Source organism: Tupaia chinensis, unplaced genomic scaffold, assembly GCF_000334495.1.
Source record: "Tupaia chinensis unplaced genomic scaffold, TupChi_1.0 Scaffold000598_1, whole genome shotgun sequence".
NCBI lineage: Eukaryota > Metazoa > Chordata > Mammalia > Scandentia > Tupaiidae > Tupaia > Tupaia belangeri.
The window spans coordinates 256036-328124 of record NW_006160115.1 but is presented as its reverse complement, the minus strand read 5'-3'; the positions used below and the strand labels follow the sequence as shown (position 1 = coordinate 328124).

General features: G+C 40.2%; 1 protein-coding gene and 1 pseudogene across 1 annotated transcript; one reads left to right on the top strand and one right to left on the bottom strand.

The window, feature by feature from the left end:
• Positions 1-22031: 22031 nt before the first annotated feature.
• Positions 22032-23480, bottom strand: LOC102476399 (elongation factor 1-alpha 1 pseudogene; annotated as a pseudogene).
• A 9410-nt stretch (positions 23481-32890) lies between these two features.
• On the top strand, positions 32891-46259 carry NET1 (neuroepithelial cell transforming 1). Its single transcript, XM_006158464.3, has 10 exons — positions 32891-32983; positions 38807-38914; positions 39591-39758; positions 40597-40659; positions 40985-41081; positions 41214-41290; positions 41978-42235; positions 42616-42786; positions 44940-45126; positions 45418-46259. The coding sequence occupies exons 1-10, from the start codon at positions 32891-32893 to the stop codon at positions 45822-45824; spliced, it is 1629 nt and encodes a 542-aa protein (XP_006158526.1). The 3' UTR covers positions 45825-46259.
• The last annotated feature ends 25830 nt before the right edge of the window (positions 46260-72089 follow it).

Genomic DNA, 72089 nt, shown 5'->3' with positions numbered 1-72089 from the left:
AGTAGGCATCTAACTTTTAGTCTTAAAGTGTTTCTGAAATATTTTTCGGAGACTGGAGTCCTTTGCGAGAACTGGCCGTGCCAGTGAACACAGCACAGCTCAAGGCTCCTCCGATCTTTGATGTAAAGAGAACAGAGAGGGTGGTCTTTGACTTTTTAATTAACACATTTCACATTCTGCGTCTTATATTTATTCTGTGGGTCTGGAAAGGGTGGACACTAAATGAGGGTTTCAGAAGACTATGTCTGGGGAAACCAGTAATTGGTGCAATGGCTATGTCGCTGGACTCCCATGTAGATGACCGTGGATCGAGGCCCAGACCCAATGGCTTAAATTCCGCTCATGCGTGCCCAAGATCCCAAAGGGATTGCAGCTTAGCCATCTCCCTCTCTTTCTGGCCAGCGCAAGCGCCCTATAGCAAAAACCTCTTTAAAAAAAAAAAAAAAAAAAAGGACAATATCTGGAAGAGAAGCGATGTAAAGTCTACATTCACTCAGTAATATAATTGAGTACCTGCCCTACGTCCCAGGTTTCATGAAACTTAAATTGGGTTTATGGGAAAAAGACAGTTGTCAGAGGAATACAAAAATATCAGGTGGTCATGATGATGTGAAAAATTAATTAAGGTGTGATAAGGGGGTAGAGATGGAGAGAGGATATTGTCGATCATTTTTAAAGATCACAAGAAAAGCCTCTAAGATAAAGGTGACATCTGAGTAGAGACATGAAGGAAGTATGGAAGAAGCTAAGCCATGTGAAGATTTGGGCAGAAAGGAGCAGTATGTGCAAAAGTGTGCTCAGAAAACTTCAAAGAAGCCAGGGTGTTTGGAGTAGAGTGAAGCAAGGGAGAGAGTAGATGAGATCAAAGAGATTGTTGGGTTCATATAGTACCTGGTGGACCATTATAAGAACTTTAAATTTGTCATGGTGAATTGGGAAGCAAGAGGAAATTCTGTGATCTGTGTGTTTAAAGGATCACTATTATGTGGTACGGATAGAATCCAGAAGACCAATTAGGAGATTATTGCAGTTGAGGTGACATGAGAGAGAGAAGAGGTTTAAAAAAGTATTAATGTTGGGGACCAGCAGTTAGCATAATGGCTATGTTGCTGGACTCCCACGTAGTCAACCACGGCTCACATCCCGGACCCGGTGGCTTAAAACTCACACCAGGCGCGTGTGTGTGTGTGTGTGTGCCCAAGATCCTGAGAGGGGAATGGAGGAGAAGGGATTGCGGCATGGCCATCCCCCCCCCTCCCCCTGGGGGGTGATTTCTTGCTTTCTGTCTCTCTGTCTCTCTCTGTTTGTCTGGTGAGCGCACATGCCCTATAGCAAAAACCTCTCCAAAAAAAAAACTATTAATGTTTAGGATCTCTTTTGATGGTAGAAAAGGCAGGATATGCAGATATATTCAGTATGGAGTTAAAAGAAAAAGGAGCTAAGGATAACTCCAGTTTTTTGGCCAAGCACTGTAAGAATGGGTTTCTGCGTTCTCAGAAAGGAAAATTTAATTAAGGGACAAGTTTGTTTTGGTTTATGTTATGAGACTCCTGTTAAAGAGTATACTGTTTTGTTTTTTACTTTTTATTGAAGTACACATTGAAATGAGAGAGTTCATGATTCATAAGTGTTTATCTCAGGGAAATTTCACAAAAGTAAACCCACCTGCGTAATCAAATATAAATTTGACAATTGTCAGCAAATTGACCTGAAATTGTGATATTAGGAAGTCATGTAGATAATGAGTATAAATAAGAATTTAAAGGCTACACCCTGAGACACTTCCAACATTTAAAGGTTAGGGTAATAGAAATGCTCAGAAGGAGTAGCTGATAAGGTAGGAAGAGAACCAAGTGAAAACACTATCGAGGAGCCCAAGTGAAGAAAGGATTTCAAGGAAGAGGATATGGTTAACTATGACATGTTATTCATAGATCATGGAAGGTGAGGACTGAAAGTTTAAGTTAGATGAGTAATGAAAGGACCATTAAATTTCATAATCAGAATAGTAATATTAATCTTCTTAGATGATTTCCTCAGAATAGTTAGAATATGGAACTTAGAATGGTTTACAGTGGATTGAGAGGATAATGTGGGATTGTATTCAGGAAACGTGATCGCCAAACACTTGAACTGTGGTAATAATATTGTCTTTGCTCTGTAAAGCTTTATAATCTAGGCCTAATCTGGTCACACACGTGGTGGCAAACTGAACTGCAGTGTTGGAAGCCATATGGCCTGCCACTGTTCAGATCCCTGGGTTGGCTTGAGAACATACTAGGCAGGTGTATTTGAACATACCCAAGACCCCAAAGAGCTAGACTGCTGGAGAAAGGAGATTGCAGCATAACGAAACCCTGTCAAAGGTGCTTCTAGGTGCTTTTCTCTCTTTGTCGTATACATGCTCTCTCTTATGAATAAACAACTAAACTTTAAAAAATAATAATCTAGTAGTGAAGAAAGATTTCAATTATAATAGTGCATGATAAAAGTTATTATAGTGGTATACACAGGATACCACAGATGGAAATAAAAGAAATGCTTAATCTTGACTGGAGAGAACAAAACATAATTCCTTGTTGTAATCCCTGAGTCTTTCTTGCAGGACCAGTTTAGTAAGCGTGTATAAATAGGTGTTTTCAGGTAGGGAAGAAGCATGTACAAAGATCTGAAGCAAACGGGCATGATGAGTTCTAGATGCATAATTAGTTCTCTGGGGCTAGATACTAGTGATACAGGGGAAGAGACTGAGATATAGGAAGGATGTAGTGATGAGAGGTTACTCTAAAGAGGTAACAGCCACATCATGGCAGGGCTTTGTATGCCATTACAGAGTTTGAATTATCATCTTCAAGGTGATAGGGAAATACTGAGACCAGCTGTTAGCGTAATGGCAATGTTGCTGGACTCCCACGTAGTCCACCGCGGTTCGAGACCCAGACCCGGTGACTTAAACTCACGCCGGGCGCGTGCGCATGTGTGCCGAAGATCCTGAGAGGAGAATAGAGGAGAAGGGATTGAGGCATGGCCATCCCACCGGGGAGTGATTTCTCACTTTCTGTCTCTGTCTTTCTGGTGAGTGCATGCGCTCTATAGCAAAAGTCTCTCAAAAAAAAAAAAAAGGTGATAGGGAAATACTGAAAGACTTTAAAACAAGCCAATAGCTGATCATATTTGCATTTTTTAAAAGGTCATTTTCTCTTCCATAATAAAAATAATATTTTTGGACCATGTTACTCTAAATTTTTTTTTTTTTGAGAGACTTTTGCTATAGAGCGCATGCACTCACCAGAAAGACAGAGACAGAAAGTGAGAAATCACTCCCCGGCGGGATGGCCATGACACAATCCCTTCTCCTCTATTCTCCTCTCAGGATCCTGGGCATGCACATTCATGCCCCCAGTGTGAGTTTAAGCCACTGGGTCCGGGACTTGAACTGCGATCAACTACATGGGAGTCCAGCAACATACCCATTACACCAACTGCTGGTCCCCATAGTACTCTAAATCTTACAAAAACTACTCCCCCGAAAGTACTAAAATATAAACTACATCAAGTTTTGGGGGATTTCTGGACCCTTGGAGCCTAACTATGTATATCAAATTAAAAATCCCAAGTGTAGATGATGGATTGGTGTGAAATCATCCTGCAGTGGTGTACACAAAAAAATGATGAGTGTTTGGACCAGCTCCTTTGCCTGATGGTAAAGAAAACTGGATCCTACATGGCCAACATGGCAGTTCTAGTCTTGGACACAGCAGTTTGAGAAACCTGGTGGTGCATGTATGTCCAAAATCCTAAAAGAAGGGATGGAGGAGAGGGAATTATGGCATGACCATTCCCTATATTGCTTTCTCCTCTTCGTCTCTCTCTCTGGTAAGCACACATGCTCTCTGGCAAAAACAGATATTAAGTTAATCTGATCGCTGTCAGAAGGCTGGAGAGCAGGAAACACTGGATGTGGGTTACATTTTCAAGTTTTACTTCAATAGGGAGACAAGAAAGAATAATTGAGAAAGGATATACAAATTTGTGGGATGGACTTTTAAAAAGGGATAAATAATATCCTGAGGGGAGTAAGTAAGTAGAGGGAGAGATTAAAGAGACAGGAGAGGAGAGAAAGGATTTAACAGGATCTAATAAGACAGAAAAGGTTGGAATCCAAATTAAAGGTAGAGAATTTTGGGTCAAACCTGTTATGCAGTGGTTAGGTGTTTTACACTAGGAGCTAGAGCCCTCATGGCCCATCATGGTTTGAGTCCTAATCCCCAGTACTTGAATAATAAGCTGGGAGCATGTGCCCCAAAATCCTGAAGGGAGAGAGAAATGGAGGAAAAAGGATTGTGGAATGACTATACTGTCAACGGAAAATAATTAACTTTGAAAATTAATAATAATTAATGTGGTTTATTTTTAAGTAGAATATAAGTGACTTAGGCCTGGAGAGGAAGCAAAACATGCCTTTCTCTTGGGGTGATTAAGTATAGGAGGTTTTTTTTTATTTGATTTTAAGAGTGAGAGACAGAGTTTGGAATTTAGTAAAAAGTTCTTCCATTAGTCTGGCCCAAAAAGTCAGGACACGTGTAGAAGTGGGGGCTTGTAAGTTATAGGTAGGTTTTACAACTTTTAAGATAATAATTAGAAAAGGAAAGTTACTGAGATCAAAAAAGAATGTACTTTAACAGTGATAAAGAGACTTAATATACATCACAAAGATACTCCAATACTGTGCCAAGAGCAAAATGTAAAAAAAATCCTGTCCACATCTGTAAGTGTGACTCCCAAGCCCTCTAAAAGGGACTTTAAAAAAATAGTCAAACTTCTTTCCACAGTACCCTTTGGAGAATGGTTTTTCTCTCTCCCTCTTTCCATCTGGTGAGTACATGTACCCTCTAGCAATTAAAAAAAAAGGTAGTGGGATCAGCAGATGGTGTAATAATTACACCACTGCATTCCCACATAACTGACTGCAGTTAAAGTCCTAGACCCGGAGGCTTGAAACTCAGACCAGGCACATACCCAAAATCCTGAGAAGAGAATGGAAGAAGAGAGATTGTGGTGTGGCCATGCCTCATGGGGGTGAGTTCTTGTTTTCTGTCTCTCCAGTTCTCTCTGTCTCTCCAGTGACCACACGTGGCCTACAGCAAAATCTCTAAAACAGAAGAAAAAAAAAAAGTAGAGTCCATCAAGGAGCTATGGATAATATAGTTATAGATAAGAAGTTGGTGGGTTGTGAGCAAGAATTAGAAGGCTTTCCCACCAGGCTTCTATTTTTTTTGTGTAAGGCTAGAAATGATTATGCTGAGAAAAGGCTATTGACATAGGCAGCATGAGGAGGAGGTTGAAGTTAGAACTATGGAGGAAAAGTAGGGACTAAAGTAATTAATCTATATTCCAGAAAAGATGTAAGATCATCTGTAAGAATATGTAAAATAAGGGCCCGCTCTGTGATACAGACAGAGTGCACTGCTCAAAAGACACTGGATCCTGCAATTCAAATCACCAGCCTGATTGGTCTGAAACACATCAGGCACCTGGGTGAATGCCCAAGATTCTACAGAATAGTGGACTGAAGGAACAGGATTGTGGGATGACCAGACCCTATGGAGGGTGCTTCTCTTTCCCCCCCTCTCTCTCTGTTTCTCTCTCACAATACCAAAATTGTTAACCTTTGTTGTAAAAGACTATTCTTTCCCCTTGAGTAGTCTTGGCACCCTTGTCAAAAATTTGTTGACCAGGGCCAGCAGATGTCATAGTGGTTAAGGTGCTGGACTCCCATAGTAGTTCGAGTCCCAGACCTGGCAGCTTGGTTTCTCTCTCTCCATGAGCACGTGTGCCTGTAGCAAATTTAAAATGCTACCATTAATAATAATGATAAACAAAATTAAAATAAATAATTCTTTTTTTTTTAAATCAGTTGACCATATGTATGTGAGTTTATTTTTGGATTATCAATTTATTCCCTTCATCCATTTTTATATACTTGTGCCAGTAACACATACTATTGATTACCAGTGCATTGTAATATGTTTTGAAATGAGGAAATGTGAGCTCTCTGACTTTGTTCTTTTTTTCAAGATTGTTTTGGCTATTTTGAGTTTATTGCAATTGCACATGAATTTTAGAATCAGCTTGTCAATTTTTGTGAGGAGTCAGCCGCAATTCTGATCTTCAGATCAGTTTGGGGAGTATTGCCATCTTCACAGTGTAAAGATTTTTAATCAATGAACAAAGGAATGTTTTTCTAATTGTATTGATCTTTAAATCATTTCAATATTGTTTGTAGTTTTCAGAATATAGTTGTACTTTTTGTTTATTTCTAAGAATTTTATTATAATTATTATTATTATTACTTTTTGGAGAGGTTTTTTGCTATAGGGTGCATGTACTTGCCAGAGAGACAGAGACAGAAAGCGAGAAATCACCCCCCAGGGGGGATGGCCACACTGCAATCCCTTCTCCCTTCTCCTCTTGGGATCTTGGGCACCCACACACATGCTCCCCGTGTAAGCTTAAGTCACTGTGATCGACTACATGGAAGTCCAGCGACATAACCATTACACCAACTGCTGGTCCCAGGATTTTATTCTTTTTTATGGAATTTGTTTCATTTTCAGTTTGATCATTTAAGATGTCAAGAAATACAATTGATTTTTTTCTCTCTTTTTTTTTTTTTTTTTGGAGAGGTTTTTGCTATAGGGCACGTGTGCTCGCCAGACAGACGGAGAGAGACATAGAGACAGAAAGCGAGAAATCACCCCCCAGAGGGGATGGTCCGCCTCAATCCCTTCTCCTCCATTCTCCTCTCGCAATCTTGGGCACACACGCACACGCGCCTGGCGTGAGTTTTAAGCCACCGGGTCCAGGACGTGAACCGTGGTTGACTACGTGGAAGTCCAGTGACATAGCCATTATGCTAACTGCTGGTTCCCAAGAAATACAATTGATTTTTGTATATTGTTCTTTTATCCTGCAGCCTTGCTAAACTCATCTATTTGTTCTAACAGTCTTAGTGTTTTCCTTGGGATTTTCTATACATGAGGTCATGCCAATGTTTTTGTTCTTTAATTTATTTCAACACTGTTTTGTGGTTTTCAGAGTATAGTTTTGTACTTTCTATAAAGTTACTACTAAAGATTTTTGATGCCGTCAAAACTTCATTTTCAGTTTGATCATTTCAAGTGTAAAGAAATACAATATATTTTTGTATATTGCTCTTTTATCTTACAACCTTGCAGGTATTTTACCACTGGCAACAATACATTATTTTAGAGTGTTTGTACAATACATCTGTCCAAATAATAGTAGTTTATGTTAGTTTTTCACTTAGATAAAAACGATATTCAATGAAAAAGAGAAGCTAATTCAGTTCCCAATTTGGTCCCACAATTGTCTTATTACACAAGGTATGTTCTCCACAGACTACTAAATTTGTGTAAAATGCAATTTAATACTCTAAGCTAATTCCTTGTAAATACATTCTTGATATATTTATTTTATGCTTTAAATATTAAAATTCTTTGGATATATGAAAAAGTATACTTAACACATGATCAAAAATTCTTTTTTTTTCTTTTTTTTGGAGAGGTTTTTTTTCTTTTTTGCTTTAGGGTGTGTGCGCTCGCCAGACAGAGAGAGAGAGACAGAGAGATAGAAAGCGAGAAATCACCCCCCCAGGTGGGATCGCCACGCCGCAATCCTTTCTCCTCCATTCTCCTCTCGGGATCTTGGGCACACACGCACACGCGCCCGGCGTGAGTTTAAGCCACCGGGTCTGGGACTCGAACCGTGGTCGACTACATGGGAGTCCAGCGACATAGCCATTACGCTAACTGCTGGTCCCCTGATCAGAAATTCTTGAGACAATAAAGAATTGCCAGTTCTTGTTTCAGTCTTTAAATACCCAACCTTCTCCATTTTCCTCTTGAGATTTTGGACACACATGCACTGCATCTGGCATATTTTTCAAGCCTCCAGGGTTCAACCACACAGTTGGCCATGTGGAATCCAGTTGCCTTCACCACCATACTACCAACTAGCCCACCACGTGTAATCTTTATTTTATTTTACTTTTTTTAAATTTTGCTATAGGACACATGTGTTTGCCAGAGACAGAGAGAGAGGAGGAAAGTGAAAAGGCACCCCCTGCCTCCTAGGATGGCCCTTCTCCATTCTTTTGGGGTTTGGGCATGAAGGCACTTCTGGCTTGTTGTTACTCAAGCCACTGAGCCTAGGACTCAAGCTGCTCTGTTGGCTATGTGGGATCCAGCCACCTTAACCTCCCTCCATACCATCTGCTGGTTCCCCTTATAGTCTTAATGTTTTATAAAATCAAAAATTTTTTCCCACAAGGATTTAAAAATAGCCATTACATTTTGAGTTTGACCCCTGTGACAAATGAGTGTATGTCTTTCCAAGATTTGTGAAAGTTGGCACTGTCTTACATGCTTTCTGGGCACAATTTGTTTTTGAATTCCTTTTTTCCACGGGTATGCAAAATAAATAGGAACTTGTTTTTGAAATGGGAAAAAATAGCATTACTCTGAAGTTGATTACAGTTTACTGGAAAGAATCTTACCATCCAATGGAAATATTTTTCCATTTTTGTTAACCTTTTTAAGATTCCTAAGAACAATTTTTCTTACCAGCTTCAGACATGAAATTTATTCTGAGATCAATATGGCCATTTCTCAGTAATAAAGTTAATAGCTTTGGTTTTATAATTCTTCTTAGTTCTCACATCTGAAAGGAATTGTTTGCTAAATATTTTGTCACTGTAAATACTACTTTGTATTATATATCTATATTAGATTAAAAGTAATCTTCATAGAGATGATAATTGCTGCTTCTTAACCCATTCCCCACTGATGGCTCATTTGAACCATGTGATATATAATAGCCTTTCCCTTTTTTTTTTTAATTATTATTGTTTGACTTTTCTGCCATGACAAGAAAGGAAGGAACAGTCCTTTAAATCTTTTGCTCTACTAAAGAGGCTCTCAAAAAAAATAAATAAGCTTGAACTTTTTTTTTTTTTTTGGAGAGGTTTTTGTTATAGGGCATGTGCACTCACCAGAAAGACAGAGACAGACAGAAAGCGAGAAATCACCCCCCAGGCGAGAAGGCCATGCCACAATCCTTTCTCCTCCATTCTCCTCTCAGGATCTTGGGCACGCACACACAGCATGAGTTTAAGCCACCGGGTTCGGGACTCGAACCATGGTTGACTACATGGGAGTCCAGCAACATAGCCATTATGCTAACTGCTGGTCCCAAAAAGTTTGAACTTCTTAAGTAGTGAGCCTCTTGCTGTGCTTTGATCTTTCCAAAATAATTATTTAAGAAATGTTTGCTTTAAATGTCTTAAGATCTTTCTACATCTGTTTCTAACTTCTGTTAATGGCATCTTATTTCCTCATGATAGATAATCTTAGTAGTTACTGAATAAGTATAGAAAGGAAGCAAAAGATCTTTCCTACTAATTTTGTTATTGAATCCTCCCTCCCCTCTGAAGACCTCCTCTCTAACCTTGCCACAGCCTTTGATCATCTGTTGTAAGCCGTATGAGAAACGAAATGTACCAACAGACAGTGGCCTGACAATCCAAGAAGCTTAAGCAATAGCTTCTGTAATAACTGGCCTAAAATGTCCAGGAGTTCATTAATAACTGTCAACTTCCTCATTTTTGCCCAACTTAGGATCAGCCAGAGAAAACCAAATATGCACTCTAATCAATCACACAGTCTTCTCTACTTCTATTAGCCTCCCTCCAGCTTCCTAATGATAACCTATAATCAGGGCACACCTGAGCCTTCTCTTTTTTCCTCTATTAAATTTCACTCCTCTACTTCCGTTAAGTTTCCACCAAAATGCAAATGACACAGGTGAATTCCCTTGTTAGCAAACTCAGAATAAATAGCCATTGCTTTTCTTTTTTTCAATTTAATTTTATTATTATCACTCATATTTTTCTATACATTCAATTGTTGTACATCATTTGGCTTGCAAAGAGAATTTACCCAACATAAAATACACATCAGACCAGTCCAGTTAACATTATATATGTTATCATCAATAGGTAATAAACCATTATGGTGACCCACAAATATCTTGCTTCTCTATTTTTCCCCCTAATTTCCTTCCCTGTATTCTTAATAGCTGTTGCTTTTCACATTGGATGGGTTGGTTTTTGTTTATTTTCACAAGAGAAAAAAAATCATTTTATTCTAAATTTCTTTATATCTGAACAATAAGTATAGCTTATAAACTTTTTTCTGTGTTAGCTATGTTTTGCAATTTCTACATACTTTATAAACATAGATGGTCATATTTTAGAAAGGTAAAAACAGGTGGGTGTTTTGTTTTGTTTCATTGAGAAAAAGAGGTTTTTTTTGATGAGGTCTCACCATATCACTATCCTCCTGCCTCAAACTCCCATTTAGCTAGGATCACTTTGCAGCCTGTTTATGTTGGGCTGGGAACTGAACCTGGACCTCTCATGCTACCTTAGCCATCCTATAATAGCACCACTTTTGCTGTGTCTATGTGGCTGAGGCTGAAGAAAGGTTTTGTCATGATATTCTCTTGCCTTATTCCTTTACATCAAATGAAAAGAAAACAGAAAAGGACAATCTGTAACTTAGTGGTGAAAAAACTTCTAGAGCCAGCTCCATAGGCACAGTGGTAATGCACTGCTCAAGAGAAGCTGGATTCCACATGGTGATTGGAATTTGAATCCTTAGCCTAGTCAGCCTGAAACACTGGGCACACTTGCCCAAGGTCCACCAGGCTGGGAGACTTGAAGGAAGGAGATCACAGCATGATCAGACTGTAGGTAGGATGTTCATCTCTCTTATGTACGCACAGTCTGTCATGAGTAAAGAAAAAAGACGTTGGTGAAAAAATTAAATTGAAGCACAAGTTCAAGGGCCAGCTTTTGGCATGGTGATTAGGCAGCTGGATCCCACATAGCTAACTGCATGGTTCAAGTTCTGGACCCAGTGACTTGAAAACACACCAGGATTTTGTGTGTGTGTGTGTGTGTGTGTGTGTGTGTGCGCGTGTGTGTGCTCGCGCGCGCTCAAAATCTCAAGAGTATGGAGGAAAGAAGAAGAGTGTGGAGGAAAAGGGTTTGTGGTGTTACTATTACCCTGGGAAGGTGTTTTCTCTTCCTTTCTCTCTCTCTCGGCAGTGAGCATATGTACCCTATGGCAAAATTTTAAAAATAAATAATGAGTTTATTTATTATTAAAACTTCCAGTCATTTTGATTTTTCTTGAAACCGTTGTCTCATACGTAGTTCTTCAGAGCTTTTTATTTGGTTATTACATTGTAATTTTTAAAAATTAGAAGAGATTTATATAAAATGCAGATAATGTGCATTTAGATCTTATTACATTAAAAGTATTCTAATTTTGTTTTTTGAAATACGAGGCATGTATATTTGAATTTTGTCAAGTTTTTTGCATCTACTAAGAAAGTTCTTTTGATTTTCTTATACCTTACCTATTAATGCAATATGATACATTAATAGATTTCGTTGTTTTCACTTTTTTTTAAGTTTACTATAGAGCACATGTGCTCATCAGAGCAAGACAGAGAGACTGAGGGGGGGGGGGCAGGAAAATGAGAAAGCAAGTCACCAGGTCCGGGACTAAAACTACAATTAGCCATGCGATAGTCTAGCGCCTTGACCGCCATGCCACCTGCTGTCTCCCAATAGAGTTCATATTTTTGAAACATGTATATGTTCCTAGGATAAACTCTACTTGGTTTGGTGAATTTGTTTTTAATCTTTTCACTAATTTGTATAGGCTCTTTTGCTTTAAAGATTCTGAAAATGACCAGAACTTAAACCTTTTTATTGTGTATGCTATTCCTCTTACTTTTTAAGATTGGATGAGTAATTAAACTACTTAGAACAGTTTCAAAACTGTAGAAAAGATAGCTTTTTATATACCTAATTCTTTGTTATACTGAAGTTGTTCTGTGTTTACTGTTTGAATTTTGTGTCAACAGATATTCCCTTCGGAGAGGTAGCTCTTTCACATTTTTAACACCTGGCCCCCACTGGGATTTTACTTTGGTAAGTAGATACTGCTTGTGTGTGTGTGTGTGTGTGTGTGTGTTTTTCCCAAAGTATCAGACAGAATTAATTCCTGGGTCATCTTCTAGTCTAATGTGTAGTTCAGTTGTCTGTACTTCTAAATGTATCAAGGAACAAAACTTCTGTAGTCATCTTTAGTAGCCAAATTTAGTTCTTTTCTTTTCTGCTAACAAGCTGGTTTGTGTATGAAAACTTTTGGAATGTGATTAAGGAATACAATTTATAACTTTTAAATATGTATTTGGGGACCAGCAGTTAGCGTAATGGCTATGTCGCTGGACTCCCACGTGGTCGACCATGGTTTGAGTCCCAGACCTGGCGGCTTAAACTCATGCCGGTTCGTGTGCGTCCGTGCCCAAGATCCCGAGAGGAGAATGGAGGAGAAGGGACTGCGGCGTGACCATCCCCCCTGGGGAGTGATTTCTCGCTTTCTGTCTCTCTGTCTCTGTCTCTCTCTGTCTGTCTGGTGAGCGCACGCGCCCTATAGCAAAAACCTCTCCAAAAAAAAAAAAAAGAAAAACTCAAGCTGGCCACATATGCATTTGTACTAAGATCCTGAGAGGAGAAATCACTTTCTATCTCTCTGTCTCTTCGGCAGGTGCATGTACCATATATCAAAAATCTCTCTAAAAAAAGAAAAGAACTGTAGAGTATTCTAAGAAAATAGAAAGGTATGGTTGGGGAAGAAAAAGAAAATCAAGAAGCAATCATAATAAAATTCTTGGCAAACCAGGAATAGTAAAGGATTTCCCTAGCCTGAAACCTAAACACAAACAACATTGATAATGACAAAACATTAGAAACATTTCCTTTAAATTTAGGATAAAGTCTGTTATTATGTCTATTCAGCAACATAGTTTAGACAAGAAAATATAAGTGGTATATAAATTAGAAAGGAAGAGATACTATGATTTTGTTACTTATAAACAGTATGACTCACTACATAAAAATATAAAAGAATATATTTTTTTTTTTTGGAGAGGTTTTTGCTATAGGGCGCATGCGCTCGCCAGACAGACAGAGAGAGACAGAGAGACAGAAAGCGAGAAATCACCCCCCAGGGGGGATGGTCACGCCGCAATCCCTTCTCCTCCATTCTCCTCTCGGGATCTTGGGCACGCACACACACGCGCCCGGCGTGAGTTTTAAGCCACCGGGTCCGGGACGCGAACCGCGGTCGACTACGTGGGAGTCCAGCGACATAGCCATTACGCTAACTGCTGGTTCCCAAAATATAAGAGAATATTGATAACAGCTATTTAACTAATAACTCATGCAATTTTACTGGGATAAAAATCATAAAAAGAAATAAATAACACACACACACATATACATATTAGTAATAAACAATCAAATATCATTTATAAATAACCCTATCATTGAAATAGGAATTTTTTTTTTAATTAGGAAATCTATGAAAAGACCTTTATGGGGGAAACTGGAAAGCATTAAGTGAATTACATGGAAGACATAATTAAATGGAGACATGCCGTATTTATGCAGGGGAAGACTCAAAATTATAAAAACATTAATTCTTATGACGTGGTGGTTAAGGCACCGAACTCCCACATGGTTGACCTATATTCGAGTCCCAGACCTGGCAGCTTAAAAAAAATCACTCTGGCATGTGTACATGTGTGCCCAAAATTCCAGGAGGAGAAGGGATAGTGGCATGGCCATCCCCCTAGGCATGTTTCTCACTTTCCCTCTCTCTCACTTTCCCTCCCCAGCCAGTACATGTGCCCTAAGGCAGAAAATAAACTTTTAAAAAAACTTTAAAAAATTAATGAATTCTCTGTAAATTACCATATAAATGCATATATAATGTATTTATATTCATATTAAATTACATATAAATTCATACCTATGTGCAGTTTTAATAGAAATCCATTGGAGTTCAAAGAGCTTATTCTTTAATTCATGTGGAAGAGTAGAGGTCCTGGGACAATAAAAACAATATGTAAGTTGGGAAGCATGTGACTTGCTGTATTAGCTTATTATGACATGGTGTTATAAGAATGCAGAGATAAATAGACCAGTGTAAATAGACAACCAAGAAATTGACCGACATATATACATGTAGACAAGTTCTCTGCCATATACATACATATATGTATATGTGTGAGAACTTGCTGTATCTCAGGCATAATGAAGAAATGAGGCTTTTAACAAATAGTGTTAGGGGAAGGAGCAATTGACTCCTAACTCATCCTCATACATACAAAGAAATATTGAAATAGGTTAGAGATAAAAAAGAAAAACATGACTTAAAAATATTTAAAAGAAATTATAGGGCCAGCCCCATAGCCTAGTGGTTAAGGGAACCAGATCCCACATGACTGACTGAAGTTTAAATCCTAGCCCCAGCAACTGGAAAAGCATGCCAAGTGCATTGTGTGCATCCCCAAAGTCCTACAGTGACTATGCCCCATTGGGAGGTGCTTCCTGTCTCTCTAGCTCTTGCTCTCTTGCTTGGATAAGTACACATGCCTTGGCTATTCAAAAAAGAAAGAAAGAAAAGAATCACAGTAGACTGTTCCAAAATCTGTTACATTTTTTTAGAGATACACTCACATATTTATAGTTGCATGTAAATGCATAACTTTTTTTCCCTCTGTGTGATCTTTTTTTCACTTGACAATTTTCTCTTTCTTCCTCTTCCCTCTCCTTCCCCCATGTCCTTCCATCCCTGATCTCTATTCTAACCCATGTCAACACCATCATATATATCCTGCCCTATTTGTCTAATACTGTTCTTTAACACACAGACTGACATATACACACATGCAGGATTTAACTAGCTTCTCAAAATTGGACTCATGGTGTTCATACTTATTTGCATCTTCTGGATATGACTTTGCAATCAGTAAAGATTGAGTTCTGTCATCTCAATTTTTAGTTTTTTTCAGTTCTTTTTTTTTTTTTTAGAGAATTATTTATTTTAATTTTATTTATTTATTTTAACTTGACCAGAGGGGGACAGAGTGAGAGAGAAAAAGAAAGTGAGAAAGCAAACTGCCAGATCCAGGACTCAAACTGCGGTCAGCCATTGGGAGTCCAGCACCCTTAACCACCATGCCTACTGCCTGCCCCAGTTTTTTTCAGTTCTAATTTATGTATATGTTTTATGTCTTAAATCATTTATTTTACCTCAACTTGAAATAGTATGTTATAGACTTGTTCAGCTTCTTTGAGCCTGTGCCCTTGTGTGCCTTCATTCCCTAATGAAATGGTATTCTGCCCCTTACTCTTTTTTTTTTCTTACAGTGGTATTATGTAGAATTTGGCTCTGAGAATTTTTTGTTCATTTTACCATGAATTTAGTTTGTTCAGCTTTTATTAAGGGGCTTGATTTAGGTAGCTTTTCTAACTTCACAGAACTCTCTCATTTGTTATTTTTGTGGTAACTTGCTTTCTGAGACCTCAATTATTCGATTATTTTTCTCACTTTTATCTGTAGTTTTTGTTCCTTTTATTTTCGAGCAGGATAGGGACAATTTTGAGTCAGTTCTCAGCAGTTTCTCTTCATTGTGCGGTCAGGAACTTTAAGGGAGCCCTGGCTGGTCAGTTTTAAGATGTCCTAAGAGCTAGGCTGTGTTCCGAGTTATTTTGAGATGTGGGAGAATAAAGTGTTACTTAAGGGTGTTCATTCAATAATTAACAGAAAACCAGAAATGATAAATAAGTACCAATACCAACAGAGCTGAATGAAGATGATAAATGGTTACTGGAAGGTACTTCAAGGACATGGGGGGTTATCTTCCAGTTAATAAATACTGCTTCAGGCAACAAATCTTAATTATTTGTTTGGACCATTAGGAAAGATTCTTGTGTTTTTTCCTTTTTTCTTTTTTTTTGATAATGAAGATCCCCACACACAAGTAGGGTAAATAATATGTTTCTTTTTATTAAAAACGTGTTGTTTTTATGTATAAAATGTATTTTTACTATTTCTTTGACAAAGATAGATAGCCCCTAGATTATATAAGAGTTCTGTTCTGGAAAACTTACAGAAGTAAGTTTTTATGTAGGACATAATCACTTCACAGCAAGAGAAGACTTAGTCGTGGGGACCTACTTAGACAGTATATATATGCCAGAAAGCATTCTTTATCAAAATAATTTTCTTGTGAATATAGCCCAAGACTTAACTCTTTTTTTTTTTCCAGAGAGATTTTTTGTTATAGAGTGCATGTGCTCCCCAGAGACACAGAGAGAAAGAGGAAGAATATGAGAAATCCCTCCCCCCCACCCCAGGGGGGGATGGCTATGCTGCAGTCCCTTCTCCTGTCAGGATTGTGGGCACGCATAGCCATGTGCCAGGCCTGAGTTTCAAACTGCTGGGTCTGGGAATCGAACTGCAGTCAGCCATGTTGGAGTCAGTACCTTAACCACTATAACACTTGCTGGCCCCAAGTCTTAACTCTTTAAAAGTAACTTTTCTAGTTGCATAGTCTTTGTTTAATGAGGTAACATGAGTTCAGTCACAGTGGTATATGCTGCTAAGATTCTGTACCCTACAAGCTGGGCCCACATGGGAGGCACATGGTCAATTCCCAGTCCAACCTAAAGGTCATTTGCAGTGGTATGCACCTATAATCCTAGCAACCTAGAAGGCTGAGGCAGGAGGGATCGTGAGTTCAAAGCTGATCTGTCAATATAGCAAGACCTTATTTAAAAAAAAAAAAAAAAAAAGACTTGTTCAGCTTCTTTGAGCCTGTGCCCTTGTGTGCCTTCATTCCCTAATGAAATGGTATTCTGCCCCTTACTCTTTTTTTTTTCTTACAGTGGTATTATGTAGAATTTGGCTCTGAGAATTTTTTGTTCATTTTACCATGAATTTAGTTTGTTCAGCTTTTATTAAGGGGCTTGATTTAGGTAGCTTTTCTAACTTCACAGAACTCTCTCATTTGTTATTTTTGTGGTAACTTGCTTTCTGAGACCTCAATTATTCGATTATTTTTCTCACTTTTATCTGTAGTTTTTGTTCCTTTTATTTTCGAGCAGGATAGGGACAATTTTGAGTCAGTTCTCAGCAGTTTCTCTTCATTGTGCGGTCAGGAACTTTAAGGGAGCCCTGGCTGGTCAGTTTTAAGATGTCCTAAGAGCTAGGCTGTGTTCCGAGTTATTTTGAGATGTGGGAGAATAAAGTGTTACTTAAGGGAGTTCATTCAATAATTAACAGAAAACCAGAAATGATAAATAAGTACCAATACCAACAGAGCTGAATGAAGATGATAAATGGTTACTGGAAGGTACTTCAAGGACATGGGGGGTTATCTTCCAGTTAATAAATACTGCTTCAGGCAACAAATCTTAATTATTTGTTTGGACCATTAGGAAAGATTCTTGTGTTTTTTCCTTTTTTCTTTTTTTTTGATAATGAAGATCCCCACACACAAGTAGGGTAAATAATATGTTTCTTTTTATTAAAAACGTGTTGTTTTTATGTATAAAATGTATTTTTACTATTTCTTTGACAAAGATAGATAGCCCCTAGATTATATAAGAGTTCTGTTCTGGAAAACTTACAGAAGTAAGTTTTTATGTAGGACATAATCACTTCACAGCAAGAGAAGACTTAGTCGTGGGGACCTACTTAGACAGTATATATATGCCAGAAAGCATTCTTTATCAAAATAATTTTCTTGTGAATATAGCCCAAGACTTAACTCTTTTTTTTTTTCCAGAGAGATTTTTTGTTATAGAGTGCATGTGCTCCCCAGAGACACAGAGAGAAAGAGGAAGAATATGAGAAATCCCTCCCCCCCACCCCAGGGGGGGATGGCTATGCTGCAGTCCCTTCTCCTGTCAGGATTGTGGGCACGCATAGCCATGTGCCAGGCCTGAGTTTCAAACTGCTGGGTCTGGGAATCGAACTGCAGTCAGCCATGTTGGAGTCAGTACCTTAACCACTATAACACTTGCTGGCCCCAAGTCTTAACTCTTTAAAAGTAACTTTTCTAGTTGCATAGTCTTTGTTTAATGAGGTAACATGAGTTCAGTCACAGTGGTATATGCTGCTAAGATTCTGTACCCTACAAGCTGGGCCCACATGGGAGGCACATGGTCAATTCCCAGTCCAACCTAAAGGTCATTTGCAGTGGTATGCACCTATAATCCTAGCAACCTAGAAGGCTGAGGCAGGAGGGATCGTGAGTTCAAAGCTGATCTGTCAATATAGCAAGACCTTATTTGAAAAAAAAAAAAAAAAAGCCAGGTGTGGTGTGCATCTGCCATCCCAGCTGGAAACCTGAGACAGAAGGATCATGACATCACAAGACCTTGTTTTAAAAATAAGTCAGTCAGTCAATAAATAGAATAATATGTACCATGCATTCCTTCTACATGAGAATAAAATCTTTTTTTTTTCTCTTATAGAAAAGAAAACGAAGAGAGAAAGATGATGATGTTGTCAGCCTTAGCAGCCTTGATCTGAAGGTAAGTTTGCTGTTCCATTAAAGACAAACACTTTAAAGAATGCAGATATCATTTAATGTTTACACCATAATAATAAGGAATGCAGGTTTGAGGAATAATTATGTTTTTTGAGGGGTTTTGTTTGGTTTTGCATTTTCTAAATATAAATCTGAAGAATATTGGCTCATAGACACCCTCTTTCTGCTGTTCTACTTTCTTGCTAAGAATAAGGAAAAATTGCTCAACACAACAGACTATAACTATTGATCACGAACATTATAGGCCTATAGAGACAGCCCCATAATCCCTGCAAAGTAAAGTGACAGCAGAGGGACTGTGATAAGGAGACACCAGGCCCTTACCTAAAGGAGCAACACAACTGTGCACTAGCCCACATGTAGAACTGTCAGATGTAGATTATTAAGTGAAATCACTTAAATTTTAAATGTTGAATCAAATTTTTTTTAAATCCATGTAAGCCAAACAACTTGTCTACAAGTCATACATGACCCATTAGCTTCAAATGCATGACCTATGGTAAACTAACTTAATGCACACTTAAAAATAATTGCATGTATTTTTGTGTATAATTGTGTTTATGTCCAAAAACTTGGTATTTTTGGAATTACCCCATTTCAGTTGGCAGGCAAATTTTACTGAAGTATCTCGCTCTTAGGGAGTCTTTTAAAGATTGTTGTTAAACAGTGTACAGTTTTGTTTTGTTTTGTTTATTTTAGATTTTTGCTGTAGGGCACATGCACTTCCTGGAGAGAGACAGAGACAGAAAGAGGGAAAGTGAGAAATCAACGCCCGGGGGGATGGCGATGCCACATTCCCTCTTCCTCCACTTTTCTCTCAGATTTTTGGGCACATACACACACTCAGCATGTTTGTCAAGCTGCTGGGTCTAGGACTTGAACCATACATTCAGCCATGTGGGAACCAGCTGACTTAACCACTATGCTACCAGCTGGCCCTCATAAGATATATATATATATGTTTTTGTTTGTTTGGAGAAGTTTTTGCTATAGGGCATGTGCACTCACTAGAAAGAGGGAGACAGAGAGACAGAAAACAAGAAATCACCCCCCAGGGGTGATGGCCATGCCGTAATCCCTTCTCCTCCACTCTCCTGTCGGGATCTTGGGCACATGTGCCTGGAGTGAGTTTAAGCCACCAGGTCCAGGACTTGAACCACGGTCGACTACATGGGAGTCCAGCGACATAGCCATTATACCAACTGCTGGTCCCTCTCATAAGATATTTTAAAATGTTCAATATTATGTTTAATGGTGGCAATTTCTGCTCTCTTTTAAAGATAAGGTATTTTCTAAAATTAAGTTTTTAGGAATCTGTCAACATTTTAGCAAATATAGCAAGTCAGGCTTTTATTTTTAGTACATAATGTCTATAGAATAATTGGGTATTTTAACTATTAGGCTTTTTACACAATGGTTTTGGATTCATTTAAAGTATCTTATTTTTTTTTAAAAAAGAAAAGAAAAAAGTATGAAATAGCAACCCTGAGTGTTTTTAGATGTTTCAAATCAGATCATATACAGAAATAACAAAAAAAGAAGTTACAACATAACAACGCTGAGTATTTTGGGGTATGCTTCAAATCAAATCATATATAGAAACAAGACAGTATTTATAACTTGCCACAATAAATGCATGGTCAAATCTACTTAAAGAAAATTTTTCTTCAATCTACCTTAGCAACTATTGATACATGATTAGCTAAATTTGGTTTCATTTGTCCATTCATCCCCTCCATTAGTTTATTTTGAATAATAGATATCCTCTCATCTCATATGTAAATATTTCATTATCAATTATCTTCACCATCCTAAAGACAAGTTTTGAGCCAGCCAGTGGCATCATGGTAAGACAGCCAGATCCCTCAGGGCCAACTAAGCTGTTCAAGTCCTAGATCTGGCAGCCAGAAAAACACATCGAGCTTATGTGTGTGTAAGCCTAAAATTCTAATAGAATGGAGAAATGGAAAAGGGATTGTAGTGCAACCATCCCCCATGGAGGGGGGTGCTTTCTCACTCTTTCTCCACCAAGTACACATGCCCTCTGTCATAAAAAAGGGAATCAGCAGGTGGTATAATGGTTATGTCACTGGACGCCCAGTGACATAGTCTACCATGATTCAAGTTCCAGACTCTGCAACCTAAAACTCATGCCAGGTGCATGTGAGTGTGTGCCCAAGATCCTGAGAGGAGAATAAGGGAGAAGGGATTGTGGCATGGCCATCCCCCCGGATGGTGATTTCTCACTTTCTGTGCCTCTGTCTCTCTCTGTCTCTCCAGCAAGCACACATGCCCTGTAACAAAAAATCTCTCTTAAAAAAACTATTTTTAAACCCAGTTATATCAAGATAAAATGTTTAATGGTGGCAAGTTCTCCTCCTTTTTAAAGACAAGATCTTTTCTAAAATTAAGTTATTAGGAATCTTTCAACATTTTTCACAGAACAATATAAAAAAAAAGACTGAAAAAAGACAATCATTTTCTAAGATCGTCGGATTCAGTGTTCATACCTTTTTTTTAACTTTCTTTTTTTTTGTTTATGTTCATTTTGTTTGTTTGAATTGGAATCCAAATAAGATCCAAATATTATTATCAATTATATCTCTTAAATACCTTCAATATATAGGTTTCCAGTTTAGTTCTCTTTTTTTTCATTTTTTAATTTTAAGAAAGGCAGTTTTAGTTTTAAATAAAAATCAAAAAATGTTAGGAGCACTGGCTTAAGACTTAAAGCCAGGAAACAGGTTAGAATTCTGTTCAAATAGTAGGTACATGGACCTGTCCACAACTCAAGAGAAAGCAAAAATCCTTAACTCTGGAAAACAAAGCATAGAACAAGATCAGTAATGTTTTAATCAAAAGTCATAAAATTCTATTTCACCAGTTTGGACTAATGTACTTTTTTTTTTTCATAAAGCTTTGTTTTAATGGGTCTCAAAATTCTGTGACAGGTTTTTGGTCAAGTTGTTTCTATTAAAAAGTACTGATTTGGGAACCAGCAGTTAGTGTAATGGCTATGTCGCTGGACTCCCACGTAGTCGACCGCGGTTCGCATCTCGGACCTGGTGGCTTAAAACTCACGCCGGGCGCATATGCGTGCGTGCCCAAGATCCTGAGAGGAGAATGGAGGAGAAGGGATTGCGGCGTGACCATCCCCCCTGGGGGGTGATTTCTCGCTTTCTGTCTCTCTGTCTCTGTCTGGCTGGCGAGCGCACACGCCCTATAGCGAAAACCTCTCCAAAAAAAGAAAAAAAAGTACTGATTTTAAAAACTAGTAACTTAAAACTGCCACACACAAAAAAGCAAAATGGTCCACAAAACATTTTCCTTTCTTTCTGAAGGTTTTATAATGCATTGTTATCATTAACCAGTCTTTTACTATTAAACTTAAATGACCAATTGAGACAAACAGTTCTGAGACTTCTTCCACCACTGATTAAGACTGGGGTGGCAGGAATTAGGGATATTCATCTAGCCTTCTGAGCTTTCTGGGCAGACTTGGTGACCTTGCCACGTTCTGCAGCCTTCTTGTCCACAGTTTGGATGACACCCACAGCAACTGCCTGTCTCATATCATGAACAGCAAAACAACCCAGAGGAGGATAGTCATAGAATCTCTCAACACTCATGGACTTGCCAGGAACCATATCAACAATGGCAGCATCTCCAGATTTCAAAATTTTAGGGCCATCTTCCATCTTTTTACCAGAACGGCGATCAATCTTTTCCTTCAGCTCAGCAAACTTGCAAGCAATGTGACCTGTGTGACAATCTAGTACAGGGGCATAGACAGCACTGATTTGGCCTGGATGGTTCAAGATAATCACCTGAGCAGTGAAGCCAGCTGCTAACATTGGTGGGTCATTTTTTGTTGTCACCAGTAGCATTGCCACATCAAACATCTTTGACAGACACGTTCTTGAAATTGAAACCCACATTGTCCCCAGGAAGAGCTTCACTCAGAGCTTCATGGTACATTTCAACAGAATTGACTTTGGTTGTCACACTAACTGGTGCAAAGGTGACCACCATACCAGGTTTGAGCACACCAATCCCCACTCAGCCAACAGGGACAGTGCCAATACAACCAATTTTGTACACATCCTGGAGAAGCAGATGCAAGGGTTTGTCAGTTGAACAAGTTGGTGGCAGGATGCAATCCAGAGCTTCAAGCAGTGTAGTTCCACTGGCATTGCCATCTTTATGGGTGACTTTCCATCCCTTGAACCATGGCATATTAGAACTTGGTTCCAACGTGTTGTTACCATTCCAATCAGAAATTGGCACAAATGCCAATTGTAGCCAATTTTCTTAATGTAGATGCTGACTTCTTTAACAATTTCCTCGTGTCTCTTCTGACTGTAGGGTGGCTCAGTAGAATCCATTTTGTTAACACTAGCAATTAGTTGTTTCATACCCAGTGTGTAAGCGAGAAGGGCATGCTCATGGGTCTGCCCATTCTTGGAGATACCAGCTTCAAATTCACCAACACCAGGAGCAACAATCAGGACAACACAGTCAGCCTGAGATGTGCCTGAAATCATGTTTTTAATAAAGTCTTTGTGTCCTGGGGCATCGATGATAGACACATAATACTTGCTGGTCTCAAATTTCCACAGGGAGATATCAATGGTGATACCACGCTCACATTCAGCTTTCAGTTTATCTAAACCCTGGACATATTTGAAGAACCCCTTTCTCATCTCAGCAGCCTCCTTCTCAAATTTTTCAATGGTTCTTTTATCGATTCCATCACATTTGTAGATCAGACGGCCAGTAGTGGTGGACTTGCCAGAATCTATATGTCCAATGACAATGATGTTGATGTGAGTCTTCTCCTTTCTCATTTGAATTCTTATATCTGTGAGTATGACTGTTGTATTCCTGATGTAGCACTCCCTTCAGAACTTCTTGTAGAACTGCTCTGGTGTCAGTAAATTCTTTCAGATTTTGTTTATCTGAGAATGTTCTTGTCTTCCCTTCCCATATGAAGGATAACCATGCAGGATATAGTATTCTTGGTTGAAATTGTTTTTCCCTCAACACTTTGAGTATATTTTCCTATTCTTTCCTTGCTCACATTGTTTCCAATGACAGGTCCGCTATTAGCCTGATGGTATATCCTTTGTATGTAACTTGATGTTTCTCTTTTGTCAATCTTAGTATTCTGTCTTTGTCTGTGGTTTTGGTCAATCTGGCTATAATATATCTTGGAGAAGATCTTGGGTTGATTGTATTTGGGATCCTTTGTATTTCTTGGGTCTCAAACTTTGAATGCCTCTCTAGGTTTGGAAAGTTTTCTTCCAAGATTTAATGGAAAAGATTATCAATGCCTTATTAGTTCTTCACCTTCTAGGAAACTGATTATCCAGATAGATGTTTGGACGTTTAATGGTATCTTATATTTCTTGTATATTATTCTCATTTTTTTGTGCTGTTTTCTCGGTGGTGGATTTTACTAGTCCAGTGATTCTGTCTTCTACATCTGAGATTCAATTTTCTGTATGATATAGGCTGCTTTTAATACTTTCAAGGGAGGTTTTGACTTCCTGTATTATAGCCTTCATCTCTAATAGTTCCATTTTATTCTTTTTTATGGTATATATTTCTTCTTTCAGTTCTCGCAAGAGCTTCCTCACCTCCTGGAATTTGTTAGCTCTTTTCTGCCTCTTCTGGAGTTCATTGTCTCTCTTCTCTTTGTCACTATGAATATTCTAAATTCTTTATCAGACAGTTCCATGAGTTCCATTGTACTGTCTGGATGAAGTGGAATTATTCTTTTCACTTGCGGAAGAGGTATTTTCTTGGTTTCTCATATTTCTTGTGCCTCTGCAGTGATTTCTAGTCATCTGATGGGTTATTCATTTCTTCCTAATTTCTAGAAGTTCAATCTGAGCGATCAGAGGTGTGCAGGAAAAGGTGATCTGCACACTCTTTGCCATTCCATTTTTCTCCCTTTGTGCAGCAGATTCAGTGGGAATTGAGGAATATGTTTACCCTAATAGTATTCAGATGTTTGGCTATGGTTCACTTAGACCTGTCTAGACACTCAGTGCATGGAGGCTGAGCAGCAGAGTGATGAGGTAACAGAAAAAGGATAAGAAAACAGAGAGGGAAAAAGAGAAGGAAAAAAAAGAAGAAGAAAGAACCCAAAAATTATTCATTTATTTTATTTTTAAAAATAAAAAATGAAAATGGCATGGCACCCTTGCATGCCATGCAAAAGGAATAGTTCTCAGCTCCCATGGAGAGTCAGTCTTCTGAAGGCCTGCCCTTTTTGCCCCTCCACTTGAGGATGGGGTTTGGAGGCTGAATTCTCAGCAGAAAATCTTCATTTCTCTTCTTCCCTGAAAGCACTAGTTCTCAGCTCCCATGGAGGACTCAGTCTTCTTGTGAAGGCCTGCCCTTTTTGCCTCTCCAGGATGAAATCTCAGCAGAAAATCTTCATTTCTCTTCTTCCCTGAAAGCACTGGTTATCCTCCCATGGAGGACTCCCTAGCTCTTTTTTTGTTGAAGTTTTTTTTTTTTTTTTCTGTAATGCTTTCTACAACCATTCGGTCAAGGGTTATCCCATAGGGTATATACTCCCTTGTGTTTTTCAGGTTGTACATTCAGGTGAAGTCCTAGAGCAAAAAGTGAGTGGTTTGTAGTACAACTGATTGAAATGTAAGTTAAGAGGATGTGAAGAGGTGATTATGTTGTTTGATACTACACTCCTTAGACAATTCACATGTGCTCACATGCTTCTTGACACCATTTGCCACAGAGCTATCAAGGTAATGAAGGCCAGCTATAGTCTGTACAAAAGTTTTAACACAGATGAACAAGCTAGTCTCTGCTGCTACATGAAGCAGTAATTGATAAACTTTATCTCATTCCTTTACTCCCATAATAGAGTTCCCTTACTCTTGTCTAGCACATAAGTTGTCAAAGTTGTTTGCCCTACCCCTGTCATTGACAGGTCTGAGTCCTTAGTTCTTTACCTTTGTTGAGCCATGATGGCTATAGTTGCCTCTTTTCAGTAGAGCAAGGTTGTGGCGGTGGGAAACACAGATTCTACTCTGAGGATATGATGGTGAGAGGGACCAATTCTACTTCCACCCTCTTGATTCCTGGAACGAAGTATTATAGCTGTTAGCAGCATAGGACTATATGTGCATAGACTATTTTACATGTATCACATTCTGAAGGACAGTGCTCCAGACCTCTGCCAAATTTTCTTCCTGTGCTGGTACTGGTACTGCTGAGTCTTTAATAAGCAATTCTGTTAGGTCTGTTAAGTTACCTGATTCTAGATAAGGGATATATGGAAGAGTCATGTGATTGTCTTCCCGTTGTTATAACTCCTTTGCTATAAAACACCTTCATAAGTCTGAGGCAGTGTTGTATACAGTTTCATGCTAGTAAATCAGGCATTCTGTAAGCCTTCGGATAATGATATAGAAAGAGAACCTGAAGATAGAGAACGTAATTCGACATCCAGTAGAACTGTCGTCTCCAATAAGATATAAGGATAAAGCCCTGTCCACTCTAGAAGCAGGGGATCTATCTGATGTAACTAATTAGCCACCATGTGTCCAGGTTTCAGTAGCATTTCTCAGGTGCTGGTAGGCTGAGCATTTATCAGTGGCAGTGACAAGATTAGTCTTGGTAACCAAAAGCCCCTGCTGATGAAATACACTAAACCTTCATAGCTGCCGCCATGGCTGCTCTTTTTATGGGCCATAAGCACTGGGATCCAAGGTAAATTTGTGTTACCTAGTACTCCTAGACACCAGTATCTATTATTTCCTTTTAATTACCAGAGTGTATGTATGCTCATCAGGGGGAGAGGAAGAAAGCACCCCCTAATGAGGTGTGTTCATGTTACAATCTCTTCCATTTTCCATCTTGTCAGGATTTGGGGCATGCACATACATGTGCCTGGTATGTTTCTCAAGCCACCAGGGCTGGTGTTCAAAACATAGTTCAGCTCCCTTAAACACTAGGCTATAGGACAAACCCAGCACTAGTATCTTTGTACTCCCTGCTAAGCATTAACTTGAGAACCAAAGGTTCTTCTACTTTATGTCCACTCCTTTCAGCCCATCCAAATACCTCTTCTCCAGACTTTCTTGTATCTACCTTTTTTTATAAGATTTTTTTTTCTTAAGGTTTTTTGTTTGTTTGTTTTTGTTTTTTGTCATAGAGTGTATATGAGAGACAGTGAGAGGGAAAGTCAGAAATTACCCTTTATGGGGGGAATGGCCACACTGCAGTCCCTTCTCTTCTATTCTCCTCCTGGGATTTGGGGTACTTACACACATGTCTGGCGTGATTTTCAAGCCTCCAGGTCCAGGACTGGAGCCACAGTTGGCCATGTGGAAGTCCAGCAATTTAATGTCAGTATAATAAACTAGGTAACATGGCAGTCTGGGCCATCTGCTAATTTAATTTATTTATATCTTTTAGTCTTTTTCAGGCCTCAACCCAAATGGACAGTTTCTATCATATAATAAATTTCTGCTATACCGGCCTAACCTTGTGACTTAGTTGACCCTGTTCATCTTGGACAGCACTAATTACATAGTCATATCATGGCCTGTGATTACATTCTCAGTCTTTAGTAAGTCTACTAATTCACTAGGAACTTCTTTTCAAGCTACTTTACAAGGAGTCTTCTGCTGTGGAAGCAGAGCCTTGCTCCAGAGTTCTAGGGCTCTGCATCACAGTGCTCTCCCTGGTCTTCCCAGAAACATCATCCAGCATTCTTGACTACTGCAAATGTCTCAAACTTGATCAAATTTGCCAGGTCATGTGGCCTAAGCAGCAGATCAGCTTGCACCACAGCCTGGAACTGCTAAAGAGTCTTCTCTTGCTCCAGGTCTCACTATAAACTGTCAGAGCAAAATTCCCAAGCCTAGCAGATGCTTCCTGTAAAAGGAGAGGCCTTCCCAGTGCTGTGCCTTAGTGCTAGGGGATACAAGATGCAACACCTGTCCTTTTCTGTAGAGGGGAGATAGATCCCAGAAATCCTCAAGCCACTACATCTATTCAAATTTTTTCAGTGTGGCAGCCCCTACATTTTCATGGCATGCATTTGATTTATTAGAGTATTTATGATAGAATCCATGCCACTTCTGTTCACCAGGGCCTTTTGGTGTGATGCCATCAACATAGTGGACTACTGTAATGTTCTGTGAAATATTGAGGTTCTTGTAGACGCTTTGTGAGAGAAAAGTTCACAGCCTCAGGACCTGAGCGCTAATACAGACTGCTGTCCTTTCCACCTAAAAGCTAATTACTCTTGACCCTTCTTATTAATGAGGATTTAAAAGAACACTTAGGCCAGATCAATAGCCAAATGCTAGTTTTGTTAAGCTGCTCCAGTAAAGACTCTATATCTTAAACAAAACTGAAATTAGAAAACTACCACTTAAATTTATGGTGATCAGCTGTCACCACGATCCATGCCATTATTGTAGGAGGTACACCAATCAATTGAATGAGGCTAAAGTAGAGGCTACTATTCCTGCATTCTATGACTTTGATGGCTAATCTCTGCATTTTCTATTGGTGTGCAACTGCTGCTTTTCCAAGTCCTTGTCCAACATTTTCAGCTGAGTTATCTGGGTTCAGAGGTAGGACATGAAATTTCAGGAGTTCCCCACTTGGCCATTCCCACTATAACTCTGAGAACATCATAAAGATTCTATCAGCTTTTTAAACGCTTTTAAAGCAGTTAACAAAAGTTAGCCAATGCTATAATCCTTACAATTACCACTCAGCATCCTGTTACAGAAGTGATCTTACTTTTACTGAAGTTATTTGTCATCCTGTGTACTTGACATAAAAAGTCTCCACCAAATGTACCAATAGTCCATTTTATTTGCTGGTTGTGTTGTCACTGCAAAAAAAGAACTATTGCTTTGATAATATCAAACTTCTTAGCATATCAATTTTGTGTAGTCTTTCTAATAATATTTAGTTTATCTGAATTGATTATCTTTTCCCAAAGTAACTATTTTCGAAAGAATTATTTATGTAATTGTATTTATTATTTTTAATATTTTTAAATATGCTGTAGGGCACATGTGCTCACCAGAGAGAGAAAAAAAAAGTAAAAAAGCAAGCTGCCGGCTTTGGGGCTTGAACCATGCTCAGCCATGTGGGAATCCAGCAACTTGACCACCATGCCACCTGCCAGCCCCCCAAACCAGTTCTTAGTCAAGCTTGGAGACACTCAAAATTTTACTCCAAATGATTTTTTTTAAACTTCAAATCCACTTATAACTTCATACTAATTTCTTTCTTATTCACTTAGTTCAAATGTAACTGCCTTTTTGTTTTGTTTTTAATTCATTACAAGGTATTTTGGAATCCTGATTTTTCAAAAGTTCCATGTTTTCAGTCAGTGCTTCCTTTTTTGGTAAGATTTCAAATTCTATTTTTAGCTAACCTACTTTTAGTGAGATGCCTAATAGATAATTGTAATCTTGAACTCTAGAGTTTTTTAATGGAACATAGGATTCTTATATTTTTAAAAAGTCCTTAAAATATAATACTTATTGGGACCAGCAGTTGGCATAATTGGCTATGTTGCTGGACTCCCATGTAGTCAACTGTGGTTCGAGTCCCAGATCTGGTGACTTAAACTCACACTGGGCACATGTGTGTCCCATGGCCATGGGGATGATTTCTGGCTTTCTGTTTCTGTCTCTCTTTCTGGCGAGCCCACATGCCCTATAGCAAAAACCTCTCTCAAAAAAAAAAAAATGTATATATATATATATATAAATATATTATATATATATATATATATATAAAATCGTGTGAACTGTAGAATCTTTTTCATACACTCATGTGAGTTGAAAAAATAATATGTATGTATATATTCAACTTAGTCACATAACACAGGAAGATTGCTATCCAAGGGCAAAAATGGAAATTTTACTGTCATCCATACTTGTTAGGCTGTTCCAATAAAGATTCTACATCTTGTAGAACAGCTGAGATTAGAACTTAGTTGTTGTTTCGATATAATGGGTTCTTGTTTATGTAGTATTTATATAATTTCTTTACAAACATTACAAACAAAAAAACAGGTTGGTTGGATGTTGCAGTTCATAATATCCCCTGTAGAGGGCAGCAGAGAACGAAGATTTTGCTTTCTCTCCCAGATTTATGGCTTTCCTACCCGGATTTCCAGTTAATTGTTACTGTTCAAGATCCCAAGCAGTTTTTCACACTTAAAAAGGGTGAGAAGATGAGTAAGCTTAATAAATGGTGAAATATAACCCATCTCCATTATTTTAAAAAAATAAAAAACTCAAAGCAAAAAAAATAATAATGTGATCTTGTGTACACAACACACTGATAAATATAGAAAGGTACCAATGATCCTTTCTGCAAGAATTAGTACTGTCCAGAAACCTTAATAAATTATTTCTTACAGATTATTTGTCTTTATAGTTTGCACTTATTATTCTTTCCATTCACTTGCCAATTCCTGTCTTTATTCCACTGAGCTAGCACTATGAACTCCTCATTGAACTTGTAATCACTAAATTCATGGATCTTTTCTTACTTTCCTTAACTTCTGCTATAATTTCACCTTTTCTTTCACTGACTTCTTCCTCTATTCCTTTCCTTCTGTCTACTCCTTTGCAAAATAATCTTTTCATTTATATTCCTCCAAAGTTAGATCCTTGTCCAGATCTTCTCTTTTAGGCATTCAATCACTCCCAGAGCTTTAATTCGTTTCTCTGTTCATCTGATTCTCCAGTCTAACTCTACTACTGCTAGATCCTTTTCTAAGTCTTTGTCCAACATTTTAAGCTACTAGCTACATATTTTTTATTTACATGTTCTTTAACTGGCTTAGACTCAGTTTATCTGAGGACTTAAAATTTTCTTTCGGAACCAGCAGATGGTGTAATCATTACGTGGCTGGATTCCCATGTATAATAAGGTATATGTGGCTGGTATGTTCAAGGTGGTTGACAGATGACTGGAAGCAATGCACAAATCACAATCGCAATTTGAGTCCCAGACCCAGCGGCTTAAAACTCATGCCCAGCACATGTGCGAGCGTCCCCAAAGTCCCAAGAGAATAGAGGGGAAGGGAATGCTGCATGACCATCCCCCCTGGGGGGTGACTTCTCTCTTTCTGTGTCTCTGTCTCTGTCTCTCCAGCAAGCACATGCACCATATAAAAATCTCTCTTAAAAAATTTCTTTTCTTTCAAAATTTGTTTTTTATTTATTTATTTATTTAGGCTGCCTCTCCTCTGGTTTTAATATCTCAGAGGCATCTTCTTTGACTTTTTGCATGTATCTTTTCCCTTTCCCACTGCCCTTACCTTCTGCATAATTCTGGAAACCTGATTGTGATTTGTGCATTGCTTCCAGTCATCTGTCAACCACCTTGAACATACCAGCCACATATACCTTATTATAACATAGCTGTCGTTCTCTCTCACCTGCTCAATATCTGCTCTGTCTTTACCCACAGCTGTGGGTTCATTCCCTCATCCTCCTTAAGTATACTCTTACTCAAACCTGTGAAAAACAACTTGCATTCAAGGCTCCACTGAAATAACATCATACAACCTCTTCCCTAGCTTCTTTCCCACCCATGCCTGGGTTTTGAAAGACTATCAGAAATGGTTTCTCCTTCTAAACTCCTGGAGCACTTTGTAGCTACAAATCTTATTTTGGAATTTACAAGGCTGTTTGGATAAGCTTGCTATTCATACGACCTATCTCCACAATGGTCTGTTGGCATTTTAGGAGCATTTTTTTAATAACTCAAGTATATAGGATAGGTACCTTTTGCATAGTAGATATATCTTATCTTAATAAATCCTAAGAATAGAAATGGTTTTGCAAATTACTGACAGCATATCACTTATAGTAGTATACAAGTAAGATAAAATTCTACCATTCAAAATAGAATATAGTACTTTGTTTTAAAATAGAAAATCTGCTTTGTAGTAGGCCTATCAAACCAACAGAAGTAGTTTTCATAGAAGAAAGGATTTAGATTAGAAATTTAGAGATTGTCAGGTCCAGCAAGTAGCATGGAGGTTAAGGTACTGGATCTCTCATGGCCAGCTGAGTGGTTCAAATCTTGGAGGCTTAAAAAATCACTTCAGGCACATTTGTATGCCTGCCCAGAACTCGAAGAGGAAACTGGAGGAGAAGGGATTGTGATATGGCCATCTTCCTTGGGAAGGAATGATTTCTCACTTTTCCTCTTTCTGTCTCTGTCTCTTTTCTCTGGCAAATACACACACCTTATGGGAAAAAAAAAAAACTAAAAAAGAATAATTGAGACCCTGTCACTAGTGTGTAACTTCAGGCAAATCACTTCACCTCTGAGTCATTTTGTTACCTGTAAAATGCAAGAGTTTTTAAGTACATTTTTTTGGTCATGTTAGGACTATATAAAGATCAGTAATGAAGTACAGAGTGCTACACTTCAACAGAAATCACATTTTAGAGATATACATGTTATAAAACACCTGGCACACAGGTATCAAGGTTTTGAATTTTTTTTAATCTGCTCTTAAGTTTAAGCAATACTGAATTTAAAAATTTGAAGTCACCCAATTTTACTTTACCCATAATCTGGTGGAAGATTTACTTCAGGAATAGAGTTGACTAGAAGTGTGCCTAATGCAGTTGCATTGCTATTCTTATGATGAGAACCATTTTATATAAATGCTTATATAGTTTTATAATTGTGAATATGTTTTTAAGTTTTCTGGATAATTTGGCCTTTTTTTCGTATGTACAGTTATTTCACCCTGAAAAGCTGTTTTCCTACTTTAAGTTGTCCATACTAAATTTTTTCCTAAGGAAAAAAATAATAATAATCCCCATCTCTGACTAGAGTAGATAGCTTGGATAGCAAATTTTTTTCCTTTGGGAATGCTTTTCAATCCCAGAGAAATTTCTGCCTTCCATTAACCCACCTTCTTTCTTTCCTCTCTTCTTAACTATAGAAATTCCAAACCCTTTAAATAAAGAGCTTTCTCTTGCACTGTGAAGCCCAGAAGCTTAGGTGTGCCCAACTCTCTGTTAACTAAAGTCACATGGGCGTCGGGCTCCGCCCCTAGATCCTTCGACTCCAGCCCAGCCCCCAGAGCCCTGAGGTCTGCGTGTCTGCTCCTTGTGGCTGGCAGAAGCGGTCAGCTCCACCTCTAGCAGGAGGCATGGGCACATGGCTGCCACGGGGGGCTGAGCACTCTGAAGAAAAGCCTCTGTGCTTCTACAGAGCTTTGCTACAGGGCTGATTCGGGTGTGGATTAATTTGGAACATTTGAAGGAATACTTGGTAAAGTATGGTGGCGCATGATGAGATCGGCGGTCTCCTACCTATTAAAAGGACCATACGAGTCCTAGATGTTAATAATCAGCCCTTCAGAGAACAAGAGGTAAGGCTAAGAAACATTAAGCAAAGGGAATGTTCACCAGCTCTATGGAACCTCTAAGATTTTTAACAATTTATTAACACTGTAATTTTAAACTTTTGATTTTATTAAATGTTAAAGGTTTGATTTACACACAAGTTTGAAATGTGTTTAGGAACTTATTTAAGTTTAAACTTGAGTGTATGCAACTTTTATACAAAAAGAAAAATTTTAAATATGTATACTGATAATGAGTTTGTCATTTTTCTGGTAGTAAATGTTACTGTGTTTTTGTTGTTTTTAACTTCATTTATTTTACCTAGTCTTAGCAACTTCTTTCATGAAGTGAGAGGAAAAAATAAGACTCCCTGTCTTGCCAGTTAATGCCAGAGAACATATTGCACCTAAAACCCTGTCTGACCTGGAGTGTATGTTTATCTTTCCATAGCTAATAAGTTTGATTTTGTACCATTTTTTTCCTTAGAAAGAGACATATTAAAAATATTTTAACCAATGTCTCATTGCTTAAGCTGGGATTCTTTAAAGCGTTTGTGAAAATATATCAACTCAAATTATTTTTATGCCATTTTATGTCATCTGACAGTTGATTGACGGAATAGGTGGTGTTCTATTTATACTACATACTGCCATATATACACACCCTATGGCGTATATTACATTATCAATTATGTGATGGAAATAGTGGCTTCATGTTTATGTCAAAACTTATATTGCTGTTTGTTATGCCTACACACTCATTTTGGTGGTTGAAATAGCTGCCATCTTTAGGAGTTACACTTTTATTTGTTGTGGATTGACTTTTATTTTTGTTTTGTTTGCTTAGTTTTAGTTTTCACTTACGTATTTCAGTCTTTCCTAAATGTACACACATTTCCTTTGAGTAAAACAATTCATACATGGTCATCATTGTAAATACTGATCATCTTGAGCTATCAAGAATTAGTCTTTTTTTTATTTAGTATCTGACATGGGCCATGTTTCTGGCATAACTTTTTTCTGAAGATTAAATCCACTGGCAATATTATTAGGGTTTTTAGAACTACCAACAGTCTTAAATAAATCATTTGCATTACTAAGTAGAAAGGGGAAAAGGTCCCATGTGATTATACCTGATTTTTATCTTTTTAAAAGCAACTTTTTATTTTCATTTGTCTTATTTTAAAGTTCTTTCCAGGTATGAGAGATTATTTATCTAGTAAATAAAACTAATAAACCCAGACACATATTATTTTTTTAAGGCTCTTGGATTTGATTGACCATAGACAATACTCTCCTAAAGTATGTTCTCTTCAGTGGCATTATTAGAAGAAAAATTTCTTTGCAAAAAGTTGAATTAACAACAGGATGTTTTTCTGTATTATTGTATTTATATGTAAAGTACTTCCCAGTAAGAGATTTTATATTAATCCTTACACTTTTCTGTTTGTAGATTTTGAGAACATTTTTAGCACATAAAATGTGACTCTTAAGTGGATTATTAAAATGAAGTAAAATCCTGGTCTGAACAGAGATTTCTGATAATAGTACATGTGACTGGCTAGCTAAACTGTAGATAGTCTGGTTAAAAATTAATCTGAATAAACAGTATGAACTTCTGTTAGAGGGTTTTTATTTTCTTACGTGAACTTTATCCCTGGTGAAAGGTTGCCACCAGTACAGTTTTTTTAGCATATGAAACTTGTTGGTACTTTTTGTTTATTCCCATAGATCTTTAGATTATCTTCTGAGGAGGATATAGAGTTTCAGTATCCATATCTGTTCTTTAAGTTTCTTGTGTCTCTGTAACATGTTTCTAACACTCCAAAACAAAAATGATAACAACAAGCCATTGTATGAGCCTTACTTTTTGTGGTGGTAAGATGGGTATATTTCTACTCCTCTTTTCTCTTATCACCTCCAAATACATCCTCTCTGTGGAGAAAAGCAAATGTGGCATAATACCAGTTCTCTGAAACTTTGCCTTACTGTTTGTGAACAGTACAAATTAAGTTCTTAATCCAACTAAAGTTACTAAAACAATTCATGTAGACCTCTAAAGAAAAACTACTTTTGGTTGTAGCTCACAAGAGCTGAATCCTAGCCTGTATGCCAAGAGAGACAAATTTTTGCCCTAGTCTTTTAGGGGCTCATGAATGACTTTAATTTAAAAAAAAAAAAAAGCTTTCTTACATAGTTTGTGTATCTGGAAATTAGTAGTAGGCCAAATTCAGTATTGTACATTTATGTTTTGTGATAATACTTTTCAAGTTATTTTACTCATTAAAATTTTTGCTGAAAAGTTTGTTATATTTTCACACATTTTTCATGTATATCCTTTGTGATTAAACCAGGAATGTTACTATTGGCTCCCCAAAAGCTTGTGTAAAAAGTCTCCCCTTCTCCCTCCCCCCACCCATGTTTCCTGATTTAGCACCATGCTTTCCTACCCAAACATGTTAAAGTTGATCATCTCCAAAGAGCAATATGTCCTTTGTGGAGAAGTAAGATTATACTTACGTTTTTATAAGACTGTAGAACGTATTACCCAGCTAATACTAAACATAATGTTTGCTACTCTAAAGAGGCTATGATCTGTGTTAGTTTCAAACGTATGTTTTAGATATACTTATATTCAATTATCTAAATCTATACTCTGTACTTTTCATTTTAAATATCACATAATTTTGAGTTATCAGGAAATTAGTAGTTGTATAGTAACTGATTCTAAAAAGATAAGAATTTTTACCATTGTTTTGATTTTATGTAATAAAATAGATAATACCATTGTTCTAGCTAAATTAACTTTTCCTTTGAATTTCCTTTGAATTGAAAAGCACTTTTTTAAAGGCTTTTAAATTGAAATTAAATATTTTGTTATTAACTGGGAAGTCAAATTTGTTATGCTCAAGAAGGAAGAGGAGTTGATCTCTTGGCAAAAAAGTAGAGCTAGAACCTTCTGACAACTGCTTTATTTCTAGTTAATATGGACATATCATACTTTGTGGGGTAATTCTATCTCCAGTCAAACAGGAGACTCTTTGTACTGTCTTTACTAAATGGAAAGGAATGCCCTGAGCTGGCCTCTGCACACACTTGTGTCACTCAGTGTTGCAGATGGATGTGGTAAAGGCATTCACACATGTCCCTGCTGCATAGCCTGTGCTATTTCACTACATATCTCAAAGGCTTCTTTTTACGTTCATTTAACATGTGCATTAGTCTTATATTCAGGCTATTACTCTGGAGTTCATTATTTGGGGAAGGGGATCATCTACAACTTCTTAAAACCTTCAAAATTCTGAATTCTCTTTGATTATCTACAAAGTCTCTACTTTAGTCATTGACATTCCTTTCCAATATATGTATAAACATTCAAGAGCTTTAATAAGACTAATTACTTCTTTGGATATTCAAATCATTTAAACTTTTTTCAACTATTTCTGCCAATGTATTCTTAACTTATTCAAAGGAGATTATTTTTCCTCAATTTTCTCACCCTTTGCTTTTTATATGACTTGAGTCATGTCAAAAAAATTTTAGGGGAAAAAATATTTATTTTGTTATTTTTAAATAATTTGTATTTTAAAATGGCAATTTTTGATAAACCTATTCATTAGATTGACCTATCTTACTGAATTTTTGTCAAAATTATTTTGTCCAGTATGCCACAATTGTCAGAGGCACCAAATACAGATAATTATGTTCCATAGATATTATGAAGCATAGACCTATCTTCCTGTTTTTTGTTTTTATTTTCAGAGAGAATTTTGCTATAGGGCACGTGTGCTCACCTGAGAGACAGAGAGAAGGAGAGAAATCACCTCCAGTAGGGATGAGCACACCACAATCCCTTCTCCATTTTCCTCTTGGAATTTTGGGCACACAGGCACACGTACCCTGTATAAGTTTCAAGCAGCTGGATCTGGGCTTGAACCTCAGTCAACCATATGGGAGTCCAACATCTTAACCATTATACCATCTACTGATCCAGGCCTTTCTTTTTATGACTAGGCATTTATTTCAGTAACTAAATGGGTCACTTAATGACTCCCTCCCATAAAATCAGGATAATATTAATACGTTTTTATAAGTTTCAAGATTCTTGAATAAGTGATGTAGTCTCTATACTAGTACTGTTTTTAAAGCAATACTGTAGGATAATAAACCATTACTTCTGAATTTGTGCGTAATTTTTCTTTACTATATGGAAGAGGATCTAATTATTTATAAGTTTCAACATTTATGTAGAAGTAGAAATATCCCTATGAAGGAATATTAGTGATAGCTAAAACTTAATATGTGCCAAGCACTGTTCTGAGTCCCTTTACTCAATTAATCTTAACAGCAGCTTTTAAGAGATGTTCTACTATTTTCCGCATTTCACAGATGAGGAAACTGAAGCTCTGGGTATATCCTTGCAAATGCTAGAGCCAGGATTTGAGCCCAGTCATTCTGATCCCAGAGCCTGAGAGCAGCTTAACTTCTCCCCTGCTTTAGCTTGAACTCTTTTTTGACCCATTCCAGTGTCAGACATGTTTATTTAAAAGTTATTCTCTAACTAAAATCATTAAGAGCGAAATGATACATTTGGGCCAGCTGGTGGAGGTAGCTCAACCCCACATGGCCAGCCGCACTGTTCATGTCCTGGGCCCAGTGGCTTGAAAAAACATGCCAGATGTGTGCATGTCCAAAATTCTAAAAGGAGGGAGAGATAGAGATGGGACTAAGCCATGACTATCCTCCTTGGGGGGAAGAGTGTTTGCTCTATCTCTCTCTCTTGCTGTCTGGTAAGCACATTTAACGCTTTGGCAAATTAAATAAAACAAAACAAAAGATTTGCTTTAAAATATTCACATGGGGCAGAAAAAAAAATTATTATATCAGAAACCAATGAAACTGAGTGACAAATTCATGTATCCATTATGTTCTTTATTTTTGTGTGTATTTGAAATTTTTCATTAAATTAAGACTTTTTTATTTTTTTATTTAATTGTTTTAGAGGTTTTTGCTATAAAGCACGTGTGCTCGCCAGAGACAGAGACAGAATGCGAGAAATCACCCCCCAGGGGGCATGGCCATGCCACAATCCCTTCTCCTCCATTCTCCTCTCAGGGTCTTGGGCACGCACATACATGCGCCTGGCATGAGTTTAAGCTACCAGGTCTGGGACTCAAACCGCGGTCGACTATATTGGAGTCCAGCGACATAGCCATTACTCCAACTGCTGGTCCCAAAATAAGGCTTTTTTTAAAGTTATTTTACACTTTAAAAGATCCTTGGGATTTTAAAATTGAACTTTTTTTTTTTTTTTTTTTGGAGAGGTTTTTTGCTATAGGGCGCGTGCGCTCACCAGACAGAGACAGACAGAGAGACAGAAAGCGAGAAATCACCCCCCAGGGGGCATGGCCATGCCACAATCCCTTCTCCTCCATTCTCCTCTCAGGATCTTGGGCATGCACACACACGCACCCAGCGTGAGTTTAAGCCACCAGGTCCGGGACTCGAACCGCAGTTGGCTATGTGGGAGTCCAGCGACATAGCCATTATGCTAACTGCTGGTCCCTAAAATTGAACTTTTTCATTTTCAATTTAGTTTTAGTTTTTCTTTCTGCCCAATTGTTTTATTCTCAAAAAGTTCTTCCTTACATCATTTTTTTAAATACTGTTACTCAATAGTGATCTTACTATTTTATCAATGTACAACAACATTAATTTTCAGAGTTTCATGCTTTTGTATTTTATAATGTACAGATGATGCTCTGTGAGAGGACTTCACTTTGTTCAACTTGGTATTAAACCATCATAACGTGCAATATACATTTGTTGTAACCTGGTTTTGTCTTACAGGAACCAAGCAATAAAAGAGTTCGACCTCTAGCTCGTGTCACATCCCTTGCAAATTTAATCTCTCCTGTAAGAAATGGAGCAGTCAGACGTTTTGGTCAAACGATACAGGTAAAAAAAAAAAATTGAGGGGAAGGGAAAGGAGAATAATGTAGTCAGAACATTTGATAGAAACCTAAAATTTATATTTTTCCTCATATTTATGAACAGATTTGCACAATTACACTTAAGCATGTTTCTTCTTAGAATATGCTGATAAGGATTATTATTACTAGAACCATATTTATATAACCTTATAATACTAATTTTCATCTTACATCAGGATAATGTTGCATAGTTTTTATTCCCAAAATATAATTTTTGCTGATAAATATTTTAGAATGATAGATCGAAACATATATAAAAGATTGTTTTATCCACTGAGAAGTTCTTATACTTTTTGTTTTTAATTTTTCTTTTTTCGGGACCAGCAGTTGACGCAATGACTATGTTGCTGGACTCCCATGTAGTCAACCATGGTTCAAGTCCCGGACCCGGTGGCTTAAACTCACACCGGGCACGTGTGCATACATGCCCAAGATTCTGAGAGGAGAATGGAGGAGGAGGGATTGCAACATGGCCATCTCCCCGGGGAATGATTTCTTGCTTTCTGTCTCTATCTTACTGGCGAGCGCACGCGCCCTATAGCAAAAACCTTTCCCAAAAAAAGTAATTTTTATTTTTTCAATTAAAAAGGAAAAGGAATAATTACTGTTTTTTCTAAAATCTTACTTTCTCTTTTTTCAAGTCATTTACCCTTCGTGGTGACCATAGATCCCCAGCCTCTGCCCAGAAGTTCTCTAGCAGGTCAACAGTCCCCACACCTGCCAAAAGAAGAAGCAGTGTGCTATGGTCTGAGATGCTAGATACCAGCATGAAGGAGTCTTTGACCACTCGAGAGATCAAACGTCAGGAGGTATGCTGGCATGCATTGCCAAGACTGTATTCATTAGCCTGTACTAGACAAAAGACACCCCTATGTTTTAAACATACGTTTTTCCAGAAGATAAACAAACTAATGACTATGATAAAATTAACTTGCATTTTTTTATTTGAGCAACAATTCATAGCACATAGTAAGCAACATCTAAACTTATAAAACATTGCAACCTCTTATTTGAGAGTCTATGCTGAATTATAGTTTCCAGACTGAGCCACTTTAAAAAGTGGTGTTCTAGGGGCCAGCAGGTGGTGAGGTGGTTAAGGGTGCTAGACTTCCACATGGCCGACCGCAGTTCAAGTCCTACACCTGGCGGCTTGGCTTTCTCACTTTCTGTCTGTCTGTCTCTCTCTCTCTCTTTTTCTCAGTCTGTTCCTCTCTGGTCAAATTAAAATAAATAGATAAATAAAGTTAAATACAATGATTCTTTTAAAAAAAAAAAGTAGTGTTCAGAACATCAGTTAAATTATCTAAATATTGGGACCAGCAATTGGCATAATGGCTGTGTTGCTGGACTCCCGTGTAGTCGACCACAGTTCAAGTCCCAGAACTGGTGGCTTAAACTCACACCAGGCACGTGTGCATGCATGCCCAAGATCCCAAGAAGAGAATGGAGGAGAAGGGATTGTGGCATGGCCATCCCCCTGGGGGATGATTTCTCACTTTCTGTCTCTCTGTCTCTCTCTGTCTTTCTGGTGAGCACATGCGCCCTATAGCAAAAACCTCAGAAAAAAATTATGTAAATATCACTTTTATATAATTTTCTTTTCTTAAAGGAAAGAATACTCTCTAATGTTTGCTGGTTGCTTTTTAGGCAATATATGAAATGTCCCGAGGTGAACAGGATTTAATTGAGGATCTCAAACTTGCAAGAAAGGTCAGTAAATAACTTAACAGATGGATGCCCTAGTTTTTAAAATTTTTATTTCACAAATTCTAAGACAGTTTTCTTAACCTTTTGAAGTAGAAAACCTTCTGCCAGTGAATACATTTTTTAGATAAAATTTAGACATAGCTCTTCAATTATAAAGATTAGTATAGTCTATTTTGGGATTAACATATACTTTAATTTCTTTCATGAGTAGCAAACAGAATCCATGCTAGCTTTTGTGTAGTCAGCCATGTTTGCCTTCAAGAATAGACCTTATGGATGTTTTCCTGGCTTGATCTCTTTGTGTGACACATTTCTCTCCCTCTGATAGGCCTACCACGACCCAATGTTAAAGTTGTCCATCATGTCAGAAGAGGAACTTACACACATATTTGGTGATTTGGACGCTTACATACCTCTGCATGAAGGTTAGATATGCTACTTAATTGTCATTAATATCTGAATAGCAGTAACACAAGTCATTTAAATCTAAACTATATGGTGTCAAATTATTTTTTAAATAAACCTATTATTGCTGTTTCTGTTTTTTGACACTTTAGATTTGTTGGCAAGAATAGGAGAAGCAACCAAGCCTGATGGGACAGTGGAACAGATTGGTCACATTCTTGTCAACTGGGTATGTAGCTAGTGGTTGACTCCAGATAGTTTCTTACAGATATGCCATATCTAATCCATGATGACTATGAGATCAAATTGGATTCTACAACAGATAAGCTATTAAAACTAAACAAGTTTCACAGTGACATAAGAGGTTATAGTCTGTTTAAAGACAGAATTCATTAGTGGTACAATTACATTTGCATTACAGATCTGTCCCTGCTTGGACAGAGTTTCCATGTCATATGCCAGGACTCACTTGTTGCATTTTTTCACGTACCTGTCAGATACTGGGCCCTGTTTGAGGAATGGTCACTGGGGATAGATATAGCAGTGAAAGATGTATTTGTAACCTAGAGAGGGAAAAGCCAGGCACTTAAACAGTCTCAGAGTTGGTGGTGAGCATGATGGAGTACATTCAGAGGTCCTGAGGACACAAATAACTAACTTCTAACTGGTTCTAAATAGGAGCTGGGGAAAGTAGAAATCATGAGTCTTCAGTTACACTTAACCAAATTATGGAAATTGGAAGTGTGTTCTGATGTTGGCCAAAATATTGTTCTGTCGTTATCACTTAGAGGAAAATGTCCACAGCTTGTTAAAACTGTAGAGAACAGCTGTGCCTTTTGTGTTTTGTGTTCACAGACTCCTTAATATGCTCAATCCTAACAGGATGCTTCATGCTTTTCCTTTTATTACTTTTCAGTTACCAGGCTTGAATGCCTACAAAGGCTACTGTAGTAACCAGCTAGCAGCCAAAGCTCTTCTGGATCAAAAGAAACAGGATCCAAGAGTCCAAGACTTCCTCCAGCGATGTCTGGAGTCTCCGTTCAGTAGAAAACTAGATCTCTGGAGCTTCCTAGATATCCCTCGAAGTCGCCTAGTCAAATACCCTTTACTGCTAAAAGAAATTCTTAGACACACTCCAAAAGACCACCCTGATGTTCAGCTTTTAGAGGAAGCTGTAAGTAGTCTAATAAATGATTTTTTTGTTTTTCAAGTATCAATACATTTAATCTACAGAATGTCGTATCTTGTCATTTTAAGTATCCAGTACCTTAGGGCTCTGTGCATTAACCATAAGGAGATATCCAACTTAACACATTTTATATTTCAGTCAAGGGACTAGATTCCAATCCGGTCTCTTCACTTAGCTAACTGCTCTGACTTGGACAAATCACTCAATTTGGTTGGGACTGTTTCTTCTTCTATAAAATGAAGAGATTTCTAGAGCCCCTTCAAACTTTAGAATTGTATCATTTCATGTGATATTTTTGCCTGGAATATAAGCAGGATGAGTTACTGTACTGAAGTTACTCCATAAACTTTTTGGTGTTTTCTTAGGTGTTGATAATACAAGGTGTTCTCTCTGATATTAACTTGAAGAAAGGTGAATCTGAGTGCCAATATTATATTGACAAGCTGGAGTATCTAGATGAAAAGCAGAGGGACCCCCGAATTGAAGCAAGTAAAGTGTTGCTGTGCCATGGAGAACTGAAGAATAAAAATGGACATGTGAGTGTACTTGAATATACTTGAATATTGAAAGGCAGTATGCCCTTACCTCCCTTTCCCACCATGTTCAATAATGTTGCATATAAATTATGAAGCAGGTTTATAAAAATAAGCTTGATGTAGTGAAAGAAAGTTACTGATCTTTTTCTATGTTGCCAGCTTTTTTTTTTTCCAGAGGTTTTTGCTATAGGGCGCGTGCGCTTGCCAGACAGAGAGAGACATAGAGACAGAAAGCGAGAAATCACCCCCCAGGGGGGATGGTCACACCGCAGTCCCTTCTCCTCCATTCTCCTCTTGGGATCTTGGGCACGCACGCACACGTGCCCGGCATGAGTTCTAAGCCACCGGGTCCGGGAAGTGAACCGCGGTCAACTACGTGGGAGTCCAGAGACATACCCATTACGCTAACTGCTGGTTCCCCTATGTTGTCAGCTTTGATAAAGCAAACATTTGGTTCTTTTAGCTGTGGAATAAGATCATTTAATGTCTCCATGAAAAATAATACCTTATTTTTTAGTTTTAAAGTATATATGTCAACCTGTTTGGGTAGGGATTTCTTTCTAAATACACTATTAGTTCCATAATGCTTAATTAAAAAGGCATGTTCTTCCAAATATTTTTTCAAGAGCTTACTTTATAGTTATGAAAGTAGTTTTTAGTATTACTCAACACATTTCTGAAGCAGATTGTATGAAAGCAAATTCATTTAAAAATGTATTTGTAATTGCCAGAGGATATGTGCACTTGCAAGAGAGAAAGCCCTTCCCGCCATGGGCTGTGGTCATACTCCAATACCTTCTGTTTCTTTTTTCCATCTCATCAGAATTTTGGGCATGCACGCATACACATGTGCCCACTATGTTTTTCAGGCCTCTAGGGCCAGGATTGAAACCAGAGTTGGCCATGTGAGATTTGGCTCCTAGTGCCTAGCACTTTGGGGATGGGGCCATCCCTATTTTTAAAATGTCAATTACAAAAGTGCCTCCTGCCACTAAGGATAACCATAGAATAGTATTTTTGTTTCTTATGTACTATTCAAAAACTCAGTTTATTAGTGGTGTATTTTTGTTTTTAAGAAAAAGTTGAAATCTGATGTCTCTGGTTTTTGTCATGAAGCCTAATTGTTCTATTATATTGCATAAAGGCTTAAATGTATGAGGAAAAAAATGAAACTATTAACATTTTACCAGCTTACATGCATGCATGCATGCATGCATTTACTTATTTCAATTTTTGCCATAGGGCACATGTGCTCTCTGGGCAGGGGCAGGGGGGTGAGAAATCATCCCTCAGTGGGATAGCCCTGCCACAATCTCTTCTCCATTCTCTTTTTGGGATTTTGGGCACGCACACACACATGCCTGGCATTGAGTTTCCAGCTACCGGGTCTGGGACTTGAACTACAGTCAGCCGTTTGGAGTCTGCCACCTTAACTACCACACTACCTGCTAGCCTGCAGCTTGAATTTTTTTAATCCCAAATTTGTTAGAAAACTGGTATATGCAATATTAGTGTTTCAAGTTATGTTACTACTGATAGATATTTGTACCATCTAGTGTTTACTTAGCTGTTGCTTAATCTAATATACACCAATAAAAAAGGATTTATATGGTATGAGAGTAGGAAAACTTTTCAAGCAGAGCATTGCATAGCCTTGAACATTGCATAGCTATTATAGTTATAATTGCTATTATAAGAGATACAATATATAATATTATATATATACTACATGATACAGCTATTTATAAGAGATATCTTAAAAAATAAATTTGATGACTGGACCAACAGTTAGCCTAATGGCTATGTCGCTGGACTCCCACGTAGTCGACCGCGGTTCGCTTCCCGAACCTGGTGGCTTAAAACTCACACCGGGCGTATGTGCGTGCGTGCCCAAGATCCTGAGAGGAGAACGGAAGAGAAGGGATTGCAGTGTGGCCATCCCCCCTGGGGGGTGATTTCTCGCTTTCTGTCTCTCTGTCTCTCTCTGTCTGGCGAGCGCACGCGCCCTATAGCAAAAACCTCTCAAAAAAAATAATAAATTTGATGAAATTAGTATAGTGTCAAACCAAGTTATTTTACCAATATATTTCAGTCATTTAAAATCATGAAGTTTCGTGTTTATTGATAAAAGGCATTTGTTTCCCTTACTCCAGAAACTTTACATTTTCCTATTTCAAGACATCCTGGTTTTGACCCGGCCTGTGACACGAAATGAGCGTCACTCTTACCAGGTGTACCGACAGCCAATCCCAGTGCAGGAGCTGGTGCTGGAGGACCTGCAGGATGGAGATGTGCGCATGGGAGGATCCTTTCGAGGAGCTTTCAGCAACTCCGATAAAGGTAACATGCGGTCTTCAAAATGATTTAAACAATCATAAGCTGAGCCTAAATAAAGCTAAGTTTAACCTTTAAGAGTTCTGAAAAATGAAATAGTTCCATTTCTTGTACTTATTACACCCATTGCAGCGTCAGGTGCTTCTTGCTCTAACACCAGGCATGTCTAATGAGTAACATATAAGTGTAATTTAATGTCTCTACTCAGACATTAATATTTAAGTATGGCCACTTTTTCTTTAAAATAAACTTCTTAAAAGTCTGATTTCTTTTTTTTTTCAATTTTTATTTTTTCAGCTAAAAATATCTTTAGAGTTCGCTTCCAAGACCCCTCTCCAGGCCAGTCTCACACTCTCCAGGCCAATGATGTGTTCCATAAGCAGCAGTGGTTCAATTGTATTCGAGCAGCCATTGCCCCTTTCCAGCAGGCCGCCAGCCCCTCAGAGCCCCATGGCTTGCCAGAGCTGCATGAGGAGTGTGAAGAGAACTGCCCCTCTGCCGCAAACCTCGGAGCCCAGAGAAGGGCATCCACGGTTTCCAGCATTATTCAGATAGAAGTTGATGAAAATGCTTCAGAGTGTTGTCCCAGTGTACAGACAGCAGAAGACACCAAGAGCATAAAAGCACACCGAACACAGCCTGGCTTCCGAAAAGCAAGAGACAAAGCCCAGTTAAGTGGCAAACGGAAGGAGACTTTGGTATAAAGGAAGCTCTCTGTGTTCACTGGTGGAGAGACTGTTTATTTATAAATGTGTACAGTTTTCTTTCTCTTGTAATGTGAGCATGGGAGGGAGAATCATAAGGTTACTTTATGCCCATTGTAACATTTTTATTGTTTTGGGTTCTTTTTCTTTTTTTAAATGGCAGCTAAATATCTACAAATTACTGTTCAATTTTTTAAAGGTATTTTCTCAGATTATTTAAAACATAAGCCTGAATTCTTAATCAAATGAAATATTTATGAAATAGGCTTTCTCCTATTTCTGGATTCGCCATAACTTTCTAATACCAGCCAATTATGATCTTTACAGTATTCATCAAAACTTAGAATTTTGCAAATACTGAGTTTCTTTAATAAACCTTGTATGCAGAATTTGAATTTTAAATTTGGCACCTAATATCTTTATGGTATTTATGTTTGGATATTTCAAAATTTACATGACTTCCTTGGAAAACAAACTATAAAACTTGATAGGTTTTCCATTTATCAACTGGAATGGTTTATGTTAGTTTTTTTATTGTTGTTGGGTTTTTTTTGTTGTTGGGGTTTTTTTTACTATACATTCCTCATTTTTAATTCATTTAACCTATAGGTTATTTAATTTTTTATGTAGTTTTTAGTATTTTCTTTTATTTTTTTACTTTGATGCCTTTCAAATTGGCATATCTTTAAAGAATTTTCTTCCTAATATGTGTGTGTGTGTGCGTGCGTGTGTGTGTGTATGTGTATATATATATGTGGGGGTTTTTTTCAATCATAAGAACTTTACCAAGTGAAACCAAGCCATACTGTTTTTGAGCCAATTAAGGAAACTGCAGTTTTTGAAGTGTAGAATTTTATGGAGATGAGAACACATGGAATGATAAAGTATGTTCTAGAGTACTGAAAGAGGACCACTTCGAGAATTTTGTGAAAGTTTAGGGCTGTCTGGCAAGCGAGAGAGAAGGCAGTTGACTGGTAATAAGTTTTAGAAAGGGGAAAAAGAGAGTAGTTTTGTTTTTTAAATGTCTGGTTGTACCAGAGTGGGAAAAAAGACAGGAAAAGCTCAGCTCGAGGGTGTATAGTAAGTTGTAGAAGGTTTGAGGGGATGTGAACTTTATTTGCTGTGTTTTATGATACCTGCAAATAATTAGTTTGAAAAGCAAGGATGAAGTGTGTTGACAGTTCTACCATATTAGGTCAAGTTTGATGGGTTTATTCATAAGATGGAAAGAAAAGACTGGTGAATCTTACTGCAGAAAGTTTCTGTTAAAAGAGATCGTAGTCTTTAAAGAGGGGAAGAACTTAAAGTCATCTGTCATGGCAGATCTATAATGGTGATCAAGTCATTGTTGACTGTTTGAAATATATTTGGCCAGTGGAAATGAAAATTGGAAAAAATTGTAAATAGATCAATCCAAATGATTTCTCTGTATAAATGAATTATCTAATTAAACAAACAAAAAAAAAGCACACACATAAAAACCCTAAAGATTTCTTGCCTGGTGGATATTTGGGGGACCTATGCTAGAATATGTTGATGTAATAAAAGCAGTAGTGGCAAGCCTCATGAAAGTTTATAAAAATCGTACCGTTAAACCTTTGAAATCCACTAATGAGGAAGAGAAAGCTTAATTAAGTCGTCTTACCAATCTTAAGAAATTTTTTAAAAACAGTGTAATCAGAAACAGCAATTGTTTTAAAGACAACTGAGCATTTAGCCACTTTCTGGATATAATAGTAAAATTTATTCCAAAACATCCTGATTAATTTCAAATATCAAATTTTAATGTAGGTATTTCATGTTCCTGGTGCCTGAAATTCTAATTCACTAATTCAAAGCATAGATTACACCAGTGATTGTGATTTAGAACAACAAAAAGCAAGATGTCTGATCATTTCTAGAAGTACTATATAAAATATCATTCCTTCCAGAATTACCTTGATCACCTTCTGAAGTTATAGAAGCCAGTGATGATTTAGATGTTGCTAATGGAGTGATATTTTATCTAAAACTTTGTCTTCCTTGGTTTTCTTAAGGGTGAAAATAAGACCCAGAAACTGAGTAAATATATATGACATGAACACTCTTCAGAAATAGTATCTATGTTTGAAAGCAATTGACGATCCAGTCCTGTAGTTCTCAAACCTGTTTGGGCATCAAAATCACCAGGGGTACTTAAAAAATGAAGGTAACTGGGCCTCACTCTCTAAACCCCACATTCATACACAGTTTCACTGAATCCAGATTTGGAGGTGGAGAGGTAGAAGGCTAATAATTTATATTTGCAAATACTACCCTTTAGTAATTCAGAAGTGAATTTAGTGAATTCCACAGATCAGCATTTAGTGGTCAGTAATCTAGCAAATCCCCTTTGTCTAAATGGCATATACTAAAGTCTTAACACATACCTGCTCTTCTCCCATTTTACCTGAACCTGTTCAGAGCTGCACAGAGTCTAATTTCCTTCCTTTTTAAACTCATAGCTCCATCTCAGGATATGTGGACACAAAGTGATAAAGGGAAGGAGTGTCTTCTGATTAACTAGCAGTTGGTGGGATGACAGCATCTATCACTCAAGTCACCTGGGGTCTTTTTAGACACCTTTCCTCAACTCACTCAACAGGTGTTTACCTGCTTTTGTGCTACCTAGATCTACTTTGTGTTCAGTGCTTTTTAGAATTTGCAGATTCAGCATGATACTTTGTTTTCTTTCTTTTTTCTTTTTTTCATTTTCAAATTTAAATAGCTGACTATAATGTTAGTAATTAATTTTACGAGCATCAGAAAATGCCTTGTTAAGCTTTCCATCTGTAAATCTTTTATAGACAGATATAGAAAGACAAAAAGTATCATGCTCTTGGGAACCAGCAGTTAGCGTAATGACTATGTCGCTGGATTCCCACGTCGTCGACTGTGGTTCACATCCTGGACCTGGTGGCTTAGAACTCACGCCGGGCACGTGTGCGTGCATGCCCAAGATCCCGAGAGGAGAATGGAGGAGAAGGGATTGCGGCATGACCATCCCCCCTGGGGGGGTGATTTCTCACTTTCTGTCTATATGTCTGTCTCTGGTGAGCGCACGCGCCCTATAGTGAAAACCTCTCAAAAAAAAAAAAAAAAAGTATCATGCTCTTATAATTTGTCTTCATCAGACTCCTCACTTGAAACTCGTGCTTATCCCTAGAGGTGAAACTGGCTGGTAATAAGTATGCCTTTGTTACATTTAGAAGTCCTAGGGATTTAAAGCAGATAGATAATATCTAAACAAACAAATTTGGGCTTTTTTTTTTAATTGGCATGAGAGAACACCTACAAAAGAGTAATACTACCCTTTGTCCATGGAACTTAATTCTGTGAGAGAAATATCCTAGAAAATAAATCTCCATGAATCCACAGGAAGTTTGGAATTTCTAGTCCCAAAAGAGTTTTGATTTTTTTGTGCACATTTAAGCAGTACCTAGACCCAACTGCAAGATAAGCCCTTTCTTGTTTGGTTGGTTACTCCAGTCCAAAGGTATTTAAACTTACTTAAAGTATGAATATTTTGACACTTGTGAAAGCTATGGACCCTGGAACTAGCGAATGGTGTTATCGCTATGGCACTGGACTCCCACGTAATTGACCATGGTTCAAGTACTGGACCCAGCGCCTTAAAATTCACACCTGGTGCATGTGCATGCGTGCCCAAAATCCCGAGAGGAGAACAGAGGAGAAGGGATTGTGCGTGGTCATCCCCCTTGGTGGTGATTTCTCACTTTCTGTTTCTCTGGCAAGCACACACGCCCTATAGCAAAAAATCTCTCTTTAAAAAAAGCTGTGGGGACCAGCAGATGGCTACATCACTGGGCTCCCATGTAGTTGACCGCAGTTCAAGTCCCGGACCCTGTGGCTTAAACTCATGCCGGGCGCATGTGCACGTGTGCCCAAGATCCCAAGAGGAGAATGGAGGAGAAGGGACTGCAGCATGGCCATTCCCCTTGGGGAGGTAGTTTCTCACTTTCTGTCTCTCTAATTCTCTCTGTCTTTCTGGTGAGCATACACACCCTATAGCAAAAAAATAAAATAAAAAAGCCATGGACCCTTCTCCAGAAAGAATAGCAGTTAAAGACTGTCATCTCCACACTTAGGCTGGTCTTCTAAGTCACACTTATGACATATTCAATCATTCTGAATAGGATTTTCTTCAGGATAATACAAAAAAAAAAAAATACTTTTTTGTAAAGTATTTTCAATTTGCTATCAGAGTCCTAGCTTCAAAATGTTCCCCCTTCTAAGCCCTGTTCTCTGCAGCAAAGTCCCTTTTCCACTTTTCCAAGAAATGGGTTTGTGAGATGAGTATGGACTTGAAAAATAGGAGATTCTTTCCTAAACACAAAGTCACTGGGTGCACAGTATCTCAGGATGAATGGGGTATCAGTTTAAAAGTACTTGAGACAGCATCAATTGGGATAACAACAGTAGAATTAAACAAGTCAAACATGTTTAAATGCATGGCTTCTTGATGCCCTAAAAATAAATATTTGTGTCCCTTTTGGAGTGTATCAGGGACCGACTTACTACTTTGAATATTAGTAAATGGAAATAATCAGGAATTTATCCTACCTGATCCTCTTAAAGCTGTTCCTCAGTGTAACCAAATAGCTAAGAAACCACAGGTTGAATAACCCAGTTAGTAAACGAAGAAAGGGTAGAATATCACCATCTTGTAACTCTTCTAAAATGGTAAGTCTGGATATTAGTCAGTTATAAGGACCCAGAAGACAGATGGCAGATGTCGCTTGCCTTCTTGGGGAAGCACACCTCATGTCAGCAGTCCTGCCAAGAAGGTCAGGTCTGAATCAGCTCCAGGAAACTGAAAGACAAATGACGATTTCTTCAACAAAATAGAAACTGGAAAAAAGAAATGTCAGGGGGGAATCTATGACTTAAGTGACCTATCAAATAACTGCAATGCATGGACCTTAAGTGTATATTCGAAGTTGGAGTGGGAACCTTATCCCCTACTCTTTGAGGACTCGGCAGTTGAGCCTGTTAAGTGAACTGGCAAGTAGGCAGATTAACAAAAAAGCATTTTAATTACATCCACCCAAAATATGAGCTTGAGGACCAGGTAATTGAACTTTTTAATAGCAGCCCAAACTGCAGAAAGAAATAGAGACTTAGGACTTCTGGAGGGAAGAGAAGAGAGGGAAGGTGATCCAGGTTGTGCTAGGATGAGAGGAATCATCTGATGAATAAAGGTCTTTTTAAACAAATAAGTCTGTCAGGTGATAGTTGTCACAAAGCAGTTGTCTCTTCCAGCTACAGACACTTCACTGATGTAAATTTCCTTTATAGCTTTTCAGAGTTACTCCTATGTATGCAGCTTCTCAGAATAACCAGGACAAAATATGCCAAAGAAGTCTGTTTGGGGATGGCACATTCTGGTGCCCTGTGGTCACTTTTCAGGGTGATGTGTTGTGAGCCCAGCAAAGTCAAGGAGTTGCTGTTACATTTTTATGTTTAACTATGATACTACGATTAGAATCCTTTTAGAGACACTTCGTGAAATACTTATGGATAAAATTGAATGATGTCTCAGATTTCCTTCAAAATTCTGGATCAGAAGGGTTGGGATCAGAATGAAACAAGATTGGACACAAGTTGAGCACTGCTGAAACGTGATGAGGTACAGAAGTACTCATTATACCCTTTGCATATCTTTGTATTACATTTGAAATTCTTTACTAAAAAAGAAGAACCTCTGGAGTTCCAGGTACCTATTATAATACGGTTTTTAGCTCAACTTCTTAACTCTCTCCAAACCCCTAGCCTCCACTTTACAAGTGAAGACAGTGTTTATTGAAGAAACAGCAGCATTCATGATCTATCATCTCACACAGAAACTCAGACCTTTGGCCTAAATTCCACGCTCACTATCCCTCCGGCAATCGTATTTTATTATTCTCAATTCTAGTTTAAATTAATGCAGCCCTTTCCTCTCTTTCTTTGCCTTTTTCCTGTATTTCGCTCCCTCTACCGTTACTCGTTTCCTTTGCCTACGTCTTTTTCTCTGCCACACAAACGTGGATACCACAATTCGCATAAGCTGAGGCAATGAAAAAACACATGTAAGGCCACCAGCAACTCCAGTCTGGCCCTGTGAATTTCCACCAAGAGCCAGCTTGTTCACTACATACAGTACTACCTTTTAAGAAGGGAGATACTATCTAGTCATGTCTGCTGTTGAGTAAACTAGAAAGTAAAACAAAATTCTCTTAAGTTCCAAGCTAATCTCCCACAGAATTCAGATCTGCTGGGGACAGATAGAAGGGTTTTGTTTTCCTCTTTTCACTGAGGAAGACAAGCAGAGATGGACCTATCAAGTTAGAGGCCTAGAGACCCACACTGACCACATATCCTGACCCCTCCTTACCAGTAGAGCAATCGAATTTACAGACAGTGATTGGCCTGAGATCACATAGCTGGGTCGGGGCAAAGCTGACATTAAACACATCTGTGTGAATTTGTTCCTCTCAAGACATTGCCTCTTCGCTCCCAGCCCACTGTAAAACTTGTCTCAGTTTATCCGCCTGGTGTTTGGCTTCTGCAGACAGACCTTGGAAATGAGTAGTGCCCCTTATCCACAGTCTGTTACCAGTGATCTCTGTAGTCTAAAAGTACAATAAAATATTTCAAGAGAGAGAGGGAGAACCCATTCACATATCATTATTATTATTATTATTTAGATTTTTTTGTTATAGGGTGATTGTGCTCGGCAGAGAGACAGAAAGCAAGAAATCGCCCTCCCAGGGAAGATGGCCATGCCACAATCCCTTCTCTTGGGATTTTGGACACACATGTACTCAGACCCAGCATGAGTTTTTAAGCTGCCAGGTCCAGGAATTGAACCATGGTTGACTACGTGGGAGTCCAGTGATATAACCATTATGCCATCTGCTGGTGGTCCCCATTCACTTAATTTTTATTGCAGTATATTGTTATCTGAAGAGACTTCAAGAAGTCTGTGGAAAAATGGAATTGAAGTACAAGTTTATTTTGGTATAGAAAAATTTTGAAATCCAAGCAGAGTGTTTTCATAGTCCACATATTCCATGAACTTTTGGAAGACCCTTCACTCATAATTGTTCAATTTTATTAGTATTGTTAATTCCTCACTGTGCTTAATTTATAAATTAAACCTTATCAGATGTACATATGTATAGGGGAAAACATCGTGTAAGATGCAGTACTATTTGTGGTTTCAGGAGTCCACTGGGTCTTAGAATGTACATCACATGTAGGGAAGTTTTCCATTTTCTTTCTTCCCTCTAAAGGTTTGATCTTTTTTAGTTTATGAAATAAACAGAGCCAGGTTAATGGAAATAAAAAGGCATATTTTATTTAAAATGTGCACCTACAAATTACTTTCTGTCTTGGAAGTTTCCATTGCAGGGAAGGGCAAAAAAATTAAATAAAAAACGGGGAAGAAACTGATGGTTTCCTAAATCTTAGCAAAGTCCCCCAATCTGAGTGAAGAGGGGAGCTCACAACCCCTTGGTGCTCCCAACCTGGGGTTGACAGATTCCTGTTGCCTTTGTGTCTCCCCTTTCCTGCCTTGTGAAGAAGAAAGCAGGCTGTCCTGTTGGAGTCAGAGCAGGACCACTCCTCTGTGCTCAAAGATGTGGGCCCAGAGTGGCAGCCCCAGCCCTCCTTCCCCAAGGGCTGAGCAATGAGCTCATGAAGCATCCAGCACACACACCCTCAGTTGGATGCATTTCTCTGTCCCCCGCAGGCCTTACTCTCCGCAGTTCAAGCTACAACTGTTGGTTGAACGTGACTTGAAAGGTTGGCATCTGGTCTCTCTCCACACCTGGAAACTGCCACAGGGATGGAGAAAATGTCTGTTATCTGACATCACTTTTGCCAACTGTCAAGCACAGACCTGGCCAGTCCCCTCCCTAGTGGATTTAACCACACAGTTCTCTGCATCTTGGGTGATTTCCAGGTGTGAGCTCACTCCAGAGTCCAAAGAAACTCAGATCTTGCAATGCCTGGGGGGAAGGGGCAGGAATGGAGCTGAAGAACTGAGGCAGGGGGAGAGGAAGCAGGAGGCAAACAGGCCTCCAGGCTAACTGTTGATGCAGAGAAAAAGACTTAGGTGGGGCTGATTCTGATCTGCACTTGGCTTCTATTTTCTCTCAGGTCACAGATGTTAGTGCTAAGTGTGCACAGGGCAGGATGGAGAGCACAGAAGAAAGTCTCTACCCCCAAGGAATACATAATAAACTACAATGCAGACCACAGGCTCTCAAACCACACTACGAATAAATCAATCACATGTTTTGTTTTCCCTCAGATCAAAGAGATAAGTATGACATTCTATGGGGTGACAGATGTAGCTGAATACTCAAAACAGCCTCTGAATTTTCCAGTATGGGCAGGCCCTATGAGCCCTGTAGGTCCCATTTCAGGCCTATTCTGATCCTAGCAGGCAGTGCTGTCTTCAAAACAAAGGAAAAAGACATACTGGCTTATAAATACACACTCATGCACACCCTATCTGAAAGCAAGTGGGGAGGGTCTCTAAAGCCATGAAATCATGTTTGCCTCCAGCATGGGAACATGAGGCAATCTTTTCCACAAATGGAAACTATTTCTGCCATTCTTTACTGTTCTAACATTACCGCCAGGTTGTCTGGGCTGAATCTCTACACAACTCTCTACTGCATAATTTTTTAAGTTTATTTTTCCATGAGTGAGAGACAGAGAAGTAGCACCCCCAAATACTTGGTTGTCCACCCCACAACCTCAGCTAGCCTCCACATGTGCCCAGTGTACTCAGGGAGGTCTCTGGATATGAACCTAGAATCCTTCCATAAATGTCAGAGCACTGTGCTTCACTGCTGTGCACCATCCAGCCCTTCTATTTAGTTCTTTGTTGTAGTAGCAAACAAGGCAGCCATTGACTTAACAAGACACTTAAAAAGAATAAGAAATTTTCCATTGGTTTTGGAAAGTTCTGGAGAAATAATGCCCAGGCTGGTGATGACCCTATGTTTTTGCTTACTCTGTTCCCCTGCCTGGAAACCATCTATCTTCTCCCCCTCCTTCTGCCTGATGCCCCCCACACACACACACCCATTCATTTCTCTACAACCAGCCAAGTGGCACCTCTTCCAGGCAACTTCCTCTTAAGTCTCCTTAGAGCCCATCACCCAGGTGATATCTCTGTGGCTCTTAATGCTTCATAGACTGAATGTTAACTCTCACTTGTCTACAGGTCTGTGGACCTTTGTGTCTCTCAAACCTACAGCTTTGCCTAACTCAGAGAATGTCCTCAAGCATGTTCATCAGATGAATCATGGAGTTTGAATTACTTGAGCTCTGTGTTAAGAGCCCACAGCACAGTGAATGAGCTGATCAAAGATAAAGAGCCTAGCAGAGCTGGGTAGGGATCCTGTGGTGTCCAGACTCAGGACAGCCTCCAAGGTGGCTTCCATATTCACATTAGAATAAGACAAGAGAACCCTGCACACACATTAGAATGAGACAACAGAACAAGACACAAGTGACAAAGTATGACTCCCAAGGCTAAGAAGATGTAGCTGCTTCTGCTTACGTGTCTTGGATTCCCTGCACTGGAAGAAACCCCCGTATTATAAGAACACTCAAGCTGCCTTTAGGGGAGACACATAGGAGAAGGAACTGAGGCCTCCAACCAACAGCCAGCACTCGCTTGCCTGCTATGTGAGGAATCCACACTTGAGCCTTCAGATAACGAAGCCCTTGCCACAGTGGCTCCTTGACTGTGGGTGCCTGAAAAGTACTGAGAACAGCCTGGCTAAGCTTAGCTAAGGGTCCCAGATAAATTGTAGACAATGCCTGTTCATTATTGTTATAAGCCACTAGGTTATTGACTTGTTATGCAACAATAGATTATCCAAGTCCTAAAAGCTGGGCACAGGAGAGCCAGGCCAGCAAGAGCTCACTGGGGTCCTAGGATCTGGAAACCAGAGTAACAAGAAGCAAATTTCAAGAAGAGACACCAAGGCTTGGTCTCCAGGGGCCCAAAACAGAGAAGCAGGCCAGTCCCAGAGATATCATCAGGAGCTGTTTGTGGTCTGAGGCCTGAGGTCTGTGCCCTCTGTCCCTGAACCCTATACCCCAGTGGACACAGGCCAGGAAACTGACTTTGATTGTCCCAGACTTACTCAATCTCTCCTCATTTTGCAGCAGGAGAAACAAATCTACAAGGGAACTGACTTTCCAGGGGTCACATGGCTTCTGAATGTCTATGAAGTTGGGAGCAGAGCCCATTGCCCTGGGTTAGCTCAGTGTGCTTCTCTCAGGGCACACTTGAAGACGAATGGACAGGGTGCTCTTGCTTTTCTTCCTCCTCCCCCATTCTCTCTCTCTCTCTCTCTTTCCCCCTCCCTCCTTCTCTGTTCCCCCTTCACTCTCCCACACCAGAATGTTTCTGCTCATCCTAATCCAAAATGCATAGCAACAATACAAAATCTGTCAAATCCATAAAGAAGAGAAAACCAATGAGAACTACGTCTTTAGTATCCACTGTCCTTTATAGCCCTGTTCCTATTACAAGGTCCAGGAAAACACCATAAACAGAGACCTTCCAGCCCCCTTTTCTTCTCACCTTGGCTCTGAACTGCCCCACCCCATGCATCCACATTCCAATCCCAAAACAGCCAGTTCTTGGGCCCAATCTAGTACTGAAGTCAGAGCAAATACAGACCCTGGAAATGGGTTTGAGGCTGTTTGGGAGGGAATTCCAGGTTACACCTACGAGAAAAATGTTCTAGAAATGAGGCCAGGTGCTTTGACTGGTGTGACCAGGTCTGGCAGGCCCTGGCTTCCTAGGAAGCAGAGAAGTAGAAAGGCCCCCCACAGTGGCCTCCAAAGTGAGGAGCCTAGGCCAGGACTTTTCCAGATGCTTTACATATGATCCATTATTTTATGTAATCCTCAGGACGGGTAGGGTGTGGAGGATGAAACTTCAGTAATTTGCTCTTATTCACATGGCAGAGAGCTGAGACCAGTACCAGCTCCATCTGGTTCCTCAACAGCTCAGGTCCTGGTCTGCTGCACTGCAGCCCAGCCTGGCCTCTGAGCTTTCAGTACTCAGGCCAATAGGATGGCGAAGGCAACTTGGCCAGTACTGGGGCAGAGCAAGGAAGCCAAGTAACCTGGTAGAGTCGCTTGCTGCATCCTAATGCACCATTGAGGGTAGCACCAAGCCACACCCAGCATTCCAGGGCAAGTCAGTCTGGAGGGTCCAGAAAAGTGCCTCAGCTGGACCAGGATAGTCCAGGAGTGGCCAGCTAACACCATGCCCAGCATCCCTGAGACTGACTGGCTACACATCTATTCCCCTTTCGATTTTTGGCTTAACATACGGGCAGCAGCCAGGCGGACTATGTAGGAAGAATGGAAGGATCCTTCTCAATAAAGCTATCCTCAGTTCATCTCTAGCTGCCAGATCCCAGAGGCCATGGTTCACCAGTGTCCAGCGAGAACTCCTTTATGATTTAGCTATGCATTCACTCCAGAACTTAACAGTGAGCGCCCCTAAAGGTGAGATAACAGCCCTATCTCAGGCTCTCCAAGACTCTCCTGAAAGGCCTAGAGATGAATGAGGGTCTGCAGCAACAAAGCCAGAGAGAAAATTACCTAGAGCTCCCACCTCTTGGGGACCCCAGAGGACAACCTCTACCTGCAGGACACTCTTCTCTTTCTGTAGTCAAGGAGTGCAGGAGCCAAATCTCGTTTTATTGGGCAGTTGTCAAGTAGATTCACCAAGCTTGTGCTCCAGAGGAGCCACAAATATTTGGCCCAAACCTCAAGGACATCACATGGTGGATGGTAGGAACCTGAAATCATCATGCATTGTTCTCACTCTTGATTCTGTTTATTAACTCAATTCATAAGTATAATTAAGCTTCTGTCTCTGATTTTATTCCAAGAAAATGGCCAGAGTGGGGTTTTCACTGAATTTTGGCGTCGGAATTGGAATGGGAAGGTATTCTTGAAACTTACTTTGAGAAGCTTAGAGGTCCTTCTGCAGACATCTCAAAGAAATTTACCTTCAGCAGCTGACCCTCTCCCTAAAACTGTGATAGGGATATGTGATTTACATGTCAAGATAGAGGAAACAAATGGAGATTTCTAGTACTATCCAGAAGTCACACTTCCAGTTCTCTGCTCAGAGTGGCAGTAGCCATGCTGTGTCTCCCATGGAGCTCACTCTTGGCCAGCGCAGGGCAAGAAGTTATGGGGACTAACTTATTTAACGGCATTTAAGGACTCTCCTGGAAAGGGCCAGGAGGCCAAGTAACTCCAAGTCCATGTTATAAAACTGAATTTATGAATCAATTTATACTAACCCATAACCACTTCTCTCTCAGTCCTCCACATAAGATTTAATTTTTAAAAAGTATTTCACTGCTGGGGCCAGCAGGCAGCATGATGGTTAGGGTGTTGGACTCCCACATGGTGGACCACAGTTCAAGTCCTAGACCTGGCAGCTTGTTTTCTTTTCACTTTCTCTCTCTCTCTGGTCAAATTAAAGAAACTAATAATAGTGAATAAAATTAAATAAATACTTCTTTAAAAATAAAAAATGAAAGTGTTTCACTGCTAAAACTAAAATGACAAGTTATATAACCAAAACTAAAGGAATTTACACAAATGTAAGGAACTTTCCTCAGCTAGTCAGCTAAGCATTGTGAGTAATTATAGGTCATTGGGCTTGAGCATAAGGGGTCTTTAGTCAAGATCCCCTTTTCCCAAACACTGAGTATACTATTCCAGTACCTCCCAGCAGGCACACTTGGCTTCATCCAGGCTCCCAGGTTGATTCCCTCATCTGCCCCCTGCCCCCACCTTCTCGACAAGGAGACACTTGCCTAGAAATGTTAGTTCACTCAACTATGTGAGGGCTGAGGAGTCTCCAGTGATAGATCCCTGTCAGATGTGATTCTACATCTCCTAAGATGGTCATTGCTATCTTGTTTGTCCAGAGGGTAGCCTTGTGCTAGGTGACCTGTCTGCTGTTGAGCCAACTTCATTGACATCTACCCTAAAATCCCTCCTAGTTATTTTGGTTGATCAGTATTCTCCAGATTTCCTGGGCCTCAAAGACAAAAAGTGCTCTCTCTTTGTTCTTTACTTCAGACCAAATAGTACCAACTCTTTGGTCTCCCTGCTTCTCTGCCTCTCTTAGAGTGGGCTAAAACTCTATTGGTTATGGACAGAAAGTGACTCTCAGTACTTTTCTTTCTTTTTTTTTGTTTTGTTTTGTTTTGTTTTGTTTTGATAGAAGCTTTTGCCTTAGGGTGTATGCAGTCACTGGAGAGCGAGACAGACACAGTGAAAAGGAAATTGAGAAATCATCCCCCAGGGGGAATGGCCATGCAGCCATCCTTCTCCCTAGATCTTGGGCACACAAGCACACATGCCTGCCATGAGTTTCAAGCCACTAGGTCTGGGACTTGAACCATGGTTGATCATGTGCGAGTCTAGCAATGTAACTGCTACACCATCTGCTGGTCCCTCCCAGTGCTTTTCTTGATGAACAAAAACATAAGTCTTGAGACCTCAAATTTTTGATAACCTTTGGTGAAATGAATCAGAAGATTTGGAAACTGTAGCTTTAGAAAGTCCCTTCTATGACTGCGGACAGATTTTTGCTTCTGGTATGGGTCATGAGCTCTCCTCTGGGCTTGGGCAAGAAACAGGAGACCATGGGTGCTATGTCCCTTCCCCAGGTGAGTCACCTCACCCAGAGATGTAACAGGGGCCCACTGACATACATAGCTTCACAGTCCTCTCCTAAGAGGGGGTGGAAACGCTCCTCCTGCTTTCTCTACCCTGAGGGACCCTGGCCCCAGCCCATGCCTTTTCCCACGGCCCCAGTGTACACCTGAGTACCAGCATCACCCCAAACCAAGCACATCACCTAGCCCCACTCAGTCCTCCTCTGCCATCTGCTGAGGAATAGGCAAGTCTGCAGGAAGAGAACCCAGAGGCAGAAGCCCCCCTTTCTGCCTGCATCTGTCCTCATGGCCTTGGGGTTTCCTGGAGCTTGATGAGAGCACTCCATGAGAAAGTCTTAGTACATAAAGTTCTCCTCCTTTATCCCAAACTGCTTATAATCTCAGTCCCTGACTCACTGTCTCTCTTTCTCCAATTCCCTCACTCCCTGTCTCCACCATACTATGCTTTCTCTTGGGAGACCCTGGCCAAGCCTATCTCTTTGGTGACCTTGGTCTCTTCCTCAGTAACACAGAGGTTTGGATTCCATCTGTGTTTCTAACAATTCAGTTATTTGAGGGACCAGTAGTGAGTCTAATGGCTATGTCGCTGGACTCCCATGTAGTCGACCGCAATTCAAGTTCCGGACCTGGTGGCTTAACCTCACACCGGGCGCGTGTGCGTGCGTGCCCAAGATCCCGAGAGGAGAATGGAGTAGAAGGGATTGCAGCATGGCCATCCCCTGTGGGGGGTGATTTCTCGCTTTCTATCTCTGTCTCTCTCTGTCTTTCTGGTGAGCACATGCGCCCAATAAGAAAAAACCTCTCCAAGAAAAGGAAAAAAAATTCTGTTATTTGAGTACCATCATCACAATTTTTTAATCATCTACTTGCTATTTTTTAATCAACACTGTCTTTAGTAAATGTGGTTTGGTTTTGGTTTTGGCCAGAAGGCATGTGCACTTGCCAGAAAGAGACAAGAGATGGTGGGAGCTGGGAGTCCTCCCCTCCCCAATGGAGTGTGATCACACCTCAATCCCTTCTCGTCCTTTCTCCATACATTGGGATTTGGGGCACACCTGTGTCCAACATGCTTTTCAAGCCTCTGGGTCCATGATTTGAACTACACTAGACTATGTAGGATTCAGCTTCTTTAACCACTAGGCTATGGGACTGGCTCTTTAGTAAATGTATTTTCAATGAACACTTTGAGTCATCATTGTAAGTGAAAACCAGATTTCCTTCTATTTATAGCAATAAGTATACTGGAAACAAGATGTTAATAAGCTCTGCTTAGGTATTGTTGGCTCTGAACAGGGGGCTGCTCTCACCTTTTCTGTTTGTCAGTAAAAGCCCTAAAAATCACCTCAGCTACCATCAGAGGTACATACACTTCATTTTGGCAAATACTAGGTTTGAAGAGCTCTGTGGTCCCTTTCAGGGCTACTCTTTTAATTATTTTATCTTTCTGTTTCTTTCTCACCTTTCTTTCCCAAGCTCTTTTTTTTTTTTTCCTTTCCCAAGTTCTTTATAAACTTTCACAGTCCTCTGGTCTAAAAGTGCACGCCTAAAAGACTTTTTTTTCCCAAGTCCACAGAACAAGGGACCAGCATTGTGTTTGGGGAGCGATAAAGGGCTGTTTCCAACATCCCCTCTCCACTGGCCCCACCAGGTTCTATGGTGGTTCCTGACAGGAAATCCCCTTCTGCCTCATGGAAAGTCCAGAGAAGGAAGCCAAGCAACCCAAAGTTGTAGAAGTAAAACAAAACCCATCACCTCAGTCCAGATCCCAGGGCCCCAGCTCCCGACCATGGCAAGAGATTGCTGCGCACCTACGGGATGCAGAGCTGGAAGAAGATACACCACAGCCACACTCACCTCTACCACGGCATTCGTTCCATGTTCCATTCAGCCCAGTGTGGCCTTGCTTTTCACAAATCTAAAAAGGCCTACAGAGAAGAGGTATTACCACCTCCACTTGTGCAAATGGGAAAATCATGCCTGAGTGACTTATCCAAAATCTAGCTCAAGCAAGCATTTTCAACTCAAACAAACAAAAATACCTTGGACCTGCTTCTCATATTCTATCATGTCTTTCTAGTCTCTTCTAAGGTGGTGCCAAGTTCAAGTTCACCCCAAACTGCTGTGACAGAGCCTCTGTTCCCCTTCCCACGTAAGGTGGTATGCATGAACCTACTTCAAGTTTATTGCCCGGTCCTTCTTAGAAGTCATGTGATTCAGCCCTTCAAGGTCACCCATGAAATCGATCTTAGCACCCAAAGTGAAAGGAGAGAAAAACTGTGGGAAGAGTCAGGGCCTGCATTAGGCCCCAGCCTATTCTGGTCCTCTATGGCCTCACGGTCCCCCTCTCTTGGGATGGGGTAGGGGTGCCTTGTCCTCCTTCTCTGCCCTAATACAAATGTCACTAAATACAAATAAATGCAGCTAAGTTACTCATTGATTTTTTACATCTTTTTACAAAATAAAGTCCATGCTTGTTTTTAAAAAGTTAGAAAACATATACTCCCATACCCTTGGAGTAACTATCTTTTATCTTTTGGGGTGTAGTGTTCTACTATTCCATGCATAACTACACATTTATATACACTGGCAAACGCACAGTAGTAGAGTCATATTGTTTTACAAGCAAACAAAAATGTATGAAGACCTTTAAATGTTTATATTGAAACAAAATGTCATTGTACCCTAACAATGTCTATCACTAACATAAAAGGAAAACAGCAGGGAAATATGCAAAGATTGTAAATGGCTCACTGCTTGGTCTTCAGAATCATAGCAAACTTGTTATTTCCAGTAAAACAGAGAACTTTAGACTCATCTTTATACTTGATTCTCAAATTAGAAAGCCACTGACCCTTAGAAAATGTAAGGATGTCAAAGCCTATCCAGCCTCACCACCTATGGGATGGCCCAGGTCTCCTCTACATGCTCCCAGCTGTTCTCTAGGTCCAACTGGACACCTCCAGCCCTCATCTCCCAAGGTGACTGTTCATTTTTGGGCAGCTCTGCAACTCAGGAACATCGGCCTCCTGCTGAGTTGTAATCTGGCACCCTAAGGCCCCACCCTCAGCCCTAATTGTAGTCCTTGGGCCATTAAGATCAGGTCTAGGGACCAACAGTTAGTGTAATGGCTATGTTGCTGGACTCCTATGTAGTCGACTGCAGTTCGAGTCCAGAATCTGGTGGCTTAAACTCACACTAGGCACGTGTGCATGTGTGCCTTAGATCCCAAGAGGAGAATGGAGGAGAAGGAATTGTGGTGTGGCCATCCCCCCAGGGGGTGATTTCTCACTTTCTGTCTCTGTCTCTCTCTCTCTCTCTCTCTCTGTTTTTCTGGTGAGTGCACGTGCCCTAGAGCAAAAACTTCTCAAAAAAAAAAGAAGAAGATCAGGTCTAAACCCCCTTTCCTTTTTCTAAATCCCTTTCAATCTTTAAATATTCAGCAACTACAATGCTGGTTTTCTCTGCTTCTGCTGACCATCCTTCAGTCTTGTTCAGTCCTGACCTGTCTTCTTGGTCAGTCCCTTCAGGACAGGCTCCAGGTTAGAGGCAAAATAATGATCATCTCCATGTTGTCCACCCGTTCTATAAAACCAAGTCCTTGGTGCTGGAATAAGACCAGTGAGCAAGACAGTCAAAGTCTAGCTGTCAGGAAGCTCATGAGGCTGAGAGGGGAGAATATAGAGAGAAACAAGATAAATACCAGAGGGTGAAAGATGCTTTGCAGAGTTAACTAGGGTACTAGTTTAAAGGTAATAGCTTTTGGTGTGGAGATCAAGATGGCTGGATCCCACAAGGTCCACCCATGGTCTGAATCCTAGACCTGGCAGCCTGAAAAAACACATGGGGTGGGGACCAGCAGTTAGTGTAATGGCTATGTTGCTGGACTCCCATGTAGTCGACTGCGGTTCGCGTCCCGGACCTGGTGGCTTAAAACTCACGCTGGGTGCGTGTGTGTGCATGCCCAAGATCCCAAGAGGAGAATGGAGGAGAAGGGATTGCGGCATGGCCATCCCCCCTGGGGGGTGATTTCTCGCTTTCTGTCTCTATGTCTCTCTCTGTCTGTCTGGCAAGCACACGTGCCCTATAGCAAAAACCTCCCTTAAAAAAAAAAAAAATGGGATGCATGTGCAGGTATGCCCAAAATCCTGAGAGGAGAATGGAGAAAGGATTCCACAATCCCTCTGGGGTGGGTGACTTCTCACTTCCTCTCTCTCTGTCTCTGTTTCTGTCTCTCATGAGCACACACATCGTATAGCAAAATTAAGGGGGGGAGGGAAGTAACAGCTTTCATTGGCTGAGTCAGCCTCTCTGAGAGACTGACATTTATCTGAGATCTGAATGTGAGGAGACAAGTATAGCAAAATCCTGAGGCAGCAGCCTCCACCTCCTGCGCACTGCCCTTCCTGATGCCCCGGCTTTTGGTCCTCGCCCACCCAGCTACTTTCTCTCTAAATCTCAGCCATCTTCCACAGAGACCAACCCCAGAGTGTGCAGCTGGTAGACCACCCAGTACAGAGTCCATGCTGAAGCCATACTGGGATAACTTAGTTAGTTTTAGTTGCCAGAGGGCATGCATGCTCTCCAGGCAGAGATGGAGAGAAGAAAGGGAGAAAGCATTCCCTTTGTGGGGCATGGTTCACACTGCAATCCCTGCTCCTTCCTTCTCTGCCCTGTCAGGATTTGGAGCTTGCACACACATCAGGTGTGTTTTCCATAGTTGGTCATGTGAGATCTAGTTCCCTTAATCACTGGGCCTAAGAGCTGGGCCCATTGGGATACCACTGAAGACAGAAATTTCAGAATTGAACTTCAATGATATTGAGGAAAGAGGGTCAGGGGGCTGACAGGAGCCTGCCCTCCTCCCCAGCAGTGTGGGTCCAGCTGCCTTTCTCAAAGACAACAGTCTACTTCCTAGCAGAAGGCACTACAGTCCAGAGGCAGGCAGAGAGGGTGCCTGTGAAGGGGTGCTAAGCAGCCCAAAGCCTTCAGGGAAGCCAAAACGTTCCCCTGAGCCTGTAATGTCCAATCTCAAGTGGTCTTCAAAGCCTCTGGATGCTTTAGGATCCAGCAGCTTCTGACTATCCAGCAGAATTCCCAATCCTGAGTAGTCGCAGCCTCCCCCATTTCCATCTCCAGCCTCTCCCTGACCAGCCCCGCATCTGTGCCTGCCTTATCCTGGCACAGGAAGCTCTTTCAGGAGGTGCTGTCCTGAATCTCCAGGGCCTAGCACTATGCATAACAGATAAGGAAAAAGGAAGGGAGGGTGAGGGTAGAAAATGGAAAGGGGCTAAGAGAAAACCATTAACAGGCTCCTCACTCCTTAACCCATAAGAAATCACCTCTGAGGAGTATCGTTCTCTCTCTGAATCTTTGGAAGAGTTCCATATCTTATCTCTTCTTCCTTATCTCCTTGAAGTATCTCAGAAGTTTCTCATTTCCCTATAAGGATTTTGGGATAGGGCATGAGGTGTGGGGTCTGCTACCTCTGCGTGGAATCCAGATTCAGACTCTATCTTGAGCAGAGTGTGCTGAGAGAATGAAAGAGGCCCTGGGCTTAGGGGGTGGGGTGGGGTAGGGGATGGAAAGGCAGAACAGACCTGCTGCCCACGCCCGCTCGGTGGCCATGCCTCCCCTGCGTTCACCTCTTGGCCCCCCCAAGCAGTCAGGTCTAGAGGGGTTTGGTAGGGTTTTCTTCTCTCCAGTTTCTGGACTCTGGCCTCAGGGATCCTGGGCAGGCGCAGGGGTGAGAAGCAGCATGTCTCCTTGTTCCTAGCAGAGGCCAGCCAGCTGAGACTAAAGGCCCCTTGGGCTCTGTGGCTCCAGGATTCCGAGAAGGCAACATGCTTTCGCCATCTGTAGGGCAAGAAGCCAGATGTGTCCGCTGTTGACTGACCCCCTCACACACACACCAGGGCAGCAGCAGGAACCTCTGCCTGGTGTGGGCCCAGGGCTATGTCCCTGATCACTGCCCTCACACCACCAAAACTGCTCAAGGCTCTGGCTGGCTAGGGGATGACTGCATCAAACCCCATCCTAGGATGCCTTACTCTCAGCTCTTCACTGTTTGTACCCAACCGAGTCATCCAGGCTCCATTGCCCTACCTGAACCTCCCCTACTGAAGCCTCTAGCCTCCCCGTTCACATTTAGATGATAAAATTAGCCTCCCACTGAGAGTTTCCTTCCTACACCATCCCGCATATCACTGTCCAAAAATCCTCCTCAAGTACAGGTTTGACCATATACTTCCTCTGATTAAAAACCTTCAGGGAGTCTCCATTTGATCTTCTGAGGAAAAAAAAAAATAACAGGAATAATGGTGAAATTTACGTGAAATGCCTGTTGTCCCACATCACTCATTTCCTCCTCAGCACAACGTTGGGATGGATACTCTTCTTATCCCCCACTTCAGTTGAGGCGACAGAAGTTTATAGGGTGTCACCGAGTTGCCCAAGGTCACACAGCTAGTAAATGCCTTCTCTGGAATTTGAAAAGAATTCCAAACTGCTTAGCTGCCTACCTCACCAAGGCCACTCCAACCTCTCTTTTATCTCTGCAGATGCCCCCCATTGCACCCAACTCCTATAACTTTAGCAAGGTGGTTCCCATTGCCAAGAATGGGAACAGGTGTCTCCCCACCTGTTTTGAAAGCTTCTCCCACCACCAATTCCGAGCTATCGCTGAGCACTGTCCTCATGCTGGAACCCATCAGTGAGGTGCCTGCCACCCCTGTCTTTGTATGTGACCACTTATACCTAGGTCTCTTCCCATCTTCCTTGAAGGGCAGTAGCTGAGGTGGCATCTCCTTCTGAGTCCTCATGGGTTTGCAATAAGGTGATCATCTAAGAACACACTGTAGAATGACAGGAGGAATGAATGTCACTAGTACCTCTACCACGCAGTCAGACCACAATGCTCTGGGTGTGCAAATTATGACTCGTCAAGAGGCCACCAAGTAGCATAGTGGCTAAGGCACTGTACTACCACATGACCAACAGCAGTTCAAGTCCCAGACCCAGTGACTTGAAAATCATTCCGGGTATGTGTGCATGCACATGTGCCCAAATCCCAGGAAGAAAATGGAGGAGAAGGGATTGTGGTGTGGGCATTCCTCCCAGGGAGTGATTTCCCACTTTACCTCTCTCCATCTCTCTTGGGTGAGTGCACACACTCTATGACAAAAATAATAATAATAACTATATATATTTATATATATATATATACACACACACACACACAAACACACATATGGCCCCTCAAGAGCACTGAAGGTTGACTTCCACCTAGGTCACAGGCAGAAAGGCAGGAGCCCTAGCTCAGTGAAGTGCCCCCACAAAATGTCTACACAGTAAAGTGGGTATGAGATAGGCAGGCCCCTGAAAGAGAACCATCTGTTGCCAAAGTGATTCAAACATGGACTTGTCCTACCCACAGGCCTCCTACAAATGGAGATCAATGAGGCTGATTGGGAACCCCTGATCTCCCTGTGCTAGGTGCCAACCTGCCCAGGAGGTAGAAAAGGGGTTGGGCATGGGGAGTGCCTCATACAGTCATAGTTTCCAGGACAGGTTAGAGCAGAGGTTCTTAATTTTGGCTTCTCCACCTTGGCTGTACAACACCTGCAGGCCACACCTAGTTCCCTCCCTAGACCCACTGGAGAGTCAAGGACAGGGCGCGCCCACATGTGGCATTTTTCAAAAGCTCCTTCAGCATTTTCAGTGTGCAGCCAGGGCTGAAAGTCACTGGCTTATAGCAAGATGGCAGGAAAGGCAAGAGAAACAAAGCTGAGATGGGAGGCAGGTACCAATCCCCCAGGGCTGGGGGCTACCTGCAGTGGGGAAAAAGATGAACACACCCTCCAGATAGTAAGTAACTGCTGATAAGCAAGAAGGAGCTTGCAGGAGGAGGCGTCTGGTCCCTTTCCAGATGAGAGTAAAGCCGGAGAGAAGCCCAAGGAGGAAGGAGATGAAGTCATCCGTGGGCTGGGCAGGGGCTGGGTGGTAAAGACACCAGACTAGGAAAGTCACACATGCTCCCTCCAGAGGGCAAGAGCAGCCATGTTTTATGATTCCAAAACTCAAAAATTACACTAGTATTCAGAGAAAATAGTATAGAATATTTTGTTTGGGGAAGATTTTTAGTTTTTTTGTTTTTCTTTATTTGTTTTTGTTTGTTTGTTTGTTTTTTGGTTTTTTGGTTGGTTTTTGGTTTTTGTCTGTTTCTTCTGGTTTTATGCTATAGGGCACCTGTGCTTGCCAAAGAGACAGGAAGTGAGAAATCACCCCCGGGGCGGGGGGTGGGGGGGAGATGGCCACCTGCAATCCCCTCTTCTCCATTCTCCTCTCAGGATTTTGGGCACACACATGTTCCTGGCATGAGTTTCAAGACACTGGGTCCGGGACTCAAACCACAGGCAACTATGTGCAAGTTCAGCAACGTAACCATCATACCATCTGCTGGTCCCTAGTATGGAATATTTTATTTAGATTGTTCCTAAACCTGGAATATAGTAATAATAGTATCTATTGGAAATCTGCTTACTTTTATTTCTTTTTTATAGAGAGAAACATTGGTCTGAAATTTTATAACTGATCCGAGTGATCTGACATCAAACTCTTTGTCTTACTGTGTTTCATGCGTCAGAACATGCGTGTTTCTAGACCAAGAGGGAATGGACTGTTGGAATTTTATGATCACATGAGGACTGTTTTCATGGTTCTTAGACAATAGGGTATAAGAGAGAACCCCATTCTCTTCAGTCACATCTTGAGTTTTCCTTCTTCTTGGGGAGAACATTGTCTTCAAGATTCCTTTTAATCCTGTTGGCACAGTGGAAGCCATTCCAATCAGGCTGTAGATAATGCCTGAGAGTGAAGGAGCCCATCAGGTCCCTCCTACCATCAGAGCACATGTGGGGGGAAGTTTTGTACTAAATCAAACTCACCCAGGGAGTTTGCAATCAACTTTAAACATTAACTGGGTTTTACTTTACTATTCGGCACCCTGAGGAAGGAGAGTAGGCCTTGTTTCTAAGGAGTTATGATACAAGGTGCACTTTGATAAGAATTATGCAACAAGGGAGAGATCACATGTAGTTATTTGTTAGAAAAGGCTGTACTAATGATCTACTCTGTACCAGGCCCTGCTCTGAAAGCTTCCAGGAGGAGAAATCAACTGATATAGAAGTTAAAAGAGGAATTGAGTCATCAGGCCTGACAGAAATGGACACAAAAAAAAAGTTTAAATATTCAGGGTTAATCCAATAAAGATAATGTATTGTTTAGTGTATGGGATTGGAAACATCTATTAGTATTTTGATCAACAGCAGAATAATTCATTTAAAAGCAATTTACTGATTAACATCTTGGAAGGTTGGGGGTGATTTTGCTTTGGTTGAGATAAGTTTTGGTTTCACCGAAGCTATTAATATTTCACCTGGGTCAGTTCCAGTAGATTCATCTCCTCAACTGAATCTCAGTTTTGTGAGTGATTCATATTTCAGACAGCAAGCATTAAGCACTTAACAAATACGTTTTTATTTTTTTAGAGGTTTTTGCCTTAGGGCATGTGCACTCACTGGCAAGAGAGAGACACAGTGAGAGGAAAAGTGAGAAATCATCCCCCAGGGGGATGACCATGCTGCAATCCCTTCTCCTCCCTTCTCCAGGGTTCTTGGGCACACACTCACATGTGCCCAGCATGAGTTTCAAGCCACCAGCTCCAGTACTCAAACCACGGTTAGCCATGTGGGAGTCCATCGATGTAACCACTCTGCCAGATGCTGGTCTCAGGACCTACCAAATATTTAAAACACATGCAAAATATCCATTTGATTGGGCCAGTTAGTAAAACTGTGAATTTAGAAGAATTACTAAAGCAACTGACTACACTGAATATCTTAGGAGAAAGAAACTTGCTCTAGATACAAATTATAAAATTCTTGACATTTGGGGCCAGCTGATGGCATGGTGGTTAATGTGCTGGACTTCCACAAGGCTAACTGCAGTTCAAGTCCCAGACCCTGAGGCTTTAAACTCACCGCAGGCGCTTGTGCATGTGTGCCTAAAATCCTGAGAGGAGAATGGAGAAAAAGGGATTACAGAGTGGCCATCTCCCCTGGAGGATAGTTTCTCACTTTTTTCTCTCCCTGTCTTTCTTTATCTTTCTGAGGAGCACATGTGCCCTATACCAAACATCTCTATTTAAAAAAAAAAAAAATCTTGACATTTGAGACATATACATAAACTACTGAATTTCGAAACAAATCAGAAGTTCTCCTTCCCCAAAATCATAGACCCAAAGTACCGAACAAAAAGAGAACTGCAATTTCTGTCAGGTCATGGTGCAGTTAGTTGAACTGATTACAAACAAAATAACTTGCTAAGCTAAAAGTTAAACTGAACAAGCATTTATACTAGACATAGCTTCAAAGGAATATTCAACAACTGTTAAAATAGCTCATTCAGTATGAATTTCTGTGATTTGCTGATTTTTTAAAAATAATTTTTTGGTAAATTGGGAAATGTGAACAAATTGGCCATTTGCAGAACTAGTCTTTTGGCCAACCAATGTTTGGAGAAGTGGCTTTCAGAGAACTGGGTTTCCCTGAATGACCTAAAGCTGCTTTGGCTCCTCTTGCACACACTGTTCTGCTGTGTTCTGACTGAGACAGGGTGGTCTCCAGCACCCTGCACAGTCGAGTGGAGAGGCTCTCTGCCTAGAGGGTCTTGAAGGAGAGCTAGTACTGAAGGCATTTCTGTGCATCTCTTCTGCAGGATGTCACAGGGAACTCAGGATGGCCAGCTCTTAGAAGATATCCTGCCACACGGATCCCAGCCAAGCCCTTCCAGGACCAATCCCCCCGGGCAGGAATCTTCACTTGAAGGGAACTCCAAATGACCCCTGGAAACTCCTGGGGGGTGGCCTTCTGAGCATTTGAACTCCATTCCAGGTTCTTCTTGGCCCCTTCCTCTCCCAGAGCCTCAGATTCCCTTCTACTTACTGCTTTGTGGGCTCTAGGAGTCGTTCTTAGGAATGGGCTCCTCAGTGATAGATGTCCTGTCTCTAACATCATGTCTGCCCCAGACAGATCTTTCACCTTTCTGGACTGTCTAGGAGGCTCCATTTTTCTCCTTCCTTAGCCAGAGTTTCTTAGAAGTGGGAGGGAACACCTATGCTGGAAGCCTCTTCTCCAGCTGCTGTTCCCCAGACCACAACATCAGTGCAGAGCCTCCTACCACAGCTCTGTTTGCAGAGGACACACCACCCACTCCCACCTGGCTCCAATTCTCGAGGACTTGGCCAAGGTGTCATGGGCTATAGGGATAGGGCAGGGCAGACCTCAGATCTGGAACTCCAGACTATATTCCCAGGAAAGATGAATGTTCTAGACACAAGCCTGTGATTCTGTCTCTCTTGCACCCACACTTCATTTCCACTCTCACCCACATCCCACTTCATCCTGTACACCAAAGGCCATGTTGTGCAACTGGGGGACCTGTCAGAAACACCTACGGCTATTGCTGAGCACCTGCTGCGTGGCAGGGACTGAAGTCATTGAGTCACGTGAGAGACCCAGCGGTAACGGCCACTGCATGCTCCAGAGGCCCAGGCTCATCCTGCCCACAATCCATGCTCCCCAGGAGTGGACTCTGAGTGGTCACTCGTGCCTCTGCTGGCATTGTGCCAGGTGCTAATTTCATAGGACTCACCGGCCCAGGTGTTACCAATCTCATTTTCCAGGTAAGGAAACTGAGACTCAGAGAGATTAAGGTATTTGCTCAAGGTCACATAGATAGCAAGTGGCAGATCTTCGATTAAAATATTTCTTTTTCATCCTGAAGGCCACAGAAGGGAAACTCTATTTAATAGAATATTTAGCAGGGACTAAAAGTAATGCTGTGGATTGCTATTATTTTTCACAAGGAAAAGTGTCCACAGGAGAACATTAAATGGAAAAGTATCTCACAGAACCTTGGATAAGATACCATCTCTGGGAAGGAAAAGGAACATTCAAAGATCTATCTAAATGGACAGAAAAGAAAAAAAAAAAGGCAGGATATATTCCACTATATTCATATGTGATCTCTGAATAGAAAATTTTACTTTCTCTATTTTTTTTTTAAATTTGCCAGAAGTCACATGCCCTCACCAGAGGGAGAGAGCAAGACAAACAGAGAGAGAGAGAAAGGGAAAGTGTGAAAGCACCCACTGCATGGGGCATGGTCATGCCACAATCCCTTCTCCTCCATTTCTCCCTCCTTTTGGGATTTTGGCATACACACCCATGCACCAGGCATATTTTTCAAGCTGCAGGGTCTGGTACTTGAACCACGCAGTTGTTCATGTAGGATCCAGTTATGGGCTGGCTTTGCTTTCTCCATTTTATTTTGCTGTCTATGCTTATGTAAGAGAGGGGGGAAAAAAAACACTTATTTTGCACACTTACAAGGTTTCCAGAGAAAATAAGTGAAAACTTAAAGAAGTGGTCAT

What these genes read in the sequence shown, in the direction of transcription:
- NET1 (XM_006158464.3), top strand. Translation starts at nt 32,891, where the DNA reads ATGGTGGCGCATGATGAGATCGGCGGTCTCCTACCTATTAAAAGGACC. An exon ending in GTTTTGGTCAAACGATACAG is followed by an intron (nt 38,915 to 39,590) that starts GTAAAAAAAAAA and finishes TCTTTTTTCAAG; the next exon opens with TCATTTACCCTTCGTGGTGA. An exon ending in TTACATACCTCTGCATGAAG is followed by an intron (nt 41,082 to 41,213) that starts GTTAGATATGCT and finishes TTGACACTTTAG; the next exon opens with ATTTGTTGGCAAGAATAGGA.